The sequence below is a fragment of the Oncorhynchus keta genome, chromosome 10 (assembly GCF_023373465.1).
Source record: "Oncorhynchus keta strain PuntledgeMale-10-30-2019 chromosome 10, Oket_V2, whole genome shotgun sequence".
NCBI classification, from domain to species: domain Eukaryota; kingdom Metazoa; phylum Chordata; class Actinopteri; order Salmoniformes; family Salmonidae; genus Oncorhynchus; species Oncorhynchus keta.
In genome coordinates, this window is record NC_068430.1 from 25,487,654 (window position 1) to 25,559,742 (window position 72,089).

At 43.5% G+C, this 72,089-nt stretch overlaps 1 protein-coding gene across 1 annotated transcript; it reads left to right on the top strand.

Moving 5' to 3' along the window:
• The first annotated feature begins 6,883 nt into the window (after positions 1-6,883).
• Positions 6,884-55,910, top strand: LOC118388427 (A disintegrin and metalloproteinase with thrombospondin motifs 9-like). The gene is made up of 28 exons (XM_035777502.2): positions 6,884-7,269; positions 7,543-7,940; positions 10,198-10,360; positions 16,734-17,029; positions 17,586-17,669; positions 17,795-17,919; positions 18,663-18,703; positions 18,895-19,000; positions 19,221-19,367; positions 19,775-19,916; positions 20,314-20,418; positions 21,757-21,902; positions 22,065-22,246; positions 22,536-22,672; positions 23,296-23,413; positions 24,017-24,112; positions 34,568-34,734; positions 34,851-34,980; positions 42,101-42,227; positions 42,350-42,560; positions 42,647-42,814; positions 43,588-43,752; positions 45,204-45,323; positions 47,845-47,952; positions 48,052-48,219; positions 51,961-52,236; positions 53,332-53,493; positions 53,774-55,910. The coding sequence occupies exons 1-28, from the start codon at positions 7,170-7,172 to the stop codon at positions 53,960-53,962; spliced, it is 4,377 nt and encodes a 1,458-aa protein (XP_035633395.1). The 5' UTR covers positions 6,884-7,169; the 3' UTR covers positions 53,963-55,910.
• Positions 55,911-72,089: the final 16,179 nt, after the last annotated feature.

Here is a 72,089-nt window from a genome sequence, read left to right on the forward strand (position 1 = left end):
GAGATTTTAATTGTACCCTTAACCCAACCCTAGACAAATCATCTCAAGTCCCCACCACAAATCCTAGATCTGCAAAGATGTTGAACTCTCTTACTAAAGAGATGGGACTGATAGATATCTGGAGAGAGACTAATAGCTCATATATGGACTATACATACTACTCTAATGTCCATAACACCTACTCCCGTATAGATTACATTTTTATCCCAAAGAGTTTCATAAATTCAGCCACTTGTACAATCGGACCCATAGCACTTTCAGATCACGCCTTTGTCCACCTCCGCTTTGACCTCTGCAAAAACATCCCGAGGTCAAAGAGCTGGAAATTCAACACCTCCATGCTATCAAATGACGTGTTCCATACATTGGTAACTACATGGATAGACAACTACACACAAGACAATAAAGATTCTCCTGTTTCTCCGGCCACAATGTGGGACGCTGCTAAAGCCACACTAAGAGGTCATCTAATTGCATATGCTTCCTCTAAGAAAAAAGCAATGGAAGCACACAGGCTAGATCTTGAGAGGGAGCTGGAATGCTGTGAAAAAATACATAAACAATCCCTAGACAGCACCTCCTGGAGTCATCTTAAAGCAGCCAAAGCCAAACTGAATTTGGACTACACTCGGGAGATAACTTTAAAAAAAATCTTTACTAAACAGAAATACCATGAGTATAGCAATAGGCCCAGTAGATTGCTTGCTTACCAATTAAAAAAGGAGCAGTCAGAGCGTACAATCATGGCTATCCGAACAGCAGAGGACGAGGTCACATATGACCCAAAAAAGATCAATTGAACTTTTCATGATTTTTACTGCAAACTATATACCTCTGAGAGAAAACACACGGAGGCAGAACTCCACTCTTTCCTAGAGGGAATCTCGCTACCTAAACTATCAGAGACCGACCAAGAAGATCTCAACTCCCCCTTAACTCCTGAGGAGATCCTGGAGGCAATTACCTCCATGCCACCTAATAAGTCCCCAGGCCCAGATGGATTCCCCACAGAGTTCTACAAAGCTTTTTGGCCCCAGCTCAGCCCTATCTTCATGCCAATGCTGGAGGATTTTTGCAAAAACAGAGTTCTCCCAGACTCAATGCACACAGCTCGCATTACAGTGTTGCTAAAAAAGGACAAGGACCCCCTATCCTGCTCGTCCTTCCGGCCCATAAGCTTGTTGGATTTCGACTATAAAATAATTACCAAATTGCTCGCCAAAAGACTAAACACTCTTCTTCCCAAAATAATAAAAGTGGACCAAACTGGATTTATTAGAGACAGATACTCTTCTGATAACATTCGCCATCTTTTTGATATTATTGATCAAGTAAACGCACAGAAGACCCCTGTCCTGCTGGCTTCACTGGATGCTGAGAAGGCGTTTGACAGGATGGAGTGGAGCTTTCTGTTTTCAGTCTTAGAAAAGTTCAATATGGGCCCAAATTTGATTAAATTGATCAAATCACTATACTCTCATCCAAATGCCATGGTGATTACTAATGGACTGAACTCGGACAGATTCCCTCTGGAACGGGGCATAAGACAAGGGTGCTCACTGTCCCCACTGCTCTACTTGTTGGGGGCGGAGCCTCTGGCAGAGCTGATAAGGAACAATCCAAGTATTATGGGTGTTTCTGCAGGCGGCCTGCAGCACAAGATTTCGCTTTACGCGGATGATGTCTTGCTCTACATATCCAACCCTGAGAAATCCCTCCCTCTCATTTTAGACACAATTGCTCAGTATGGCAAGTTAATAAGATCAATTTTAACAAATCCACTGTCTGCCCTCTCAATATTACACTCACCAGCTCTATGAAGACACTTTGTCCTTTCCAATGGAAAACACAGGGGTTTCAATACCTCGGGATCTTCATAACACCAGATCTGAATAGCCTTTTTAAGGAAAATTATCTTCCACTCCTGGATCGAATCAAGAATGATCTCCAAACCTGGATCTCCCTCCCAATTAGCTTAGTAGGAATAATTAATGTAATCCGTATGAAAGTCCTCCCTAGACTGAACTACTTATTTCAGATGCTCCCATGCTATCTCCCAGTTTCCTTCTTCAAAACAACTAGCCAAAGCATCAACAAATTTATATGGGGCAATAAAAAACCTAGGATCAAGTTTTCCACTCTATCGAAACCTGAATCTAAGGGTGGTCTTGCCCTTCCCTCCCTTCAATTGTACTACTGGTCTGCCCAAATCCGCAACATGCTAACATGGATCACAAACAGACAAGAGTCAACGTGGATTCAGATAGAAGCCCAATCCTGTGGTTCATTGCCCTTAAGCTCAATTATATTCATTAATAACTTTAGTGAAGTGGGCAACATAGCCAAAACCTTTGTGATTTACAGCACCCTACTAGCGTGGAGGGAAGAAATACCTGGGCATTTCCTCCCAAATATGTTCTCACTCGCCTATAGTAGGCAACCCAGACTTGCCAAAAGCCCTGAGGGATGCCAACTTTAATCTTTGGCATACTCTAGGAATCAGGACCTTTTCAGACCTATTTCATCAGAAAACCACTACACTGAAATCCTTTCAAGAGCTCTGCAGTGAATTCGATGTACCAAGATCCCATTTTTTTTTTTAAATATCTTCAAATTAGACATGTAATTTCCTCATTTATCTCCAAGAGGAGGTTTAGAACTCAGTTGAATGAAGTTGAAACCCTTCTTGTCACAGCACAATCCATTAAAGGCAAAATATCTTACATCTATAGACTCCTTTCTGAGAAAGGAAGCTCCTCTACTCCTTTGAAAATAATCTGGGAAAAGGACCTTGGTCTGACTATCAGTGATGAGTTATGGGCGGAGGTTTGCGACAGGGTATACTGCTCCTCTACCAATGTAAAAATGAAAAAATTACAAATTAATTACAAATTTTTGTACAAATTTTACTATACTCCTTTGAGACTCCATAGAATGAAAACAGATATGTCTCCTAACTGTAAAATATGTACCTCTGAAAGTGGAACTTATATGCATGTATTTTGGAGCTGTAGAGAGATTGCCAGATTCTGGCAATACTGCGGCACAGAAAATACTAGAGGTACAGTTTGATATGACCCCATGTATCTACCTTCTTAATGCCCAGCAGGACTTTGTTCTTGATCCTGACAGAGAAAATTTGCTTATGACTATTACATACTTTGCTAAGAAATGCATTCTTCTATTGTGGGCCTCTAATACCCCTCCTACATTTAAAATGTGGATTGACCAGATTGTTGATTTTCTTCCTCTTGAAAAGCTCACTTATGACCTCCACAAGAGACAGCCCAAGTTTGATAGACTCTGGTCTCCACTATTCAACTATATTTCAAACTGGACAGAGTGAACGGGGTGACTAGGGAAATGCGCAGATACATGTTGTGTAAGGTACTGTAAAACCTAAAAACAAATTATTGGCCCGTCGTCTCAGCGAATGCTTGAAATAGCTGATAAGAACCTTGATAGTGCTGCTGCAAGTGTTATATGTTTTTTTTGTGTGTTTTTATTTTAATTTCGTTTTTGAGTACATGTACGTGTGCGTGTGTGTGTGTGTGTGTGTGTGTGTGTGTGTGTGTGTGTGTGTGTGTGTGTGTGTGTGTGTGTGTGTGTGTGTGTGTGTGTGTGTGTGTGTGTGTGTGTGTGTGTGTGTGTGTGTGTGTGTATGTGTATGTATGTATGTATGTATGTATGTATGTACGTATGTACGTATGTATATATGTATGTGTATATATATATGCACCAAGGAAAATAAATAGATTAAGAAAAATACATATTTTAATTGTATTTTTATTTTTTATTTTTTCAAATGTATTATTTTTTTTAAACTTTTTTTTTAAGCCTGTCACATCTGTGAATGTGGAATGTGTTTTGTTGGTTGATTGAAAAACAAGAAAACTTAATAAAACTTTAAATTGAAAAAAAAAAATCTGACGTTAACAACAGCAAAAAAAGAAACGTCCTCTCACTGTCAACTGCATTTATTTCCAGCAAACTTAACATATGTAAATATTTGTATGAACATAACAAGATCCAACAACTGAGACAACCTGAACCAGCTGCATTAAGTACTGCAGTGCATCTCCTCCTCATGGACAGCACCAGATTTGCCAGTTCTTGCTGTGAGATGTTACCCCACTCTTCCACCAAGGCACCTGCAAGTTCCCAGACATTTCTGGGTGGAATGACCCTAGCCCTCACCCACCGATCCAACAAGTCCCAGATGTGCTCAATGGGATTGAAATCCGCTCTTCACTGGCCATGGCAGAACATTCCTGTCTAGCAGGAAATCATGCACAGGACGAGCAGTATGGCTGGTGGTATTGTCATGCTGGAGGGTCATATCAGGATGAGCCTGCAGGAAGGGTACCACATGAGGGACGAGGATGTCTTCTCTGTAACGCACAGAGGTGAGATTGCCTGCAATAGCAACAAGCTCAGTCCGATGATGCTGTGACACACAGCCCCAGACCATGACGGACACTCCACCTCCAAATCGATCCCGCTCCATGGTACAGACTTGGTCAGACTTTGGTGTAATGCTCATTCCTTCGACGATAAACGCAAATCCGACCATCAACCCTGGTGAGACAAAACCGTGACTCGTCAGTGAAGAGCACTTTTTGCCAGTCCTGTCTGGTTCAGTGACGGTGGGTTTGTTCCCATAGGTGTTGTTGCCAGTGATGTCTGGTAAGGACCTGCCTTACAACAGGTCTACAAGCCCTCAGTCCAGCCTTTCTCAGCCTATTTTGCAGACAGTCTGAGCGCTGATGGAGGGATTGTGCGTCCCGCAGGTGTGATGTTTGGATGTATCGATCCTGTGCAGGTGTTGTTACACGTAGTCTGCCACTGCGAGGACGATCAGCTGTCCGTCCTGTCTTCCTGTAGCGCTGTCTTAAGCGTCTCACAGTACGGACATTGTAATTTATTGCCCTGGCCACATCTGCGGTCCTCATGCCTCCTTGCAGCATGCCTAAGGCATGTTCACGCAGATGAGCAGGGACACCGGGCATCTTTCTTTTGGAGTTTTTCAGAGTCAATAGAATGGTCTCCTTAGGGTCCTTAAGTTTTCATAACTGTGACCTTAATTGCCTGTTAGCTGTTAGTGTCTTAACGACCGTTCCTCAGGTGCATGTTCATTAATTGTTTATGATTCATTGAACAAGCATGGCAAACAGTGTTTAAATCCTTTCCAATGAATCTGTGAAGCTATTTGGATTTTTACGAATTATCTTTGAAAGAAAGTGTCCTGAAAAAGAGACGTTTCTTTTTTTTCTGAGTTTATGTACATGTAAAGGACTTTGGTCCCAGATTGGCTTAACAAAGCATGTATCTAATGTATCTATAGTATCTGATGATGGAAGTTGAGATCTATTGAGTCAGATTATTAAACAGATTTTGTCATCATTTAGAAGACAACAAGTAATGATTTATAAAATGAATCAATATAGGCTTGAACTTGTACAAGCTAGTTGGCTATCATAATTTTGTTTGCCTGTTTTCAATCTAAAAATCCCTTGCTATAATGTGTGTTTTTCTGAGCCTACCACATCCATTTCCTATGGGGCTATTGTTTTAGGTTGTAACGTTCGTCTGAAGAAGTAGACCAAGGTGCAGCGTGGTAAGTGTTCATGATCTTTAATACTCAGAACACCAAACAAAAACAACAAAAGGAATAATGAATGTCACGTTCTGCCGGCTTCACAGAGCTAACAAAAAAACAAGATCCCACAACATCGGTGGGAAAACAGGCTACCTAAGTATGATTCCCAATCATAGACAACGATAGACAGCTGCATCTGATTGGGAACCACACTCGGCCAAACCCAAAGAAATATAAAACATAGAATGCCCACCCCACATCACACCCTGACCTCACCAAATAGAGAAATAAAATGGCTCTCTAAGGTCAGGGTGTGACATAGATGGGCACCTGCAAACCATGTTAATGGTTCTAATGGTCATTTGTGTTGATTGTACCAAAGAAATGAGCTGTAACGTCCCACCTGCTAACATTTATCACTACGTAAGGTCTCTGAGGAGACGACCAGTGAAATGCGTACTTCTAGCCCTGGTTTGTGTTGTAACAAGGATATTTAGACTAGTTTTAATCTCAAGAATATGACTGCCTGGTGAAAACATATTTCTTCATATCCTATTTTATTGACAGAGTCTTCTAGGCTACTTATCTTTCACGTATGATAATGTTGAAGAACAAACTGTGTCTTTGCATAATATGATGATATCTATGTGTGTGTGTGTGTGTGTGTGTGTGTGTGTGTGTGTGTGTGTGTGTGTGTGTGTGTGTGTGTGTGTGTGTGTGTGTGTGTGTGTGTGTGTGTGTGTGTGTGTGTGTGTGTGTGTGTGTGTGTGTGTGTGTGAGAGAGAGAGAGTTGGGGAAGACATTTAAAGAACTCACTTTCAATTCTAAATGTAAAGATCCCCAATCCTCATTTGTGAAGACACAGTGAGTGAGGTAGAATAGCCCGAGTAGGCTTCATGTGGAGTAGCTTGAAGCCCTTTGAGCTTAACTGCGGTGTCTATACAAAGGACCCAATGTAGGCTAATGTCAGGAGGAGGATGTAGCCTAATAAAGTAAAGTAACAGTCAATTATGCCATTATAATGTATTTTTAACTCGAATGTTGACATTTCTCATTGCTTATCCAGCTACTGCCTTCATGGTTTCTTCATGGAGAACTGCAACACCACCGCCAGCAATCATAATTGAAGATGTTTCTCAAGTAATTGCAGTGATACCACAATAATAAGTCAATTATGTCTGTCAAGTCACTCTCTAAGAAACGGGAGTGGCTTGGTTGAGGGGCGTGCTCCAGTAATGTAGCCTACCTTTTCACTAAACCCGCCCCAACATCGGCAGTCTGGTGCCTGCAGTGTAGCCCACCATAGTTGTCTGTCTGTAGCCTACAACCGGCCCCTCTCTCTGCAGTATGCATGTTCGCCAGGGGATCCGCGAACCGCTCACGACCCAACGCACGTTACCGGTGAGAACCCCCCCAGCAACCAAGAGTCAATCATAGTCGATTTGGATGTGGCAGATGCACAAGCACTTGAGAGTTGGAATACGTTGGAAAGCCCGAGAGACCGGAGCAGCTGTGTGCAAGAGGAATACTTGTATTCGGGGGTGCTGCTCTCTACTTAACGTGGACAATCATGCATGTGCTGTTTTGGGGACTAGGGTTTCTGCTATTTCTCCCTGACGGTTTGAATGTAGTGTTATCAACGGAGAAATCGCTATTGAATTCAAGAAAAGGTAAAGTATTTCGACCTGCCCCAAAAACATTTTTACCCTGTGATGTGTTATTTTGTAACCGGCTGATGGAGAATGAATGACTTTTTTCAGGATCAGCAAAGCACATGACTTACAATACATGTATAATGAATGATCTTATGTTTCTTGAATGGCTTCATTTCACAGGGCAAACGTAATTAACTCATATAACAGTATTATTATTATTGTTATTATTATTATTATTTATTATCATTGCTTATGCTACAGCCGTTATACCATGGCTTTCTTCACCAGCTAAAGTGTCCGAGCAGCTTGGCGCATACGAGATTGTGACTCCGGCGCGAGTGAATGAAGCCGGTGACAATTTTCCCACGAGTGTGCACTTCAAAAGGAAACGGCGGAGTGTGCACGATATCCATGGCAACTCCTCTGATCAATGGGACTCTCGAACAATCCATTACAAAATATCTGCTTTCGGACAGAGCTATCACCTCAACCTGACACTCGAGTCCGGATTTATTGCTCCGCTATACACTGTGACAGTACTAGGAGCACTTACCGATAGTAACATCACGGATTTCACACCGGGGGTGGAGGCGGAGGAGGATACGGAGTATCAGCATTGCTTCTTTAAAGGACATGTGAATGCTGAAACGGAGCACACCGCAGTCATCAGTCTCTGCTCTGGATTGGTGAGTCCAAGCACTTTGATTTGCCCTCCCTTGATACAGTGTGCTAGAATGTTTCTCTAGTCTGCACTATGGCGCACATGTTGTATGACTAGATATGATACTGTAATGCCAATTGTTTACTATGCAGCTGTTCACATAATAATACTATGGCAACATGAGAACATTTCCCTGGCAACGGAGTGCATTTCTACTTCTGTACAAAGCGTGCCTGTCCAGTTTTGTGGATTTGTGTTCAACATGCAATCGGTGACTGTTAGTAAGAATAAGGCATTATGTTAGCTCTTGTATCCCTGACAATCTAAAACGAGCTGCATAGATAAATAACATCGAGCATAGAAGTCCTCTCTCTTGTGTTCATCCACTGCATCCATCATTCACCCTTCATGCATCCTCCTACGGTCGCTGGTGACGTCCTACGCACAATAGTGAAGAGGGAGCGCCAGGGGTGCTGACGTCATCACGATTCAGTCCGACTCCGAACATAAACTCCATGCAAACTCCCATTTGTTATACTTGAGTAAAAGTAAAGATACCTTCATAGAAAATTACTCAAGTAAAAATGAAAGTCACCCAGTAATATACAAATTGAGTAAAAGTCTAAAAGGCCATCATTATAAATACGAATTTGTTCTTAACTGATTTGCCTAGTTACATAAAGGCTGATTAAAAATTATATATATTGGTTTTAAGTATACCTAAGTATCAAAAGTAAATGTAATTCCCCAAATATACTTAAGTACAAAAGTAAAAGTACACATTATTCAAAATTCCTTATATTAAGCAAACCAGAAGGCACCATTTTATTTTTGTATTTAATTACCAACAAAGCATGCATGTTTAGTGAGTCTGCCAGATCAGAGGCAGTAGGGATGACCAGGGATGTTTTCTTGATAAGTGCGTGTATTGGACAATTTTTCTGTCCTGCTAAGCATTCAAAATGTAATGAGTACATTTGGGTGTCAGGGGAAAATACATGGAGTAAAAGGTACAGAATTTTCTTTAGGAATGTAGTGAAGTAAAAGTAAAAGTAGTCAAAAATATAAATAGTAAAGTAAAGTACAAATACCGCCCAAAACGACTTAAGTAGTACTTTAAAGTATTTTTACTTAAGTACTTTACACCACTGAGGAGAAGTCCCCTTGGGATACTTACAGATTGATAACAGTTATTAACTAACTGCCTGATGTGAACATCATTGAGGTCATCACAAATCAAAGAAATGTGGCTTGCCTGCACCGTAGGCCTAGTTGGTATGCTTGTGGATATCATTTCACATTGAAAGAAAGCTAAGTTAATGTTGGTCTGGGTGTGATTCAAGCCAATAAAATGCACTGTTAACAGGTGAAAATGATTAAGCATTTATAGTGTATTAATACATACATCCAAGTCTTGTAAGTTGCTCTGGACCTAGTCACAGGGAAACAGTCAGAAGTAGATATATGCACACTGATCAATTATGAATCATATCCACCTACCATGAATAAACCACTTTCTCATTTCAATTCCACTTTGCATTTTAATATTACATGAGTCATCATCATCCGTCATAATGAGAGTGGCTCCCACAACTACATCAATACTTAGTGTTGTCGTTATACAGTATCTTGTTTGCATGTGAGCACAATGGTGAATATTCCCGATGGTCATTACATTTAGCATAACTACAGTATATTTATGAGATTCCTTTTTCCCTAATTTGAGGTGGTTTCAATCTCATACATAAACAATGAAATGCATTTTCATGGAGAATAAGGTTCACTCTGGGCCACCCTATTGGTTGGTAGCATTACCCAGTGCAGCATTGTCCAACTCAATCTAAATTAGAAATGAGTGCTGTTTCCACATTGCTTAGCTTTGTACTTTGCTTGTCTGGTGTATCTTTGACCTCCAAGTTCGCTAGTAGTGCAGCCTGTGCTTTGTGAAATGCAACAAGGCTTCCACCAAGTCTACCAACTGTGCCAAGAAACAAACCAAAATAGTTGCATTGTTTTCTGATAGGGAAAAGGAGAAGAATGAGGCCTATGATGCCTATCTTTTTCAGGGACCATTTTACTAATATGCATGCAAATACATGAATTTCAACACATTCTCATCAAATGAATAGCTTTGTAAAAAAAAGCCTAGCCAATAGGGCCCTGGCAAGGAGCATTTCAACTAATCTTTGCTTTGGACTGTGTCCATGCAGTACGAATCCACGCTCCAATGTTACTGCAGTTATTTCAAACAATTCTGATTCCTCCTTTTTTATCCCCCTCAGCTTGGCACTTTCAGGTCACCAGAAGGGGAGTTTTTTGTGGAGCCCCTTCACAGCTACAATGGAGAACACTATGAAGAAGAACACACCAAACCTCATATTGTGTACAGGAAGAAGGCCTCCAAGAAAGAGGCAGCCAGGGAGGACACTGCTTGTGACACATCAGGTACAATGAAATGATTAGAGGAGAGATGCGATGGAGATTTTTGTTCTGATGCTTTTTTTGAGAGAGAGAGCACGAGAGAGCTGAGTCAATTTCATTACGTAAGCCATTTGATCAGCTGACAGACTCAACCTTCACCTGGTGTCTGATGGCTCTGAGTGGAGAGGAGAAGAGAGAGGATGGGACTCCCTATTTAGAGCTGCTAAATGTGTAAACAAATGTGTATGTGTGTGTCTCAGTCTGCCTGATAACACACCCCTCGTTATCCAGACTAACAAGTTCACACAGACATAAGCAAGGAAGGATAATCATTGTCTCTCAATTACAGTATTATATACCAAAACTATGATTCGCAATAGGAACGTATTATAGTCATTTTACAATTACAGTCATGACCAATGACCATACTACTGTGCTTGTTTAGACTTTGGTGTAAAGCAGTGGCATCATTTTGCTCATAGAACTGAGGAAACACAGTAAAAACTGTTTGAAGTTGTGAATGAATGTTGTAAATCAAATCTTATTGGTCACATGCAGATGTTATTGTGAGTGTAGCGAAATGCTTATGCTTCTAGATCCGACGGTGCAGCAGGTAAAATCTAACAATTCCACAACAAAACCTAATATCTAAAAAATTACACAACAAAACCTAATACACACAATCTAGTAAAGAAATGGGATAAGAATATGTAAGTATAAAATATATGGATGAGCAGTGACAGAGCGGCAATAGATAGTAAATAATAGATAGTGAAGGATACAGTATACATTATATACATATGAGATGAGTAATGCGAGATATGTAAACATTCTTAAAGTGGCATTATTAATGTGACTAGTGTTCCATTTATTAACGTGGCCAATGATATCAAGTCTGTAGGTAGGCAGCCGCCTGTCTGTGCTACTGGTGACTGTTTAACAATCTGATGGCCTTGAGATGGAAGATGTTTATCTCTCTGTCCCAGCTTTGATGCACTTGTACTGACCTCACCTTCTGGATGGAAACGGGGTGAACAGGCAGTGGCTCGGGTGATTATTGTCCTTGATGATCTTTTTTGCCTTTCTGTGACATCGGTGTTGTAGGTGTCCTGAAGGGCAGGTAGTTTGCCCCCGGTGATGCGTTGTGCAGACCGCACCACCCTCTGGAGAGCCAATGCGGTTGTGGTCGGTGCAGTTGCCGTACCAGGCGGTGATACAGCCCGACAGAATGCTCTCAATTGTGCACCTGTATAAGATAGTGAGGGTTTTCAGGTGACAAGCCACATTTTTTCAGCCTCCTGAGGTTGAAGAGGCACTGTTGCACCTTCTTCACCACACTGTGTGTGGACCATTTCAGTTTGTTGGTGATATGTACACCGAGGAACTTAAAACTTTACAACTTCTCCACTGCTGTCCCGTCGATGTGGATAGAGGGGTGCTCCCTTTGCTGTTTCCTGAAGTCCATGATCATCTCTTTTGTTTTGCTGCTATTGAGTGAGAAGTTATTTTCCTGACACCACACTCCAAGGACCCTCACCTCCTTCCTGTAGGCTGTCTTGTCATTGTTGGTCATCAAGCGTACCACTGGTGTGTCGTCTGCAAACTTGATGATTGAGTTAGAGGCGTGCATGGCCATGCAGTCATGGGTGAACAGGGAGTACAGGAGGGGGCTGAGAATGCACCCTTGTGGGGCCCCAATGTTGAGGATCAGCGGAGTGGAGATGTTGCTTCCTACCTTCACCACCTGGGGGTGGCCCGTCAGGAAGTCCAGGACCCAGTTGCACAGGGCGGGGTCAAGACCCAGGGTCTCAAGATTAATGATGAGTTTGGAGGGTACTATGGTGTTGAATGCTGAGCTGTAGTCAATGAACAGCATTCTTACATAGGTATTCCTCTTGTCCAGATGGGATAGGGCAGTGTGCAGTGTGATGGCGATTGCATCGTCTGTGGGGCGGTAAGCAAATTGAAGTGGGTCTAGGGTATCAGGTAGGGTGGAGGTGATATGATCCTTGACTAGTCTCTCAAAGCACTTCATGATGACAGAAGTGAGTGCTACGGGGCGATTGTCATTTAGTTCAGTTACCTTAGCTTTCTTGGGAACAGGAACAACGGTGGCCATCTTGAAGCATGTGGGGACAGCAGACTGGGATAGGGATTGATTGAATATGTCCGGAAACACACCAGCCAGCTGGTCTGCACATGCTCTGAGGACGCAGCTAAACATGCCGTCTGAGCTGGCAACCTTGCAAGGGTGAACATGTTTAAATGTTTTGCTCACATCGACCACGGAGAAGGAGAGCCCACAGTCTTTGGCAGCGGACCGAGTCAGTGGCACTGCACTGTCCTCAATGCACGTAAATACGTTTGACATTTTTCTGGATGCAAGACGTCGATGTCCGCGACGGTGCTGGTTTTCTTTTTGTAATCCGTGATTTTCTGTAGATCCTGCCACATACGTCTCGTGTTTGAGCCGTTGAATTGTGACTCCACTTTGTCTCTATACAATTTGCTTGTTTCATTGCCTTACGGAGGAAATAACTACACTGTTTGTATTCTGCCTTATTTCCAGTCGCCTTGCTGTGATTAAATGCGGTGGTACCTGCTTCCAGTTTTGCGCGAATGCAATCCACGGTTTTAAGTCACAGTGGGTGCAACATCTCCTATACACTTCCTTATAAACTCGCTCACCGAGGCGGCGTATACGTCAATGTTATTATCTGAGGCTACCTGGAACGTGATCGAAGCAATCTTGAAGCCTGGAATCCGATTGATCAGAACAGCGTTGGATAGACCTAAACACAGGCGCTTCCTGTTTTATTTTCTACCTATTGGAGGGGAGCAACAAGATGGAGTCATGGTCAGATTTGCCAAAATGAGGGTGGGGGAGGGCCTTGTATGCATTGTGGAAGTTAGAGTAGCAATGGTCAAGCGTGTTACTCGCTGGTGTACAGCAATCGATATGCTGATAGAATTTAGGTAGCCTTGTCTCAAATTAGCTTTGTTAAAATCCCCAGCTACAATAAATGCAGCCTCAGGATATATGGTTTCCAGTTTGCATAAAGTCCAGTGAAGTTCCTTCATGGGCAGATATAAGAAGTTATGAGTGGTTCTTTAGCGACTGACATACAGTATCTGAAAGACAATGTAACTGTAACCAGTCATTCTTATGATCTCACCATCCTTCAGTCAAACACATTGTGGCACAGCAATTTCACATGAACAACATGAACAACTGATTACACAGAGTTGTATGCAGATGCTATGCACAACACAAAGCAGTATGTCCAAAAAGTCAGAGGTTAATCAAGTTTTCAAGTGCATTACCTGTAACTGGGTACTTTTTCACCTCATGCACAGGACAACCATTTTGGAAGTTCTTCCTAGTATCGCCGAATCTCAGTTTATTCCTACAAGTTCCTGTTGACTCTTGTACTTCCTGTGATCATTTGATAAGAAAACACGATAGGCACACTACCATGAAGACACTGTGTAAATTGTATTGTAGGAAAGTGATGCCAACTTCAAACATTTAAGTTTTAATTACTATGAAAATAAATCTGAAGGATGTTGAGTAATATGCAAGACATTTCACTGCTCATAGGTGTGTTTGTGTGTGTGTGTGTGTGTGTGTGTGTGTGTGTGTGTGTGTGTGTGTGTGTGTGTGTGTGTGTGTGTGTGTGTGTGTGTGTGTGTGTGTGTGTGTGTGTGTGTGTGTGTGTGTGTGTGTGTGTGTGTGTGTGTGTGTGTGGTTACATCTCAGATTTTATGACCTGAAAATTAATTTTAGTTCATATATTTTGAAGAAGTGGGGATGAAAACAGTGGCTTGCGAAAGTATTTACCCCCAACTGGCATTTTAAACATTTTGTTGCCTTACAACCTTGAATTAAAATAGATTTTTTTGGGAGGGTTTGTATCATTTGATTTACACAACATGCCTACCATTTTGACGATGTAACATGTTTTTTTATTGTGAAATAAACAAGAAATAAGACCAAAAAAAATGAAAACTTGAGCATGCATAACTATTCACCCCCACCCAAAGTCAATACTTTGTAGAGCCACCTTTTGCAGCAATTACAGCTGCAAATCTCTTGGGGTATGTCTCTATAAGCTTGGAACATCTAGCCACTGGGATTTTTGCGCATTCTTCAAGGCAAAGCTGCTCCAGCTCCTTCAAGTTAGATGGGTTCCGCTGGTGTATAGCAATCTTTAAGTCATACCACAGATTCTCAATTGGATTGAGGTCTGGGCTATGACGAGGCCATTCCAATACATTTAAATGTTTCCCCTTAAACCACTCAAGTGTTGCTTTAGCAGTATGCTTAGGGTCATTGTCCTGCTGGAAGGTGAACCTCCGTCCCAGTCTCAAATCTCTGGAAGACTGAAACAGATTTCACTCAAGAATTTCCCTGTATTTAGCACCATCCATCATTCCTTAAATTCTGACCAGTTTCCCCTATCCCTGCTGATGGTGTTCTCGGGGTGATGAGAGGTGTTGTGTTTGCGCCAGACATAATCTTTTCCTTGATGGCCAAAAAGCTTCATTTTAGTATCATCTGACCAGAGTACCTTCTTCCATATGTTTGGAGAGTCACCCACATGCCTTTTGGCGAACACCAAATGTGTTTCTGTATTTATTTGTTTTCTGGCCACTCTCCTGTAAAGCCCAGCTCTGTGGAGTGTACTGATTAAAATGGTCCTATGGACAGATACTCCAATCTCCCCTGTGGAGCCTTGCAGCTTCTTCAGGGTTATCTTTGGTCTCCTTGTTGCCTCTCTGATCAATACCCTTCTTGCCTGGTCCATGAGTTTTGGTGGGCGGCACTCTCTTGGCAGGTTTGTTGTGGTGCCATATTCTTTAAAAATGTTTATAATGGATTTAATGGTGCTCTTGGGATGTTCAGAGTTTCTGATATTTCTTTTATAACCCAACCCTGATCTGTACTACTCCACAACTTTGTCCCTGACCTGTTTGGAGAGCTCCTTGGTCTTCATGGTGCCGCTTGCTTGGAGGTGTCCCTTGCTTAGTGATGTTGCAGACTCTGGGGCCTTTCAGAACAGGTGTATTATGTACTGAGATCATGTGACACTATTGCACACAGGTGGACTTTATTTAACTAATTATGTGACTTCTGAAGGTCATTGGTTGCACCAGATCTTATTTATGGGCTTCATTGCAAAGGGGGTAAATACATATGCACCCACCACTTTTCCGAGGGGGTTTAAAAAATTATTTTTTCTCATTTCACTTAACCAATTTGGACTATTTTGTGTATGTCCATTACATGAAATTCAAATAAAAATATATTTAAATTACAGGTTGTAATACAACAAAATAGGAAAACCTTCAAGGGGGATGAATACTTTTGCAAGGCACTGTATAAGACATTGTGCAAGCTTTTACAAAGACCCTTTGTAGCTCTGGATTTTCAAAAAGGTTATATCTTTCAGTCTGATAAGAATCATGGGTAGCAGAAACAGCTAAACTTTTGTGCTAGACTGGGTCGAAAAGGAGAGTGGAGTGGTATTTGTGCTACTCCATTACATTTGGTTGTCATGTCAAGATTAAAATCATACTCAGAAGTCACCCTGAGTCATCCTTGGTGCTCCTCCTTGAGATGTTGGGGCGTTGCTCCATCTTTGGTGCTTGGCCAAGTGCCAGACTTACCTAAAGTGAATGCAACCCACCCCCTCATCTCTCCTCCTCTCCTCTCCTCCCCACTCCTTCTCTCTCCAGGCCCATGGCCCTCAACACATTTGTTTTGTCTCATTCATTCAGCAATAATATACAAACAGCAGTAGCATATTCACTTTGTATGCATTCACAAGCATCCCCTGGCAGTAGCAGAAAAACTGTGCTTTCAAGTAGGCTTGAGCGGTATACTCTATATACTGTATAGAGTACTTTGAAATACTGACGTTATTGTTTTCAATACCGTCAAAACAATTGATTTAAAAATCAAAAATGTATTGTGGCCATAAAAAGCTCTGGGAATGCGTGCTACTCCACTGCTTATGACTATAGGTTAACTATCTAAGATTTGTCAAATAAATTATCTCCTGCTCAGGGCTCCAGCTATGCATTTGGTTTGCTAACTTGCTAGTTAAGGGGCTAGCTTGTCAGATCAAGCTTGTATCAAGATCCCTGCTGCTAACATTTTTTTGGTGCGTCAAAACAAATTATGCTTGGAAAGAAATACCGCCCCTTGTGTGCACTACCGTTAATACAATAGAGCCCAGTATGGGACAGGAACGGATACCACTAAACCCTACTTTCTAGGAAGAAAATGACAGTTTATTCTCTGATAAATGCAATAGCCTGTCATACAAGCTTGTAGAATAAGCTTGTGTTTTATATTGAGAGTATTATTTTCATCTGACCATCTCTTTTCCAGGACATAAACACAGACACAAGAGGAACAGGGACAAGGTGAGTAGACGTCCGATGGCCAACAGCAGCGACATGCTGAATGACCTGGAGAGCCTCTCTGCCAATCCCCTCTCCAGATCAGAAAGAGAGAGCAGCAGACGGCCGGCTAATGAAAGCAGCGGTGACTCAGGACCTCACAGGAGATCAAAGCGCTTCCTCTCCTATCCCCGCTTTGTAGAAGTCATGGTGGTGGCAGACAGCAAGATGGTGGAACATCACGGGAGCAACCTTCAGCACTACATTCTCACGTTAATGTCCATCGTAAGTTCTGCTCAGTTAACCACCCTCCCAATGGCCAGCCAGCCTTTTTGATTGTAGGGGAGTGTGGCTGTATTCTGTTGTGTCTCGGGCCATGGGCAGCAGGCGGAGGGCTCAGAAGGTAAGGCCCATGGCAGGAGTAAACAAACATGTTCAAACGGTCAGGAGAGGGGCAGCATGAGGTTTACCTGTCTGACAGCTTTGATGAAAGTGAAAAAATAAGCTCAGGTATGTCACATAGATGGCATATTCCTGGCCACTTCATATAAAGGCCTCCTCAGGAATCTATGGCTGAGAACCTAGGGGGTAGCTAGCCTGGCCTATCTTCTGATCTTGGCAGTCTGCATTCGCTACAGGATCTGAGTGCAGCCATAATACACCTCTCAAACAAGACAACGAGACCAGGTTTTCTTCCCCTTAAAAGTGCATGTTGATTTTGAATGTCTGAACCACTGATTGAGTACACTCCTAAAGGGTTTGATGAATGTTGGATAATGAAATGTATTGGATGTAAAAAAAAAAAACGGTAGATTTTTCTGTCTATAATCTTTTCCTTCAGGTGTCTTCCATCTACAAGGATCCTAGCATTGGAAATCTCATTAACATTGTGATTGTGAAGTTAGTCATAATCAACAATGAGCTGGTAAGATTACAACACTAACTCTAATCCTAATCCTTTTCAGAGAAATACAATGCATTGCAGTCATTCATCAGCCCCAGAAGCACAATACAGTACTGTAAACCTCTCCCTTGTTCTCTCTACTGTAGGATGGCCCTACCATTTCCTTCAATGCACAGACCACTTTAAAGAACTTCTGTATCTGGCAACAGAGGCAAAATCACCAAGATGAGAACCATCACTCCCACCACGACACAGCCATTCTCATCACCAGGTACACTGTCACTGCTACCACGACACAGCCATTCTCATCACCAGGTACACTGTCACAGCTACCACGACACAGCCATTCTCATCACCAGGTGCACTGTCACTGCTACCACGACACAGCCATTCTCATCACCAAGTGCACTGTCACTGCTACCACGACACAGCCATTCTCATCACCAGGTACACTGTCACTGCTACCACGACACAGCCATTCTCATCACCAGGTACACTGTCACAGCTACCACGACACAGCCATTCTCATCACCAGGTGCACTGTCACTGCTACCACGACACAGCCATTCTCATCACCAAGTGCACTGTCACTGCTACCACGACACAGCCATTCTCATCACTAGGTACACTGTCACAGCTACCACGACATAGCCATTCTCATATCCAGGTACACTGTCACTGCTACCACGACACAGCCATTCTCATCACCAGATACACTGTCACTACTACCACGACACAGCCATTCTCATCACCAGATACACTGTCACTGCTACCACTACACAGCCATTCTCATCACCAGGTATGCTGTCACTGCTAACACGACACAGCCATTCTCATCACCATCTCTCGGGGTAACGGCTAAAGTGTTGTGTTGACAGTCCTAGCTTCGAGCCACGGTTGGGGCTACCCCCAGAAGTCTCTGTAATATGTTGTATTTTATTTATTCTCTGGTGTGCAATGGGATTCTGGGGTGTGAAACCAGTGACATAACTTCCATCTGTGTGTTCTTCACAGGCAGGACATCTGTCGAGCGCGGGACAAGTGTGACACATTAGGTAAGAGGAGCTCTCTAGACACATGCAATATAGACTGCAACATAACGTTTGATTGGTGACAGTTTCATAATAATATTGATGTACTTATTATGATGCTGCTTTTTAGGGTGCTAATGACAATGTAATGATGATGAAGGTGATGACATTGCTCTAATAACAAATATGATGATGATTATACTCTTGGTCTGCAGGGCTTGCAGAGCTGGGTACAGTGTGTGATCCATACAGAAGTTGCAGTATTAGTGAGGACAATGGACTCAGCACTGCGTTTACTATCGCCCATGAACTGGGCCATGTGTGAGTACACTGGCCCCGGCACAGACCAGCTGCTAATGTTAACCCCAACCAGCTCAGTCAGTTAACCCTCTGTGTTATCAATCTGCTGCCTAAAGGATGAGGTTTAGTAGTTAGCTTAGCAATCAGCCAAACATTTAGGTTTATTGATGGTGGGTCAGAGGGTTAGATCTGTGTGTTGTGGTGAATACATGTTCTCAATTGTGGTTTGGCCCCCTGACAGATTCAACATGCCCCATGATGACAGCAACAAGTGCAAAGAGGAGGGGGTTAAAATACAGCAGCATGTGATGGCACCCACACTCAACCACTACACTAACCCCTGGATGTGGTCCAAGTGTAGCAGGAAATACATCACAGAGTTCCTTGAGTATGTAAAGGGCATTGTTTTCTAGTATAGACATTCATGTCATTATGGAGAAGTGTTATTATCGATAGCGTTAGTAGCACCAGGTTCTTATCGCAGTAAGGGTTAAATGACCAACTATTCAATCAAAACTGGTATCTGGACATTTCTGGGTTAAAGGGAAACAATATTACTTCTGTGTTGTGAGTGTATGTTTGGAATTTGTAATACTTCCAGATATGTTTGTTTGTAGAGCGCCAGGTATTGTTTTCATAGCAATAGCCTTGTAGTACTGTACATACATTACAGTAGTGGTTCTGTTATTGTACAGAATACTGCCTGTCCACCTGTACTGAGTGTGTTTTCTGTCTGCTTGTGTCTTTGTTTTTTTTGTTTTTTGTTTAAGTCATTTTATTTTTATTTCTTAATAGCACAGGGTATGGAGAGTGCTTACTTGATGAGCCCATTTCTAGGCCATACAGTCTGTCACAGCAGCTGCCTGGACGGATATACAATGTCAATAAACAATGTGAATTGATATTTGGGCCAGGGACACAGGTGTGCCCATATATGGTAAGAGAATGCACCATGCGTAATTAAAATGTAATGTTTTGTACGTTGGTCTGTCAAAGACGAGAAAGTACCCAGACACTCAGTTCACTGTCTAGTCCTACATTACTGTCTATGGCTCCAGACATTCTATACTAGAGTCACCTTAATCTGTTATGTAATATCCAATTGCTGTCCCAGTTGGCTCACAGCTAGGCCTTCTGCATGTTAAATATTTTGTTTACATGCTACACCTCCTGTGAAGCCCTGCAACCCACTTGGCTTGATGTTTCTCAGGGATTAGTTTCAGGTTTTGTTTAAAGGTAACACACCTTGTAAGAGATACAAGAGTATACAGCACGGTGTCTGTGTTTGTGGATGGGGCTGAGGCAGGGGAATGGTAACAGTGTGTGTTCTCCAGGTCCAGTGCCGCAGGCTGTGGTGCACCAGCCCAGAGGGGGCCCAGAGGGGCTGCAGGACCCAACACATGCCCTGGGCCGACGGAACAGAGTGCTCTCCAGGAAAGGTAAGTAGCAGAGAGATCTACCACAGTATATAGGGATCTGACAGGGAGAAGGAAGAAACTGGACAGATTGTGATAATTGGAGAGGGTGAGATAAAGAGAAAGATCAAATTAAAAGTGGGAAAATATGAGAGACTCGCACCAGATACGTATGTAGTGTGTACACAGAGAGAGAGAGAGAGAGAGAGAGAGAGAGAGAGAGAGAGAGAGAGAGAGAGAGAGAGAGAGAGAGAGAGAGAGAGAGAGAGAGAGAGAGAGAGAGAGAGAGAGAGAGAGAGAGAGAGAGAGAGAGAGAGAGAGAGAGAGAGAGAGAGAGAGAGAGAGAGAGAGAGAGATAATCAAATAGTTTAATTTGCCTGTGCATGAACATACAAACACACTCACATACACCCCAAGCCAGCTTAATCACTATGCTGGGGCATACTTGAAATGTTCAATGTTATGAACTGTCAAAAACACCCCATAAATAACCACAAAGGAAACTTTGATTTGAACTTTTTTTTGTTTCTGCTGCTATTTGAATGATTCATGACTGTAAAATCTCTTATTATTTAATCAAAAGCACACATTTCAAAATAAAACAACAAGTTCAGAGAAGCCTGCCACAAAATCAATCTACCAATGACAACTCGATATAAACTCATAATTGAACATGAGTGGGGCGCACGTGGTAGTTGCTCCAAATCCCTCATTTGTTCAAACATATTTGGAACTTGGGTTAGGATGGATTTGTTTTCTCCAGAGCTGGTATTATTATGAGGCAGTAATAAGCTTATGGTAGAGCTGTGAATAGAGGCTTGGGGAGATTTCCCTATCCATTACTGGTTTAGTGTTGCTTCTAATTAGGCCCTCTACCAAACTCTTCACTTCCTGGTTGTCTGTCTGACATAAAAGAGCTGAGGTCCCACAGCACACATGTTCAGAGCCTGCTCTGTTTACACATTGTATTCCTGCACACAAACCAACCAACCTGCTCAACCCTTCAACACTGAGGCTGCTGCCTTTTACAATGCAGTTGTTGTTGCCAACGAAAATGGATCCTCCGCTATAACCTGAAACATATCTTCCCCTTTGAGTTCACTTACCCTCAGACAGACACATTTATAATGGATGTCTTTTTGGGTTCCGTCTTTTTCCATTCGTTTTGTCATTTTTCCCAGATTAACATCAAAGGAGGTTGTGAAGTACTTTCAGATAGATGTGTTGCCAGTGTGCGGGCTAAGGTTTCATTATCTCATGCTCTTCTTCTCCCCTCTTCTCTCTCTCTCTCTCTCTCTCTCTCTCTCTCTCTCTCTCTCTCTCTCTCTCTCTCTCTCTCACTCTCTCTCTCTCTCTCCACAGCACTGTAAACATGGCCAGTGCATTACCAAAGAGCACGATCCCACGCCAGTGCAGGGGGCGTGGGGAGGCTGGTCTCCGTTTGGCTCCTGCTCGCGGACGTGTGGCGGGGGCATCAAAATCGCCGACCGCGAGTGCAACCAACCCATGTAAGCACAGCCTTTGTAGTCATGCTCATTTACTGGACTGTGTCTCCTTGGGAGCTGCCGTGGTCAATGTACCATACCATCAAGACTCCTTAAATTAATTATTTACATATCAATCCTAAAGTACAAGATTTGACTATGTATTTATTTACCACCTTCATCCAGGCCCAAGAACGGGGGGAAGTACTGTGTGGGGCGCAGGATGAAGTTCCGCTCATGTAACTCAGAGCCCTGCTCTAAGCAGAAGAGAGACTTCAGAGAGGAGCAGTGTGCAGCCTTCGACGGCCGGCACTTCAACATCAACGGTCTACCTCCTAATGTGCGCTGGGTACCCAAGTACAGCGGAAGTAAGAACATCTTCTCTCTCTTGACACCTTCTGGTTTTTACATCTTTCTAACACAGAGAAAAATCTCTATATTTACTGGACTGTTTAGACCTTTAGAAATGTGCTGTAAGTAAACTCAGGCTTCCTGTAGATGTGCTCAAAGCACTCTGAGTGCTCAGTGAATCAATGTGATCCAGCTTGAGGACGCTAAGTAAACTTGTTAGAGCATCCATATGGTTGAATTCATGAGCCCCTTTAATGTGGTCAGTGGACTGTTTTCACCATTCCCCTTTCCTCTCCTGTTCTGTAGTTCAGATGAAGGATCGCTGTAAGCTGTTTTGCAGGGTGGCTGGCAGCACCGCCTACTATCAGCTCAGGGATCGGGTCATCGATGGCACGCCATGTGGCCCCGACACCAACGACATCTGTGTACAGGGCCTGTGCAGGGTGAGACTGACACACAGCCTTTAACAGCTTCAGTCTGACAGCTAACCTAATATACCATTCATAACAGTAATAAGATAATGACATTATTTTCAAATGTGAAGAATATTGATCACAGAGGTCGCTATTAGAGGGAACTTGAACTAAACCCAACTATATCATAATAGAGTTTCACTTTGGTGCTGTTTACGATAGAGAATTCCTTTCAGATGTGTTACACTGATACGGACTTAACACACTTAACCGGGTTAGGTTCTGTGTATTAGGCAACTATTTTCTTAGGTCATATGGTTTTTATCCCTGCAGGCTAGCAGAGTGTTGCAGAGTACAGTACAGGAATTCATAAGAATGCCACTACTCTAGTTACATTATCTCACAAATACTAAAATCCTAGCTGCATCAATGTTTATCAATGAGAATCTGCCAAGCAAATTAAAGTGAGAGTGATGAGTTTTATGTTGTAGCACAAGTTGTATATTTATCCTTTCCTGTCCTATACCCCCCTTTCCCTCCCTCTCATCATCTGCCTTCTCCTTTTCTTCCTCCTCCACTTCCTTCTCCTCTTCCTCCTCCACTTCCTTTTCCTCATTAACCACCTCTCCATTCTCCTTCTCATACCTGTGCAGCAAGCGGGATGTGACCATGTGTTGAATTCCAAGGCGAGGAGAGATAAGTGTGGTGTGTGTGGTGGTGACAACTCCTCGTGTAAGACCGTGGCAGGCACCTTCAACATGGTGCGCTACGGTGAGCCTAGGGCCAGACGTGGTATTCAAACTATGTATCATCACAATGGCTGAAACGGGTCACTGAAAGCTTTTCATTAGCCCATTATACACTACTGTTCAAAAGTTTGGGGTCACTTAGAAATGTCCTTGTTTTTGAAAGAAAAGCACATTGTCCATTAAAATAACATCCAATTGATCAGAAATACAGTGTAGACATTGTTAATGTTGTAAATGACTATTGTAGCTGGAAACGGATGATTGTTAATGGAATATCTAAAGAGGCGTACAGAGTCCCATTATCAGCAACCATCACTCCCATGTTCCAATGGCACGCTGTGTTAGCTAATCCAAGTTTATCACTTGGATACAGCCCTTGGCCGTGGTATATTGGTCATATATCACAAACCCCTGAAGTGCCTTATTGCTATTATAAACTGGTTACCAACGTAGTTAGAGCAGTAAAAATAAATGTTTTGTCATACCCGTGGTATACGATCTGATATACCATGGCTGTCAGCCAATCTGCATTCAGGGCTCGAACCACCCAGTTTATATTCTCACCCACTAACTTAGTCATGTCCACTCAGAGATGTTGAGTTGTCTTCTGCTTGTTGTGCTGCAGGATACAACGAAGTGGTGAGAATACCCAGTGGTGCTACAAATATTGATGTTCGTCAACACAGCTACTCAGGGAAACCAGAAGACGATAACTACCTCGGTAAGACTCAGACTCACTATCAAGACACTTTTTTAGGGTCTTGTTGGCTGTTGAATTTAAACATGTCTACCTTTCAGAGGTGTCAAAAGGTTTAGTATTCTCTTCTTGAGCAAATATGAGATGGTTCAATGGCACCAGAAGGGATGGCTGCCGTTTTACAGGATCCTAAACAATTGTGCTATTTTGTATGTTTTTTCACGTTGTTTGGAACTTATTTTGTACATAACGTTTCTGCCACTGTCTCTTATGACCAAATAGAGATTCTGGTTATCAGAACAGAGATTACTCACCTCGAACTGGACAAATATTTTTTCTTTAATGAGTCAGATGGGAAGGATCCAGGTGCCTGGTGAGAATTTGCCAGCGAGTGTGTAACCCGCCTCTACCCTCCATTATATTGGCGTGCAATCATTGGAGCATAAACTGGATGAGGTCCGTTCGAGGCTATCCTACCAATGGGACATTAAAAACTGTAATATCAGGCCTCCCGGGTGGTGCAGTGGTTAAGGGCGCTGTACTGCAGCGTCAGCTGCGCCACCAGAGACTCTGGGTTCGCGCCCAGGCCGGTAGGGAAATCCTTGTCTCATCGCGCACCAGCGACTCCTGTGGCACTAAGACCACACTCAATGAGTTGTATAAGGCCATTAGCAAATAAGAAAATGCTCATCCATAGGCGGCGCTCCTAGCGGCCGGTGACTTTAATGCAGGGAAATTTAAATCCATTTACCTAAGTTCTACCAGCATGTATCATGTGCATCCAAAGAAAAAAAATCTACACTGTCTTTACTGCTCACACAGAGACGCGTTCAAGCAAAAACTAATGCAGGAATTACCAGTGACTCGCTCAATACGGAAGTGGTCAGATGATACAGATGCTAATCTAGAGGACAGCTTTCCTAGCACAGACAGGAATATGTTCTGGGATTCATCCGATGGCATTGAAGAGTATACCACATGAGTCACCAGCTTCATCAATATGTGTATCAATGACTTCGTCCCCACCATACCCCAACCAGAAGCCATGGATTACAGGCAACATCCGCACTGAGCTAAAGGGTAGAGCTGCCGCTTTCAAGGAGCGGGACTCTAACTCGGACACTTATAAGTAATCCCTGTAATCAATACAGGACTAAGTTTGAATCCTACTACACCGGCAGGGCTTGTGAACTATTACGGACTACAAAGGGAAGCCCAGCCGCGAGTTGCCCAGTGACATGAGCCTACCATACGAGCTAAATTACTTCTATGCACGCTTCGAGACAAGCAACACTGAAGCATGCATGAGAGGACTAGTTTTTGCGGACGACTGTGTGATCACGCTCTCTGTAGCCCATGTGCGTAATAACTTTAAACACGTCAACATTCACAAGGCCGCAAGGCCAGACGGATTACCAGGATATATGTATGCAGAGCATTCACTGATCAACTGGCAAGTGTCTTCACTGACATTTTCAACCTGTTCCTGGCTGAGTCTACATCAGAATGCTGTTCATTGACTACAGCTCAGCGTTCAACACAATAGTGCCATAGTAGAGACAAGATAGTAGCTACTAAAAAACAATTGGATACCACGAAATCGGGGTAAAAAAAAGGGGGTACATTTTTTTTTGTTAAACGGTAATATCTTATGTTTCAATAAATCGTGGCTGAACGACGACATGGATAATATACAGTTGGCTGGGTTTTCCATGCATCGGCAAGATGCTGATCCTCAACACGTGGGCTGCTCAGGGGCTCAGTCCCCTCCTTTACTTCCTGTTCACCCACAACTTTTATTTTTTATTTTTTATTTCACCTTTATTTAACCAGGTAGGCTAGTTGAGAACAAGTTCTCATTTCCAACTGCGACCTGGCCAAGATAAAGCATAGCAGTGTGAACAGACAACACAGAGTTACACATGGAGTAAACAATTAACAAGTCAATAACACAGTAGAAAAAAAGGGGAGTCTATATACAATGTGTGCAAAAGGCATGAGGAGGTAGGCGAATAATTACAATATTGCAAAAGAGCAGAAAATTCAATAAATAAAAACTGTGGGGATGAGGTAGGTGAAAATGGGTGGGCTATTTACCAATAGATTATGTACAGCTGCAGCGATCGGTTAGCTGCTCAGATAGCTGATGTTTGAAGTTGGTGAGGGAGATAAAAGTCTCCAACTTCAGCGATTTTTGCAATTCGTTCCAGTCACAGGCAGCAGAGTACTGGAACGAAAGGCGGCGGAATGAGGTGTTGGCTTTAGGGATGATCAGTGAGATACACCTGCTGGAGCGCGTGCTACGGATGGGTGTTGCCATCGTGACCAGTGAACTGAGATAAGGCAGAGCTTTACCTAGCATGGCCTTGTAGATGACCTGGAGCCAGTGGGTCTGGCGACGAATATGTAGCGAGGGCCAGCCGACTAGAGCATACAAGTCGCAGTGGTGGGGGTAGTATAAGGTGCTTTAGTGACAAAACGGATGGCACTGTGATAAACTGCATCCAGTTTGCTGAGTAGAGTGTTGGAAGCGATTTTGTAGATGACATCGCCGAAGTCGAGGATCGGTAGGATAGTCAGTTTTACTAGGGTAAGCTTGGCAGTGTGAGTGAAGGAGGCTTTGTTGCGGAATAGAAAGCCAACTCTTGATTTGATTTTCGATTGGAGATGTTTGATATGGGTCTGGAAGGAGAGTTTGCAGTCTAGCCAGACACCTAGGTACTTATAGGTGTCCACATATTCAAGGTCGGAACCATCCAGTGTGGTGATGCTAGTCGGGCATGCGGGTGCAGGCAGCGATCGGTTGAAAAGCATTTGGTTTTACTAGCGTTTAAGAGCAGTTGGAGGCCACGGAAGGAGTGTTGTATGGCATTGAAGCTCGTTTGGAGGTTAGATAGCACAGTGTCCAATGACGGGACGAAAGTATATAGAATGGTGTCGTCTGCGTAGAGGTGGATCAGGGAATCGCCCGCAGCAAGACCAACATCATTGATATATACAGAGAAAAGAGTCGGCCCGAGAATTGAACCCTGTGGCACCCCCATAGAGACTGCCAGAGGACCGGACAGCATGCCCTCCGATTTGACACACTGAACTCTGTCTGCAAAGTAATTGGTGAACCAGGCAAGGCAGTCATCCGAAATACCGAGGCTACTGAGTCTGCCAATAAGAATATGGTGATTGACAGAGTCGAAAGCCTTGGTCGAAGATGGCTGCACAGTACTGTCTTTTATCGATGGCGGTTATGATGTCGTTTAGTACCTTGAGTGTGGCTGAGGTGCACCCGTGACCGGCTCGGAAACCAGATTGCATAGCGGAGAAGGTACGGTGGGATTCGAGATGGTCAGTGACCTGTTTGTTGACTTGGCTTTCGAAGACCTTAGATAGGCAGGGCAGAATGGATATAGGTCTGTAACAGTTTGGGTCCAGGGTGTCTCCCCCTTTGAAGAGGGGGATGACTGCGGCAGCTTTCCAATCCTTGGGGATCTCAGACGATATGAAAGAGAGGTTGAACAGGCTGGTAATAGGGGTTGCGACAATGGCGGTGGATAGTTTCAGAAATAGAGGGTCCAGATTGTCAAGCCCAGCTGATTTATACGGGTCCAGGTTTTGCAGCTCTTTCAGAACATCTGCTATCTGGATTTGGGTAAAGGAGAACCTGGAGAGGCTTGGGCGAGGAGCTGCGGGGGGCCGGAGCTGTTGGCCGAGGTAGGAGTAGCCAGGCGGAAGGCATGGCCAGCCGTTGAGAAATGCTTGTTGAAGTTTTCGATAATCATGGATTTGTCGGTGGTGACCGTGTTCCCTAGCCTCAGTGCAGTGGGCAGCTGGGAGGAGGTGCTCTTGTTCTCCATGGACTTCACAGTGTCCCAGAACTTTTGGAGTTAGAGCTACAGGATCCAAACTTCTGCCTGAAGAAGCTGGCCTTAGCTTTCCTGACTGACTGCGTGTATTGGTTCCTGACTTCCCTGAACAGTTGCATATCGCGGGGACTGTTCGATGCTATTGCAGTCCGCCACAGGATGTTTTTGTGCTGGTCGAGGGCAGTCAGGTCTGGAGTGAACCAAGGGTTGTATCTGTTCTTAGTTCTGCATTTTTGAACGGAGCATGCTTATCTAAAATGGTGAGGAAGTTACTCTTAAAGAATGACCAGGCATCCTCAACTGACGGGATGAGGTCAATGTCCTTCCAGGATACCCGGGCCAGGTCGATTAGAAAGGCCTGCTCACAGAAGTGTTTTAGGGAGCGTTTGACAGTGATGAGGGGTGGTCGTTTGACTGCGGCACCGTAGCGGATACAGGCAATGAGGCAGTGGTCGCTGAGATCCTGGTTGAAGACAGCGGAGGTGTATTTGGAGGGCCAGTTGGTCAGGATGACGTCTATGAGGGTGCCCTTGCTTACAGAGTTAGGGTTGTACCTGGTGGGTTCCTTGATGATTTGTGTGAGATTGAGGGCATCTACTTAGATTGTAGGACTGCCGGGGTGTTCAGCATATCCCAGTTTAGGTCACCTAACAGAACAAACTCTGAAGCTAGATGGGGGGCAATCAATTCACAAATGGTGTCCAGGGCACAGCTGGGAGCTGAGGGGGGTCGGTAGCAGGCGGCAACAGTGAGAGACTTATTTCTGGAGAGAGTAATTTTCAGAATTAGTAGTTCGAACTGTTTGGGTATGGACCTGGAAAGTATGACATTACTTTGCAGGCTATCTCTGCAGTAGACTGCAACTCCTCCCCCTTTGGCAGTTCTATCTTGACGGAAGATGTTATAGTTGGGTATGGAAATCTCGGAGGTAAGCCCAGGCACTGGGTGATGATGAGAGAGGTTTTATCTCTGGACATGCTGGTTGTAATGGGTGAGGTCACCGCATATGTGGGAGGTGGGACAAAGGAGGTATCAGGGGTATGAGGAGTGGGACTAGGGGCTCCATTGTGAACTAAAACAATGATAACTAACCTGAGCAACAGTATACAAGGCATATTGACATTTGAGAGAGACTGCGTAGCCAAGCACTACTCCAACACTACCATTAAGTTTGCAGACGACACAACGGTGGTAGGCCTGATCACCGACAATGATGAGACAGCCTATAGGGAGGAGAAGGTCAGAGACCTGGCAGTGTGGTGCCAGGACAACAACCTCTCCCTCAACATGAGAAAGATAAATTAGATGATTGTGGACTACAGGAAAAGGAGGGCTGAGCACTCTCCATTTACATTGACGGGGCTGTAGTGGAGCAGGTTGAGAGCTTCAAGATTCTTGGTGTCCACATCACCAACAAACTATCATGGTTCAAACACACCAAGAGAGTATTGAAGCATGCACGACAATGCCTATTCCCCCTCAGCAGACTGAAAAGATTTGGTATGGGTCCTCAGATCCTCGAAAGGTTCTAAAGCTGCACAATCGAGAGCATCCTGACCGGTTGCATCACCGCCTGGTATGGCAACTGCTTGGCCTCCTTCCGCAAGGCGCTATAGAGGGTAGTGCATATGGACCAGTACATTAATGGGGACAAACTTCCTGCGATCCAGGACCTCTATACCAGGCGGTGTCAGAGGAAGGCCAAAAATGGTCAAATAGTCCTGCCACCCTAGTCATAGACTGTTTTCTCTGCTACTACACGGCAAGCTGTACCGGAGCACCAAGTCTAGATCCAAAAGACTCCTTAACTGCTTCTACCCCCAAGCCATAGGACTGCTGAACAGTTAATCAAATGGCTGCCCGGACTATTTGCATTGACCTCCTGTTTTTTTACACTGCTGCTACTCACTATGTATTATCTATGCATAGTCACTTTACCCTTACCTACATGTACATATTACCTCAATTACCACGACTAACCTGTACCCCCTCACATTGACTCGGTACCGGTAACCCCTGTATATGGTTGTTATTTTATTGTGTTAGTTTCTTTATACTTCAGTTTATTTAGTTAATATTTCTTAATTATGCATTGTTGTTTAAGGCTTGTAACTAAGCATTTCATGGTAAGGTTGTAATTAGCGCATGTGACAAGTACAATTTATTTAATTTTATTCGATTTGTGATTGGTGGTGCTACTGTACAGTAGTGTTCTGCTTGTCTTCAGCTGAGAGCTTTGGAGGGCCCATTGAACCTGGCATGTGTGAGAGTTTAGGGCACACGTGCTAACGCGTTAATGATCCAGAACTCATATAGCCCTCTGTGGGCCATTTCATTTCTCTCTGTGCTGCTCGTAAAGGTCACTATGCCTGTGTTTCTTTGTGTGCGTGTATGTGTGTGTGTGTGTGTGTGTGTGTGTGTGTGTGTGTGTGTGTGTGTGTGTGTGTGTGTGTGTGTGTGTGTGTGTGTGTGTGTGTGTGTGTGTGTGTGTGTGTGTGTGTGTGTGTGTGTGTGTGTGTGTGTGTGTGTGTGTGTGTGTGTGTGTGTGTGTTACTGTCTCTGGGGCTTTCTCTCTGTGCTGCTTGTAAAGGTCACTATGCTTGTGTTTCTTTGTGTGTGTTTGTGTGCCTGTGTGTGACTGTCTCTGCGGTTGAGCTGGGGCCTGAGGGGGAACAGGGGGTAAGAGGGCTTGCGGGAAGTGGGCCGTTCTCTGTGAAATGGCGAGGAAAGTAACTCAGGAAATTAGCTCCATAATCGCATTAGTGTGAATGTGTGCAGCAGACAAACTGATGAACAGAACAGGAGGAATGAGATTCCTCCAGGAGGAATGCAGGATTATTTTACCCCAATTAGGTTTATCTGTTCTCTGTTGCAGGCCTTGCTGTAAATGAAAACATCAGCTGTTTTGCTGCTCTTTTTTTATCACTGAGTTAAGTGAGAGTTTGTTTACAGTTCAAATCAAATCAAATCAAATTTTATTTGTCACATACACATGGTTAGCAGATGTTAAATGCGAGTGTAGCGAAATGCTTGTGCTTCTAGTTCCGACAATGCAGTGATAACCAACAAGTAATCTAACTAACAATTCCAAAACTACTGTCTTATACACAGTGTAAGGGGATAAGGAATATGTACATAAGGATATATGAATGAGTGATGGTACAGAGCAGCATACAGTAGATGGTATCGAGTACAGTATATACATATGAGATGAGTGTGTAGACAAAGTAAACAAAGTGGCATAGTTAAAGTGGCTAGTGATACATGTGTTACATAAGGATGCAGTCGATGATGTAGAGTACAGTATATACATATGCATATGAGATGAATAATGTAGGGTAAGTAACATTATATAAGGTAGCATTGTTTAAAGTGGCTAGTGATATATTTACATAATTCCCATCAATTCCCATTATTAAAATGGCTGGAGTTGGGTCAGTGTCAATGACAGTGTGTTGGCAGCAGCCACTCACACTGTTAGTGGTGGCTGTTTAACAGTCTGATGGCCTTGAGATAGAAGCTGTTTTTCAGTCTCTCGGTCCCAGCTTTGATGCACCTGTACTGACCTCGCCTTCTGGATGATAGCGGGGTGAACAGGCAGTGGTTCGGGTGGTTGATGTCCTTGATGATCTTTATGGCCTTCCTGTAACAACGGGTGGTGTAGGTGTCCTGGAGGGCAGGTAGTTTGCCCCCGGTGATGCGTTGTGCAGTCCTCACTACCCTCTGGAGAGCCTTACGGTTGAGGGCGGAGCAGTTGCCGTACCAGGCGGTGATACAGCCCGCCAGGATGCTCTCGATTGTGCATCTGTAGAAGTTTGTGAGTGCTTTTGGTGACAAGCCGAATTTCTTCAGCCTCCTGAGGTTGAATAGGCGCTGCTGCGCCTTCTTCACGACGCTGTCAGTGTGAGTGGACCAATTCAGTTTGTCTGTGATGTGTATGCCGAGGAACTTAAAACTAGCTACCCTCTCCACTACTGTTCCATCGATGTGGATAGGGGGTGTTCCCTCTGCTGTTTCCTGAAGTCCACAATCATCTCCTTAGTTTTGTTGACGTTGAGTGTGAGGTTATTTTCCTGACACCACACTCCGAGGGCCCTCACCTCCTCCCTGTAGGCCGTCTCGTCGTTGTTGGTAATCAAGCCTACCACTGTTGTGTCGTCCGCAAACTTGATGATTGAGTTGGAGGCGTGCGTGGCCACGCAGTCGTGGGTGAACAGGGAGTACAGGAGAGGGCTCAGAACGCACCCTTGTGGGGCCCCGTGTTGAGGATCAGCGGGGAGGAGATGTTGTTGCCTACCCTCACCACCTGGGGGCGGCCCGTCAGGAAGTCCAGTACCCAGTTGCACAGGGCGGGGTCGAGACCCAGGGTCTCGAGCTTGATGACGAGCTTGGAGGGTACTATGGTGTTGAATGCCGAGCTGTAGTCGATGAACAGCATTCTCACATAGGTATTCCTCTTGTCCAGGTGGGTTAGGGCAGTGTGCAGTGTGGTTGAGATTGCATCGTCTGTGGACCTATTTGGGCGGTAAGCAAATTGGAGTGGGTCTAGGGTGTCAGGTAGGGTGGAGGTGATATGGTCCTTGACTAGTCTCTCAAAGCACTTCATGATGACGGAAGTGAGTGCTACGGGCGGTAGTCGTTTAGCTCAGTTACCTTAGCTTTCTTGGGAACAGGAACAATGGTGGCCCTCTTGAAGCATGTGGGAACAGCAGACTGGTATAGGGATTGATTGAATATGTCCGTAAACACACCGGCCAGCTGGTCTGCGCATGCTCTGAGGCGCGGCTGGGGATGCCGTCTGGGCCTGCAGCCTTGCGAGGGTTAACACGTTTAAATGTCTTACTCACCTCGGCTGCAGTGAAGGAGAGACCGCATGTTTCCGTTGCAGGCCGTGTCAGTGGCACTGTATTGTCCTCAAAGCGGGCAAAAAGTTATTTAGTCTGCCTGGGAGCAAGACATCCTGGTCCGTGACTGGGCTGGATTTCATCTTGTAGTCCGTGATTGACTGTAGACCCTGCCACATGCCTCTTGTGTCTGAGCCGTTGAATTGAGATTCCACTTTGTCTCTGTACTGACGCTTAGCTTGTTTAATAGCCTTGCGGAGGGAATAGCTGCACTGTTTGTATTCAGTCATGTTGCCAGACACCTTGCCCTGATTAAAAGCAGTGGTACGCGCTTTCAGTTTCACGCGAATGCTGCCATCAATCCACGGTTTCTGGTTAGGGAATGTTTTTATCGTTGCTATGGGAACGACATCTTCGACGCACGTTCTAATGAACTCGCACACCGAATCAGCGTATTCGTCAATATTCCCATCTGACGCAATACGAAACATGTCCCAGTCCACGTGATGGAAGCAGTCTTGGAGTGTAGAGTCAGCTTGGTCTGACCAGCGTTGGACAGACCTCAGCGTGGGAGCCTCTTGTTTTAATTTCTGCCTGTAGGCAGGGATCAGCAAAATGGTTGACCGACTCTCAGTGTAGCCAACTCTACATTATGTCCATGTAAACACTCAGCCAACTCTACAGTATGTCCATGTAAACACTTAACCAACTCTACAGTATGTCCATGTAAATACTCAGCCAACTCTACATTATGTCCATGTAAACACTCAGCCAACTCTACAGTATGTCCATGTAAATACTCAGCAAACTCTACAGTATGTCCATGTAAACACTCAGCCAACTCTACAGTATGTCCATGTAAACACTCAGCCAACTCTACAGTATGTCCATGTAAACACTCAGCCAACTCTACAGTATGTCCATGTAAACACTCAGCAAACTCTACAGTATGTCCATGTAAACACTCAGCCAACTCTACATTATGTCCATGTAAACACTCAGCCAACTCTACAGTATGTCCATGTAAATACTCAGCAAACTCTACAGTATGTCCATGTAAACACTTAGCCAACTCTACAGTATGTCCATGTAAACACTTAGCCAACTCTACAGTATGTCCATGTAAACACTTAGCTAACTCTACAGTATGTCCATGTAAACGCTTAGCCAACTCTACAGTATGTCAGTGTAAATGCTTAGCCAACTCTACAGTATGTCAGTGTAAACGCTTAGCCAACTCTACAGTATGTCCATGTAAACACTCAGCTAACTTTATAGTATGTCCATGCAGAGTATAACTCTACAGTATGTCCACTTAGCCAACTCTACAGTATGTCCATGTAAACACTTAGCCAACTCTACAGTATCTCCATGTAAACACTCAGCTAACTTTATAGTATGTCCATGCAGAGTATAACTCTACAGTATGTCCATGCAGAGTATAACTCTACAGTATGTCCATGCAGAGTATAACTCTACAGTATGTCCATGCAGAGTATAACTCTACAGTATGTCCACTTAGCCAACTCTACAGTATGTGCATGTAAACACTCAGCCAACTCTACAGTATCTCCATGTAAACACTCAGCCGACTCTATAGTATGTCCATGTAAACACTCTGTTTGATTTCCTCAACAAAAGGAAAAATGACTTTACAGTAGCTGAGCTCATCAAAGACACTTGTGGTTTCTCACCCTGTCCCATACTGTACTTTCAGACTCCTATTCCATCCTTTTTATTCATGTCAGTGTCACCTATTCTCTCTTTATGTGCAGCTGTTTCAAACATCAGAGGGGAGTATCTGCTCAATGGAGAGTTTGTGGTTAGCATGTTTAAAAGGGAAATCAAACTGGGCAACACCATCATCGAGTACAGCGGATCTGACCACATCATTGAGAGAATCAATTGCACTGACCGCATCGAAGAGGAGATCATTGTCCAGGTAACAATTCCTTACCTGACTGTTGAGAAGGTGACACAGTAAAATGGTTATGATGCAAATGGAACAGTGGAACTGTACATAATTGTTCTGTTCCTCTGCCCCCTCTCACTCCGCAGGTGCTTTCTGTAGGTAACTTGTTCAACCCAGACGTCAGGTACTCCTATAACATCCCCATCGAGGATAAACCCCAGCAGTTCATCTGGGACGCCTACGGGCCCTGGCAGGAGTGCAGCAGGCCCTGCCAAGGTGAGGGCTGGGGGAGGGATGTGAAGAGAACGGAGAAGAGGGGGTGTAGGGGTTAGGGGGGTAAAGAGAAGATAGTAGAGGAGTGTGGAAAATGAGGTGTGGGGGGAGGTGTAAGGTCGGGGGAGAGAGGAGTTGTTGTATCTGACCACCATGAATTCCTCTTGTCTATAGTCGCCAACATGAAAAAAGCTCCTGCAACCAAGGGTTTTATAGAAAGTTTAAAAGTAGACATTTCTTTTTAAATTGTGTATAATAGTGGACCCTACAGTCTTGTCAGGGTGTGTGAAGCATCAGGAGGCAGATGGAATTCAGGTGCAAAATTGTGGTATTTATTAACAGGTGCAGAAGGTGAGCTGGATCTATGACAAGATGTTGACGGACTCTGACTTATACAGATAAACCAAATGGCCAATATACTGAAGCTTCAATTAGCTTCTAAGACAGAGCACCTTTAAACTAGGCAGAGCTCCTATAACTTTGACAAAGCATCAATGATTGCACACAGCTGAGTTTAGTAGGCCTAGACTAGAGCATTGGATAACATGTCACTCCAGCCTATGCTCTTCTGAAAATGGATACATGAAGCCCAACCCGTAACACTGAGGTAATACAAAATGCACCTAAACAGGTATTTCATCAATTATTATTAGCCTAATAATTCCCTTTACAATCAATACGTCTCAATAGTTGTCTTATCAATGACCAATCCATTATATATTTAAACATTTCAGGACAAATACTTTATTACTGTCATAGGCGTGTGTATAGGTGGCAAGGAAGTCAGGCGCAGGAGTATTTATCTTGGTAAAATGGAGTGGTTTAATGACGTAAAAAACATAACTCCAAAACCATGAAAAAATACACAAAACAAAGTGGGTACGAGGACCCGACACGCACCAATACAAACAACATGAAAATAATAACAAACCATCTCTGACAAAGACATGAGGGGAAACAGAGGGTTAAATACATAACAGGTAATGAATGGGATTGGAACCAAGTGTGTAGGAAGACAAGACAAAACCAATGGAAAATGAAAAATGGATCAATGATGTCTAGAAGACCGGTGACGTCGACCACCAAGCACCGCCCGAACAAGGAGAGGCATCGACTTCGGCAGAAGTCGTAACAATTACATTAACATTAAACTAATATACTGTAGATAAGCTATTATTAGGAAAATACCCCTCGACATAAAAGACTTGGAGAATCATAATTGTGTTTCCTTAATTCCTCGGGTGCTCTCTCCCCGCTGCCTCCTGAAAAAACACATTGGATGAGGAGTTCAGAGGAATCAAGGAAATGCTATTGAGAGTCTCCCATTGTAATAACTTGGCACATGTGAGCGGCCGACGCACTCTCTCCAAATCAGTAAGCAACCTGCAGTGGTGAGTACAGCTCAGGGATACAAATGGAGCTTAACTTCTTAATGAATAAACAATGTTAAACATTTCTACTCGCATGTACGGTTGCAAAGCTAGCGGTAATTTACCAAGGTTACCGGAATCTTCAGTAAGATTCTTTGGTCATTTATGCTTGTATAACTTAAAAATATATATTATATTTTTATATATATATTATATATACAGTGCCTTGCGAAAGTATTCGGCCCCCTTGAACTTTGCGACCTTTTGCCACATTTCAGGCTTCAAACATAAAGATATAAAACTGTATTTTTTTGTGAAGAATCAACAACAAGTGGGACACAATCATGAAGTGGAACGACATATATTGGATATTTCAAACTTTTTTAACAAATCAAAAACTGAAAAATTGGGCATGCAAAATTATTCAGCCCCCTTAAGTTAATACTTTGTAGCACCACCTTTTGCTGCGATTACAGCTGTAAGTCGCTTGGGGTATGTCTCTATCAGTTTTGCACATCGAGAGACTGACATTTTTTCCCATTCCTCCTTGCAAAACAGCTCGAGCTCAGTGAGGTTGGATGGAGAGCATTTGTGAACAGCAGTTTTCAGTTCTTTCCACAGATTCTCGATTGGATTCAGGTCTGGACTTTGACTTGGCCATTCTAACACCTGGATATGTTTATTTTTGAACCATTCCATTGTAGATTTTGCTTTATGTTTTGGATCATTGTCTTGTTGGAAGACAAATCTCCGTCCCAGTCTCAGGTCTTTTGCAGACTCCATCAGGTTTTCTTCCAGAATGGTCCTGTATTTGGCTCCATCCATCTTCCCATCAATTTTAACCATCTTCCCTGTCCCTGCTGAAGAAAAGCAGGCCCAAACCATGATGCTGCCACCACCATGTTTGACAGTGGGGATGGTGTGTTCAGGGTGATGAGCTGTGTTGCTTTTACGCCAAACATAACGTTTTGCATTTTTGCCAAAAAGTTCAATTTTGGTTTCATCTGACCAGAGCACCTTCTTCCACATGTTTGGTGTGTCTCCCAGGTGGCTTGTGGCAAACTTTAAACAACACTTTTTATGGATATCTTTAAGAAATGGCTTTCTTCTTGCCACTCTTCCATAAAGGCCAGATTTGTGCAATATACGACTGATTGTCCATAGGACAACAGAGTCTCCCACCTCAGGTGCATCTCTGCAGTTCATCCAGAGTGATCATGGGCCTCTTGGCTGCATCTCTGATCAGTTTTCTCCTTGTATGAGCTGAAAGTTTAGAGGGACGGCCAGGTCTTGGTAGATTTGCAGTGGTCTGATACTCCTTCAATTTCAATATTATCGCTTGCACAATGCTCCTTGGGATGTTTAAAGCTTGGGAAATCTTTTTGTATCCAAATCCGGCTTTAAACTTCTTCACAACTGTATCTCGGACCTGCCTGGTGTGTTCCTTGTTCTTCATGATGCTCTCTGCGCTTTTAACGGACCTCTGAGACTATCACAGTGCAGGAGCATTTATACGGAGACTTGATTACACACAGGTGGATTGTATTTATCATCATTAGTCATTTAGGTCAACATTGGATCATTCAGAGATCCTCACTGAACTTCTGGAGAGAGTTTGCTGCTCTGAAAGTAAAGGGGCTGAATAATTTTGCATCCCCAATTTTTCAGTTTTTGATTTGTTAAAAAAGTTTGAAATATCCAATAAATGTCGTTCCACTTCATGATTGTGTCCCATTTGTTGTTGATTCTTCACAAAAAATACAGTTTTATATCTTTCTGTTTGAAGCCTGAAATGTGGCAAAAGGTCGCAAAGTTCAAGGGGGCCGAATACTTTCGCAAGGCACTGTATATATATATATATAATTATATATATATATATCTGTTTCCATATTGTCCATGAGTTTCTAGTAGATAGAACATATGGTTTAAGAGAAAATAGCGTAATTAATGAAAATAGCATCTGATCAATAATGTGATTATTTTCAATTAACAGCAAATCTTCAACTATTGAACTACCAACAGTTTTTTTTATATAAAGAACCTTTCATGCTGAACTAAGTTGATGGTTTATATTTAGAATAATGATTACAGCTTTGTCCTATTAAATCATCCTATTAAATGAGGTCATATATTTTACATAAAGCATCTCCAATTCAAAGTTAAATCTAGAACCGGCTATTTCGCAACAAAGCCTCCTTCACTCATGCTGCCAAACATACCCTCGTAAAACAGACTATCCTACCGATCTTTGACTTCGGCGATGTCATTTACAAAATAGCCTCCAACACTCTACTCAGAAAATTGGATGCAGTCTATCACAGTGCCATCCGTTTTGTCACCAAAGCCCCATATACTACCCACCACTGCGACCTGTATGCTTTTGCTGGCTGGTCCTTGCTACATATTCGTTGCCAAACCCACTGGCTCCAGGTCATCTATAAGTCTTTGCTAGGTATAGCTCTGCCTTATCTCAGATCGCTGGTCACCATAGCAACACCCACCTGTAGCACACACTCCAGCAGGTATATTTCACTGGTCATCCCCAAAGCCAATTACTCCTTTGGCCGCCTTTCCTTCCAGTTCTCTGCTGCCAATGACTGGAATGAATTGTAAAAATCACTGAAGTTGGAGACTTATATCAGCTGTCAGAGCAGCTTACCGATCACTGCAGCTGTACACAGCCCATCTGTAAATAGCCCAACCAACCAACTACCTACCTCATCCCCATATTTGTTTTTGCTTTTCTGCTCTTTTGCACACCAGTATTTCTACTTGCACATCCTCATCTACACGTATATCACTCCAGTGTAAATTGCTAAATTGTAATTAATTCGCCACTATTGGCCTATTTATTGCCTTACCTCCTTACTTCATTTGCACACACTGTTTACAGATTTTTCTATTGTGTTATTGACTGCACGTTTGTTAATCCAATGTGTAACTCTGTGTTGTTGTTTTAGTCGCACTGCTTTGCTTTATCTTGTCCAGGTCGCAGTTGTAAATGAGAACTTGTTCTCAACTGGCCTACAGGGTTAAATAATTGTGAAATATAATATATAGTTTTTTAAAAATGTGATAAGGCCACACAGAGGGCCAGAGATTTTTACAGACACTTCTGATAATGTGAAGTACCCAAAAGGGCCACTGGATGTATTGTGATCGATTACATAAAATCCGTGAAAGATACCAAAATTCTAGTACTTTACTGGTAAACTTATATAGTTTCAGTAATATACCCTCCCTTTGCAACCCTATTAGCTTTTCTATAACAATGGTGTGACATCTTTAGCGATAGAAATTTGCTTGAAAATGTTAGCAACACTAACAACCATTAGCAAACATTTACAGTTTGGCGCTAAAAGTTTGTCGCTAAAATAGCCAAGTACCTTAACTCCTCCACAGAGTTGAGCGCAGACTTGCCCAGTCATAGACGCTAACTAATCTAATTATCACAGGTAGTCGCCTCTGTCTTCCGTCTGTTTTCTGTAAACAAGCGCTGTAACATGGAAATATGGCCTTGTGGGAACACTAAGCTTATAAACGGATTTGATTTTGATTTGATTTGATAAACGCGTGTAGTAGTTTAACCTTTTTTTGTATTATTATTTCTTGCTGATATGAATTATACGTTCCTTATGTTTTCAAAACCGTACCACAAGCAATGTGTTTTAACTCTCCCTTCCAAAAACGTCCTACAGGAATCCTGTACAAATAATTATGCAGGAATCCTGCAGGATATCTATCCATTTTCCTGTAGGACAACCTGCTGGATCCCTTCCTCATCCTTCAGAGAATTTAACTAGTAGACAACTGGAACTAATGGAGTTGCAAATGAGACAAAGAATCAGAAAAATATTAATTAGTAAATGTATTGTTTTCTCATGCACTGTGACCAACTCTGTGGTGTGGTGACCTTCTGCTAAACTGTTAGATATACAGGGCAAATAATTATAGTGTGTGTGTTTTCTGTGCTCCCTGTAGTCTAAGCTGTAAGGGAAAAGAAGAGAACTCACATGGTGGAGGTGGGGAAACTATCCAAGCAAGCTACAAGTAAAACAGAGAGAAAGTGATGTTAAAATTATTCATTTCTATTTAAATCAAACTGTTTGTTTATTCAATTGTGACCTTATTATTTCAGTGAAAATAATGTGATATTTCATAGATAAAATGTTTTAAACCCCTCTTTACTATTTAAATGCAATCACGTCCTTATTTATGACAGGTCATGTGACTGGGTAACCTTCTTCAAATGCTTGCCAAGGAGCCAGTAGCCTAGTCATTCAAAAATCTAATCTATCACCATCCTTTTCAAAACACTTAAAAGTTATAGCCTATCTTGTGACAACAGTACTAAAGAGACATAGCAAGAGGGATATCAAACCTCATTTGTCACTTTCCATGGAAACAAAAGTTTCAAATTTATTTTTGTCAAAGCTAGGTAGCTAGCAGCCAGTGGTAGAGAACATGTTAGCTAAGCTAGCTAACTTATTTATACAAAATGTTATACAAACACAACACATTAAAAACGAACTATGCCACCCCCTAACATGCTCATATAAACATTTGTTGTAGTTTTAGTATGTTTCTCTGACCCCTTACCTGTCAACATTTGTTTTAATATTAGCAGCTAAACTGCCTGGCAGCCATTTCCTCAACTTCCAACTGTCAACTGTTGCTATGGTGACCAATGTCACATAACTGTTCATCTTCTTGTTGTAAATTGTAAAGGAGAGTTAAAAACATATTTTTGGAATAGAAAACTAGCTGGCTAGTCATCTGCACCACTTCCACATACATTTAATCTCCTCCTTCAGCAGAATAAGGCAGAATCTCCTGCCTTATCCTGCAGGAATATCAAAATCTGGCAGGTTTTGATCCTGCAGGATACCTGCAGGAATGTACTACATGATTCCTGTAGGACACCTGCACAATTACTTCACAAAGGGTCAAATTCCGGCAGGATTCCTGTATAACTTGTTTTGTAAGGGTTAAGAGCAAGCGTCGGGGCTCTTAACAAACCCCCCCAGCAAGACGATACAATCGTCAATAGGTGCTAAATGTAGTTAGCGTCTATGAATTGGCTAGGAGTTGCCAGTGCTAAAAATGACAATACTTTTACATGTAAATATGCAATGGAGTAAAAGGTTGACGTCACAGGCGCTCTTCAGTGGCAAAGTCACAAATAGCTAATAATATATAATAAATGCCATTTAGCTGACGCTTTTATCCAAAGCGACTTACAGTCATGTGTGCATACATTCTACGTATGGGTGGTCCCGGGAATCGAACCCACTACCCTGGCGTTACAAGCGCCATGCTCTACCAACTGAGCCACAGAAGGACCAGCTAAAGAGAATAAGGGCTGAAGATGTAGTGTCTTTCTTCACTAACACATTTCTATTTATCCATGTAGATTTATTGGCAGTTTTACTGATTTACTGCTCTTAATGTTTGGTTATAAAAATTGAGAACAGAAGGTATAGGTGGAGGATCCAGCTTTAAGAGCAAGGTTTCTTGGAACGCTTTTTGAAATAAGAACTACTTTACAATGATTTAAACCATGGACGTCACACCTGTCTCTTCGAGGAACACACTCCTGCTGGTTTTCATTCTTGCCTTTTGACGTGTCTGATTTAGACTCCAAAGAATCCAAGCGTGCATGGACATTCTAGCCAATCGATTCAATCCCAGGGAGAAACCAAAAGCAACAGGACCATGACCAAGGAACTAAACCTTCTCTCACACCCCATCAGGAGAGCGTAAGAGGAAGATCCTGTGTAGTAGAGAGTCGGACCGTGTGGTGGTCTCAGACCAGAGGTGCCATGGGGCTGCCAGACCAGCCATGGTAACAGAACCCTGCAACGCAGACTGTGAAATCAGGTACTGCCTAAACCACTCTCCTTCTGTCCATATCACATATTCTTCATCACTATCAGTCTTTATATATGCGATCTGTATGTTTCCTGTCAGCGTCTCACCTCTGACCTTTCCTGTCTGTGCAGGTGGCATGTAGCGCGGAAGAGTGAGTGTACAGTCCCATGTGGAGTGGGATATCGTACACTGGAGATCTACTGCGCCAAACTCAGCCGTACCGATGGAAAGGCCCAGAAGGTGGACGAGCGTTACTGCAGCAGTCAACGTAAACCTGATGACAAGGAGAGTTGCCATGGAGACTGTAACCCGGCCGGTTGGGAGTACTCCTCTTGGTCAGAGGTGAGACCACCTGTTTTTGGGTGGGCTAAGAAAAAGAGAAGGCAAAACAGAAGGATAAAGGTTTAATACGTGTGCGTGTGTTTCAGTGCTCCAAAAGCTGTGGCGGAGGGTCCCGGCGTCGTGCAGCCGTGTGTGGGAAGTCCTCTGAGGCAGAAAGTGATGAGAGTAAGTGCAGCCAGAGAGACAAGCTGACCACCGCCCAGAACTGCAATGAGTTCCTGTGTCCCGTGTGGAAGACCGGAGACTGGTCTGAGGTCAGTTCCATGTAGAATGTTTGGACTACGCTTTGGAAATCTTGATTATCATTTAAAATTAATTGAGGAATTTAGAAATTTAGAACCCAGATGGTCTTTTTATGCTACATCTAGTTTGTTGTTAAAGATGTAAAAATTGCAGAGCTCCTGTGAAGTGGGTCAAATATCAAATCCAAATGTTGATAGTTAGTGTCCTTGTTTTATCTTGTCATGTACAGTGCAGTATGTGGTGCAATAACTAGTTTTATTGCAATAAAGCCTATTTTTCACATTCTGTCCAAGCAGCTCAAAAGGCTATGTGTCACATTCCGCAAATGTTTTATATTATAAACCGGGTAGTTTGAGTCCTGGATGCTGATTGGCTGAAAGCTGTGGTACAGTATATCAGACAATATACCATGGGTATGACGTAAAATGACTTGTTTACTGTTCTAATTACATTGGTAACCAGTTTATAATAGCAGTAAGGTACCTCTTGCAGTATAAGGCCAATATCCCACAGCTAAAGGCTGTACCCAGGCACTCAGCGTTGCGTCGTACTTACTAACAGCCTTTAGCCGTGGTATATTGGCCATATACTACACACCTTGGGCCTTATTGCTTAAATATCCCAAACAAACACATACTGTACACACATAGCTAACCTACTGTACATGTTAAAGCTACTGTTAACTGCACACACACTGTTGTCCTCATTTTCTGAGCGTACCTTCCAGAGGATTTATGCTATGTGTGCCCATGTTTCTCATTGTGCCTGTTGACTGTTGTTGCAGTGCCCGGTGACGTGTGGGAAAGGGTACAAGCACCGGCAGACATGGTGCCAGTTTGCGGAGGACCGACGGGACGACCGCTTCTGTGACTCTGCGTCCAAGCCTGAGTCGGTCCAGACGTGTCAGCAGCAGGACTGTGCCTCGTGGCAGGTTGGACCTTGGGGCCAGGTGAGGCACACCTGTTGACAAACCGTACAGTGACATGTGTATGAGAGTGGTGACATAGCTTTGTGCCAGGTAATATTATGATGTTTGACAGGTGGAACACACTGTGTTCCAGGCAACATCTGTGGCTTACCCTCTGTTCCTCAAACACTGTAGTGTTGTGTCTTGCAACAGCTAATGATTATGTATTTGTGTTTATTATGGATCCCCCTTGGCAGCAGCTACTCTTCCTGGGGTCCAAAACATTAAGGCACTTACATCACACATACAACAAAATATAAAACAGTACATAATTTAACATTATTGCACCATTACATATCTACAATACAAATGGTATAATACCCCCATACAACAATATTACAATGTGCGTGTGTGTAGCGTGCGTGTGCTCGTGTGTGTGTGTCTCTTCGCAGTCCCTGCTGTTCCATAAGGTGTATTTTTATCTGTTTTTAAATCAGATTATACTGCTTGCATCAGTTACTTGATGTGGAATAGAGTTCCATATAGTCATGGCTCTATGTAGTACTGTGCACCTCCCATAGTCTGTTCTGGACTTGGGGATTGTGAAGAGATCTCTGGTGGCATGTCTTGTGAACTTATTGTGTAATTCCAAATGTGTCCAACTGTTTAAAATATTAGAATATGACCAAATGGAACAGCTATTTATACTACTGCATCTATCATAATAAGCCCATTTTGCTTCAGAGTTTTAGTTATGTGGAATGCTATAATATTCTTTCTCCAGATGTAGAGCATTGACAGAAGAAAAATAATCTAATCCACTCATTTAGTCTATCCCCCATTCACATACCAAAATAAGCACACAAAATCTGCACACAATTGTTATGCTTGCTAAAGCATAATCAGTGTAGATCTCAGAGGATGAAAAACAGCTGCTTTGTAGCAAGCTCTAGTCTAGAAAGGTATTCCAACATTTTGCAAATCTAAAATATGCTCTTATAAATCAGCTTGTGTGTGCAAACTGCCTGTAAGCCTAAATGTGTGATGGAGATTAGGTGTTCCTATACCATGGAATTGGCCAAAACAGAAAAAAATTGTATAAAACTTCAGTTCCTCACAATAAAATTACAGCACTTAATAAAGATTGTTTAAAGTTACTGCCACACAAGTTTGACCTTGTTTCCTTGGAGTCAGTGAGGTAGAAAAGAGTGTGGTGTGTCTACCCACTGACTTGGATACAGTGGGAAAAAGCAATGGAAAGTAGATGAATTACTCATGCATTATGGTCATGAAGGCTGTCATCTGCTGACACTAGTCTGACCAGGCTCAAAGGGAGTGCACTTTTTCCCCTTCAGTTAGTCATTTTTGGGAAGATTTGCTATGTTGGCTTTTTTTTGTCCCTCTCTGACTTTTTCTCTGTCCCTTTAAAAAAAATGTTTCTCTCTCTTCCTTTATATGGCTCTTTTCTCTTGTTCTCTCTTTGGTGAACACAGTGCACTACCTCGTGTGGACCAGGCTACCAGATGCGAGCAGTGAAGTGCGTTGTGGGGTCATATGGGTCTGTCATGGACGACACTGAATGTAACGCGGCCACACGGCCTACTGACACTCAGGTAAGGACACAGTCCACTAAGATCCATCTCAACATCTCTATACGTTCCCAATCTCCTCTGCACAGATCTGGATAATTAACATGGGATAAGTGAAAGCAGTTTTGTGGATGCTTTGGATATAGCCCTTGTATACTTCTCAGTTTTCAAGTGACATTTGTGAGAATATAACTGGTAGTGCAATTTTCTCAGTATTAGACCACCCAGGGCTTGATTTGTCAGACTCAGTAGAACACACAAACACCCTTATCCATTCCTGACACAGTACTTAAATGCTTAGTTGTGAGCTGACCATGTGACTTTCCCCTACCCCTGCATTTGTAGAATGGTGTTACATTTTATAGTGAGGAAAGGGGGTTTTCCTGTGCAGGCTGCGACACAGGTACAGTCAATGACACACTGTGACCCAGTCCATTATCACCTGGACTCAATAAAGCCTTGTTGTCTAAAGGGGGGTACGTGGGGGGCTGTGCCAGGCCGCTTTTACCCCCAGACGGAGACACAGAGCTGGGATTGTCTCCCTCCAGCCGTCCGCCTCCTTACCAAGCATGAAGGACCAGGAGAAAAGGGCCTTTCCACGGCAGGGGGCGCACGAAAGCTCCTGTCAGGGAGCAGGGGGGTTCTGTGGGCGGGTGATGGAGGGGGAGGGGGAACTGGCTCTAACCCCAGAAACCCAGCCATGGGGCAGGGCTGGTGATGGCGCAAAACATTCCTGGATTATTCTTAGAAACTGTCCTCACCTTGGTTATTATGTAAGTCACACCTACAGTCTGCCAGGGGTATTGTTTGTCTGTCAAGAGTCTTGTACTGTAGTGTAATAGTGTAGTTTCCCACCTTAATGTCGATATGTTAACGGTCTTGTACTCTAGTTTATACCATGGCATTGTTGAATACTCGTTTCCGATTGACTTGAAGGGCATTCTAGAGCGTGCATTATTTCCATATAACACACGGTATATTTGCACGGTAGAATTCAATGACTATAGTTAATTCTTACTGTGTTTGAGATGCTTTTAAAAGTAAAAGACAAATTAATTTTTTTTAGCATTGTTCAATTCGATGTTCATAATAACAAGCTAGGATGAATAGTTTGGTTAGCTGAACTAGCAAGTCTGTTTGTTTGGGTACCAAGGCAACTACTGTCTCTATCTAGTAAACTTGCTAGCTACTTCAGTGGATGTTGAACTCATAAAAGGGATACTCGACTCGTGGCTCTATGCGTTCTATGGAAAATAATGAACAACATGGAATGTGTGTAGGCTGGTCCTCTCCTCCTTATGTGAACCTATCTGAAAATCCTCTTCAGTAAAACAATTCCTGCTGTGTCGAAAATAACCAACACATAAACAGTGAACACAAACTCACATTCATACAATTGCTGACTAATCATGACTAGTCACACATTTCATGAACCTCTACTTTTATGGACCTCTCCCCATGCATCAGTTTAGTTTATTAGGGCTTGTTTCTTTCTCTCTCCACACTAATAGTTTGAAGGCAGAATGGTCTGTTTTCCTGAGGCATGGGGTGGGCAGGTCAGGGTGGGGTGTGGAGTGGTGGGCTGGGCTGGGCCATAAACGCAGACTGAGACTCCGGTCCCAGGGAGGCCCCAGCCTTAATTCCCGACTCAGCCGTCAGGCCCAGTGACCCTGAATCAGTCACTTCACCTCCCTGTGATTCCAGTCAGTCATCCGTGAAGTCGGCTCCAAGACCGCCCACCCTAAACTACTGCATGGCTGGAAAAGGGGGACAGAGAAAAGAATGGAGCTTATCTTTACCTGAGTTGACCAACGAGATGGAGACCAAAAAATACACAACGACGACTTAACACATGCTTCCTACACACCTACCCACAGACTTGTACACAACGTACATCAACACACACCCACAGTGTCATAGACAAGCCTTGGCTGCCTTTAGAACCAGAGTACCTTCTCATAATTCATCTCCTTCGTTCTTTATCTTCTACTTCTCCCACCACCTTCACAACCATTTACTGCATGTTTTACGGTATATTTTACAGTGTGAGGCTGTGGAGGTTGTGTTCCCCCTGACTTTCTGCCTGCCTGCCTGACTGGCTGGCTGCCAGGGTCCTGTTTGTTTCCACTCTGAGGACTCAGAGTGTGGAATGTGGAGCCCTCTATGGCCCTGCTAAACCTGAGTTAGGCCCCTCTTTGCTCACCCCAGAATTCTGGGCTCAAATGTCATGAGAGGTCACTGGGGAATAGAGCAGGGCAGAAGGTGAGAAAGGAGCCCAGTGTTGGCATTGGAGACTGGGATACCACTCCACTGTGACACGTTATGACAGGCGTCAGGTTATTCAGAAGGTTGGCCTCATGTGGAGAGGCTTAACGTTGTGTGTTTCTGGGATCTGTCAGAGTAACACTGTTACTTTTAGTCTGGTGAGTACCCTTCTGTCAGAGCTGTCTAGGTTGTGTCCAGCAAGTACATGAAAGTATAGTACTGTGTGGTGTGTTTCTGTCAGTGTGATTGGTTTGATGGATGTGTCTGTTTGTCCCTGCAGGATTGTGAACTGGTCCAGTGTCCTGTCAGCCACCCAGTTCCCCCTGGGACCAAAGTCCCCTCACACCTTTCACACAAAACCCAGTGGAGGTTCGGCTCTTGGACACAGGTTGGTTTTATTGGTTGCACTACTACTCGATGTAGCAATTAAATACTGTGTGTGTGTGTTTATACTGTACTGTACTGATTTCTTCCTTCTTCACCACAGTGTAGCGCCACCTGCGGCAAAGGGACCCGGATGCGCTACGTTAGTTGCCGTGACATCCAGGGTGGGGTTGCAGAGGATTCAGCCTGCTCCCACCTGGTCAAGCCCCCGGCCAGCGACGGGTGCATTGTAGTGCACTGCGGACAGTGGAAGGTCCTAGAATGGACATCAGTAAGTAACTACTGTCTTTCAATCAACCACCATGTTAAATGCATATACTGTGTACACTTAAAATATATTGAATGTATACAATATCCACTTAATATTTGACAATCCTAGAGGGTCTTGTGGCTACGGTGTTTTCCTCCATTGCTATAGTCTTTAACCTTTGTGAACAGTTCTTCTAGAGGGAGATCTGGGAAATCTGTCAACCATTATACGCTCTCTCTGCACTGTTCATTAACTTGTATTTCTAGCCAGCTCAGTGGCCTATAATATCTGAAGTTTATTTAGCTGTGTTTTGTGCTTTTCAGACCACAATTCATAATGACTTTGTGTGATTGGGTGTTTCTCTGGTCCAAGGAGAGGAGGTGATAAAACAGGCTCAGGTGTGTTTGGTTGGCAGGGGGATGGAAGAAGGCGTGAGTGGTGGAGGGAGGCGTGAGGGGTGGATGGGAGGCGTGAGGGGTGGAGGGAGGCGTGAGGGGTGGATGGGAGGCGTGAGGGGTGGTTGGGAGGCGTGAGGGATGGAGGGAGGTGTGAGGGGTGGAGGGAGGCGTGAGGGGTGTATGGGAGGCGTGAGGGGTGGAGGGAGGCGTGAGGGATGGAGGGAGGCATGAGGGGTGGAGGGAGGCGTGAGGGGTGGAGGGAGGCGTGAGGGGTGGATGGGAGGCATGAGGGATGGAGGGAGGCGTGAGGAGTGGAGGGAGGCGTAAGGGGTGGGTGGGAGACGTGATGGGGTGGAGGGAGGGGTGAGGGATGGAGATGTGAGGGGTGGAGGGAGGCATTAGGGATGGAGGGAGGCATGAAGGATGGACTGAGGCGAGAGGGAGGCGTGAAGGAGGCATGAAGGATGGAATGAGGCGTGAGGGAGGCATGAAAGATGGAATGAGGTGTGAGGGATGGAGGTAGGTAAGCATGGGGCTGGAGGTAGGCGTGAGGCATGGAAGGAGGCGTGAGGGATGGAAGGAGGCGTGATGGATGGACGGAGGTGTTAGGGATAGAGGGAGGCGTAAGGGATGGAGGTGTGAGGGGTGGAGGGAGGCATTAGGGATGGAGGTGTGAGGGATGAAGGGAGGTGTTAGGGATGGAAGGAGGCGTTAGGGATGGAGGGAGGCGTGAGGGAGGCGTGAAGGATGGAATGAGGCGAGAGGGAGGCGTGAAGGATGGAATGAGGCGTGAAGGAGGCGTGAGGAAGGCATGAGGTGTGAGGGATAGAGGTAAGCATGGGGCTGGAGGGAGGCGTGAGGGATGGAGGGAAGTGTGAGGGATAGAGGGAGGATTGAGTGACGGGCTGTGGAGAGGGGCTAGGATCCTTGTGGTTTACAGATTTTTCTCACCAGACAGAGATCACTAGTCATACTCCCACCATGCTGCAGCTATGGCCACCATGCACACACACACACACAGATAGATACAGTGGGGAGAACAAGTATTTGATACGCCGATTTTGCAGGTTTTCCTACATACAAAGCATATAGAGGTCTGTAATTTTTTATCATAGGTATACTTCAACTGTGAGAGATGGAAATTCAAACTCTTTTTTTGCATGACATGACAAATATTTGATCACCTATCAACCAGTAAGAATTCCGGCTCTCACAGACCTGTTAGTTTTTCTTTAAGAAGCCCCCCTGTTCTCCACTCATTACCTGTATTAACTGCACCTGTTTGAACTTGTTACCTGTATAAAAGACACCTGTCCACACACTCAATCAAACAGACTCCAACCTCTCCACAATGGCCAAGACCAGAGAGGGTGTAAGGACATCAGGGATAAAATTGTAGACCTGCACAAGGCTGAGATGGGCTACAGGACAATAGGCAAGCAGCTTGGTGAGAAGGCAGCAACTGTTGGCCCAATTATTAGAAAATGGAAGTTCCAGATGACGGTCAATCACCCTCGGTTTGGGGCTCAATGCAAGATCTCACCTCGTGGGGCATCAATGATCATGAGGAAGGTGAGGGATCAGCCCAGAACTACACGGCAGGACCTGGTCAATGACACACACTACGCCGTCATGGATTAAAATTCTGCAGCGCACGCAAGGTCCCCCTGCTCAAGCCAGCGCATGTCCAGGCCTGTCTGAAGTTTGCCAATGACCATCTGGATGATCCAGAGGAGGAATGGGAGAAGGTCATGTGGTCTGATGAGACAAAAATAGAGCTTTTTGGTCTAAACTCCACTCGCCGTGTTTGGAGGAAGAAGAAGGATGAGTACAACTCCAAGAACACCATCCCAACCGTGAAGCATTGAGGTGGAAACATCATTCTTTGGGGATGCTTTTCTGCAAAGGGGACAGGACGACTGCATCATATTGAGGGGAGGATGGATGGGGCCTTGTATCGCGAGATCTTGGCCAACAACCTCCTTCCCTCAGTAAGAGCATTGAAGATGGATCGTGGCTGGGTCTTCCAGCATGACAATGACCCGAAACACACAGCCAGGGCAACTAAGGAGTGGCTCCGTAAGAAGCATCTCAAGGTCCTGGAGTGGCCTAGCCAGTCTCCAGACCTGAACCCAATAGAACATCTTTGGAGGGGGCTGAAAGTCCGTATTGCCCAGCAACAGCCCCGAAACCAGAAGGATCTGGAGAAGGAATGTATGGAAGATTGGGCCAAAATCCCTGCTGCAGTGTGTGCAAATCTGGTCAAGAACTACAGGAAATGTATGACATCTTTAATTGCAAACAAAAGTTTCTGTACCAAATATTAAGTTCTGCTTTTCTGATCTATCAAATACTTATGTCATGCAATAAAATGCAAATTAATTACTTAAAAATCATACAATGTGATTTTCTGGATTTTTGTTTTAGATTCCGTCTCTCACAGTTGAAGTGTACCTATGATAAAAATTACAGACCTCTACATGCTTTGTACTGTAAGTAGGAAAACCTGCAAAATCGGCAGTGTATCAAATACTTGTTCTCACTGTATATACAGCCTGTGACTGGGAGAGTCTTCCTGACTGCTTATTTATGCCAGAGCGACTCAGTGACCTCCAGGCAGACAGGAAGCAGCTCAGCCCAAGGCCACAGCAAACAGAAGCACAGAGAAAGAGACGGATCTGACTCTGAAAGTTCCCTTTAGACACTCCTGATATGGAATGGAACCGGAAATTATACCTGATGGAGGGGGTGATAACTACAGAATGGCATGGCGGATGGATGGGCCAGTTAGTTCATGAAGTTTAATGACTGTGTTCTACCGTTATGAGACCCAACTTTCAAAGCAGCCTCAGTGTTGTAGTTTTAGCTTGTACATAGGCATATTAAAAGTTCCACTGATCAGTGCCTGTTAAAAGTTCCACTAATATGACAAATTGGGTCCCTTAAAGTACTGTAACTACACTTTCTGTTTGTGTCAGCCATGTTTAAAGCGACAAGACACTGACCTAAGCTGCCACGGAATTGTTTGTTTGTGTATGTATGTTGTTTGTCTTACTGTGTGTGCCTGTGCGTGTGTGTGTGTGCCTGTGCGTGGGCGTGTGTGTGTGTGTGTGTGTGTGTGTGTGTGTGTGTGTGTGTGTGTGTGTGCGTGCGTGCGTGCGTGCGTGCGTGCGTGCGTGCGTGCGTGCGTGCGTGCGTGCGTGCGTGCGTGCGTGCGTGCGTGCGTGCGTGCGTGCGTGCGTGCGTGCGTGCGTGCGTGCGTGCGTGCGTGCGTGCGTGCGTGCGCGTGCGTGCGTGCGTGCGTGCGTGCGTGCGTGCGTGCGTGCGTGCGTGCATGCGTGCGTGCGTGCGTGTGTGTACACAGTGCTCTGTATCCTGCGGGCAGGGGAAGACCACTCGCCAGGTGGTGTGTTTGAATCTCAGTGACCAGATAGTGGATGTGGTGGAGTGTGACCCTGACGACCGTCCAGCCTCAGAGCAGGAGTGTGCCATGTCCCAGTGCCCTGCTCTCCGCTCCAGTGATTCTCGACCCTTCCCCTCGCCCAGCGGGGGCGTCCGCAAGAACCTGCCCACAGCTGCCGATGGGCGCAGCGGAGGACGAACCCAGGCCCACCAATGGAGGACAGGACCCTGGGGAGCGGTGAATTTCTTATTAACCATTTACAATCATCTTGCAGTCCTAGTGTCCTTAACATTGAATTAATGCATACAACCTATATCAGGGGTCGGCAACAGGTGGCCTGATGGATTTTACAAAGTCTCTTACTGATTTTTTGGGAGTGGATAGATTTTAGTTTTTGGTCAAAAAAAGACTAAAATCACCAGGAATCTTCTTAAAAATGTGTTTAATTTAGGAAATCTGTTCTAATATTCTAAGATTTTTTTTTAAAATGACATGATCGTGTCTCAATGTTATCAAGGTATGAAATTATTGTTATTTTCAAATATAATCCCTTTTTGGGCTGAGTTGTGGTCAATTTGCAGTGTATAAATTATTATAATTATGTTCCGGGCCCCTGACCATCTGCTCCAACAAAAATTGTCCCGCGACTGAATCTAGTTGCCTACCCCTGACTAAGGTCAATGAGTTGTGCTGATGGCTTTGGCGGTTAATAGCCTATTGTACAGCTGTTATTAAAAACTGGGTTATTATAGTTGCACAACAATCTGTGTCCCCAAATAGCTGGTGTTATTTAATGGATCATGGGAAATAGCAAGAGTTATTTTCTTCTTGAGGATATGTGTCTTAATATAGCAGTACATTATCCATCCAGTTTCCCAAAGCACATCTCTGCACGTCTCTGCCGTCAATCGGACCCTTGCCAGAAAGATGTATGTGTGGTTTTGTATACTGTCTGTCAATGGGGACCTTTTTTCACATACTGTAGGTTGGTGTGTTTGTATTTATTAATGGAGTGAGTGTTTATATGTGCACTCGTTTCATTATATCTGATGTCTGTATGTGCAAAGGTCTACAATATGTGACTCTGGGTAAATGTATTATTCCAGGATCCCCTTGTCTCAGTGAGTTATGAGTGCATAGATGAGCACCATACATTTGCATGGATGTGTTTGAACATGTTTTTGTTATTGTGTCCATACATGCTCATGAATGTATGTGTATTAGTGTTTGAATGTCTATTTGCCTGTCTCTGAGTTAGTGCATACATACCTGTACTTGTGAGAGTGTGTGAACCATTTGTCTCAGTCTGTGTTCTCCTCTCTGTGACATCAGTGCTCGAGCACGTGTGCGGGCGGCTTCCAGAGGCGTGTGGTGGTGTGCCAAGATGAGAATGGTTATGCTGCCAACAACTGTGAAGATCGCTCCAAACCCATCGAGCAGCGCTCCTGTGAGTCCGGACCCTGTCCACAGTGGGTCTATGGGAACTGGGGAGAGGTGAGAGAACCCAAGCCGTCCTACAGCACTGATACACTGAGGGGGTTTAGTCACACTTTGAATGCATCATCTCTTTGTTATGAACCTTGGCGTTATCATAGCGGTTATTATTCTACAATTCCATTCTTCTGAAATTGCTTTGCTAGGCTGTATGTCATCATGTACCTGGAGGTGAGGGGTCAAAGGTCAGAGGTCATAGATAACTGTATTGTGACAATGGAGTGAATCAACTGTCCTGACTCTGTTTACACACTATTCTTTCACCTGCTCTGTCCTGCAGTGTACTAAGCCGTGTGGTGGAGGAATAAAGACACGGCTGGTGGCTTGTCAGAGGCCCAACGGAGAACGCTTTAACGATCTGAGCTGTGAGATTCTAGAAAAACCGCCTGACCGTGAGCAGTGCAATACTCATGCGTGCCCGTCTAACCCCCATTGGAGCACAGACCCATGGAGCTCGGTACGCTCGTAAATATACACATTTTCTTCCGCCATTTAAAAAAAAGTCCCCTCAGTTCACTACACACAGTTTGACAAACAAACAATCAAACTTGAGAGAGCAGGTTGTTTCTGTAGCGCTTACATGCTGGAAACTCCACTTTCCATTTCACTGTTACCCTTCCCTTGGCCCCAGAGACTTGTCATCCTTCTAGAGACAGTTGGGAATTGATTTCTGTTCCACATAAGAGACAGGACACACACACAATACACACAACACACCAAAAAGTTCAACATATGAAAAGGTTAATTGACAGTTGTGACCATAAGAACACTTTCTCTGTTATCAGTCTTCGTGTTAAAAATGCAGGATCAGTTTGTATCAGAATCAAAGCTAGTTTGTAAAATATTGATTTAAAAGATAATTTATTACTTAAGAGATTTTCTTCTTTGTTTCCTATGTATATAGAATTGACATCCAACGTTTCTGTTATTGCTCTTTGTATTCGCACACTTAGTCATTCGTTGTTCATATGCAAATATTGATCAATGTTTCTGTATATCAGGAGTTTAAGATGCATTGTTTTTTTTTGTTAACACCCAAAGAATGGACATATACTCGAGTGTTGTTGCTATTCATACTCTTTTTTTTACGTGTGGCAAAGAAAATGAGTTTTTATGTACTCTAGAGATGTATACATCATTCTGATGCTAAAGCTTTATTGACCATCATAACTGTAAAAATGTAATTTGTCTTAAAGTGTGTAATATGCAGTTCAAACAATAACAAAGCGCCACCCCCCCCCAACTCTGTTTCAGTAAACATCTAAGGGGTGGGGCTGGATAAATGTAACCACTCTTAATTGCATAGACAGAGCTATGGATGCAAGGACTGACCATCCATGACATGAAAATTATAGTTTTAACCATGTTTTGAGGTTATACAGTGTTTTGTTTACAATTACATTGTTTACGAACAAAGAAGTAAATAAAGGTTATATTTTGGGTTCTGATGGGATTAGACAGTTAAACTAAGTTCCTTAGTTAATATAAATTATGTTCTTCAAGAATCAATGGCTATATAGAATGACAAAAGTTTTTTTTTTAAATGGATGTAGAAATCGCAGATTGCCCCTTTAAGGCACATGCAGTTTTTATAGAGAATTTACTAATCATCGTCTGTTTACACCTTATTTTACAGTCCACTATTTACCTGCTATTTATTCAGAAATATCATTGTAAATGGTAATTACATGATAATGACCTAATGATTACTGTTTAGTAATGTAAGTGCCGGGTAGGTAGTTACCAATTATGCTAAATTCTTAAAAAGAAACAATAGTGTTTCTCAGTGCCTCTCAGACTAAGTCAACACCAGCTGAAATAGGACTGTAGAATAAAGTGATAACTGTATTATTTGATCAATTATGTGATTCTTCTGGATAATAGTCATTTTACCACAGCTTGAAGTCTTGACCCAGATTCCTTCCTTTTTACTAGCACAGACATAAGAACCCGGCCCAACCAGTAGGTCCAAGGCCCACTGCTCAAAATGTGCTTGATATGAGTGTATTTATGTCATGTTAGATATGTCTATATATTCACTTTTGTAAATAGTTTATTTTGGTGTGATCACCAGTGCTCAATACACATGTGAAAATATGCTATGCTCAACCATACCTCACTTGGAACAAACACAACTCAACTAGCCATTAACTTGTACTTACAATGGTGCTTTTGCAAAACAAGGGAGAAATGAGATATAAACATCAAAGAATCACAATATATTTTATTTCAAACTTAAGGTCATAAACTGTTTATTGTGACATAGAGAAATGTATGTAAACTGGTGTTTTGAGAAGTTGTTTATATTCTTTTTTTTGTCATGTTTTTTTACGAAGAGTTGATTATTGATTATGTCCCTCGAAAATATTGTAATGTTAGGTGAAAATGTGTTGAAGTTTTTAAAAAGGTAAAGATAATTTTTTAAGTGTGTTCGATTTATTCACCACCAAACCTCTGTCTGTTGGAGCTCAAAGAGAATGCCCCATGTCCTAGCTTTGTGAACACACAGTTAGTGCCTGCGACCACAGGGAGAGTTTATAGTGTTCTATATACCTGGAGCTCATCTTCTGAGCCAGTCGTATGTTTCTACCTCATTCTCTTCTAACATCACTCCCCACCCACCTATTATCTTCTGCCGGAGAGGGCTGCATCCTCATTCACATTCATCATGATCTAGGGTCTGTGTTTTGTTATACCTCAATGGCTACGAGTGAAATTGGGGTAGTGAAAGCTGATCTTGGATCTGTGGTAAAGGTGCAACCTCTGCCTGGAGCCCACCCAGTAATTTCTAAGGCTAATTGTAACCTCCTGGTCATTAATGTCTGTGCATATATTGCAGACATCACACCTTATTTTAAGGGTCTGTTAACACAGCTCTCAAGCAGGCAGTGAGTGTATTTCTCACTACACCTTGTTCACTAAAGAAAACGATCATTTCTAACTATCTCTAATATGAGTAATGAAAAGGAACCATAAGGTTTGGGTTGATTATGATGAATCCAAAAAGAGTGTGAGTAACTTTTTACACTACTTGATACAACTCCACATGCACATAAGTCTCATGTCACTGTGAAATTGTCGATAATTTGATTTGTAGAATAAATTGCAAAACACAGTTATACAGTATTATGCATGATGATACATTTACAACTTGTTTGATACCAACAGACTCTAGAAATAAAGCACTCTATGCCTCTCATTCCATATGGCAGTATCAGTTCGGGTTTCAAATACATTTGTGTATGTTTATATAATGATCTGTATTTATTTCTACTTCATTATAATGTCATGTCAATATTTAATTTTATATGAACTTGCTGAATTTATGTTAGCTCATAGAGAGGTAACGATTAAAATTAACTAGAGGTGCTCTTAAAAAGTGTATTTCATTTATTTCATTAACTGTAAAAGACCATGTTCATGAACTATCACGAACGACTGCTTATGCTCAAATGAAGTTCCAAAACATCAATTTATATGGATTTTCTTTCAAGTCTATCCTCTAGTTTATGTAGCATACAGCTAGGTAGTTTTATTCCATGACTGTCTAAAGTGAAAAATGAAGCTCATATGTGAGAAGATAATAGGTGGAAGCACTCATTGCCATTGAGGGCTTCCGCCATTTTAATGTAGCCAACTGGGTGGGGATTCCTATGGGTTGGGACTAATCAGCCAATGATCAGAACATTATCTTCTTCAAATTGGTTAGCCTAGTGTCACGCCTTGGTCATAGGTTTTTGTGTTTTCGTTATATATTTGGTCAGGCCAGGGTGTGACATGGGTTTAATGTTGTGTTTCGTATTGGGGGTTTTGTAGGTATTGGGATTGCGGCTGAGTAGGGGTGCAGCATAGGTTGGCTGCCTGAGGCGGTTCTCAATCAGAGTCAGGTGATTCTCGTTGTCTCTGATTAGGAACCGTATTTAGGTAGCCTGGGTTTCACTTTGTATTTCGTGGGTGATTGTTCCTGTCTCTGTGTAGTTTCACCAGATAGGCTGTAATTAGTTTTCACGTTCCGTTTGTTGTTTTGTATTTGTATCAGTTATTTCATGTATCGCGATTCATTCATTAAAGACATGAGTAACCACCACGCTGCATTTCGGTCCGACTCTCTTTCGACAAACGCAGAACGCCGTTACAGAATCACCCACCACACACGGACCGAGTGGCGTGGTAACAGGCAACGACAGCAGGAGCAGCGAGAGGAGGATGAATTATTCGGAGAATGGACATGGGAAGACGTGTTGGATGGCAAAGGTTGTTACACTTGGGAGGAGATACTGGCCAGAAGAGATCGCCTCCCATGGGAACAGGTGGAGGCACTTAGGAGAGCAGAGGCAGCAGGAGATAGGAGCCGACGATACGAGGGAACACGGTTGGCAAGGAAGCCCGAAAAGCAGCCCCAAAAATCTATTGGGGGGGGCTCAGGGGGCTTACAGGGAGTATGGCTATGCCAGGTAGGAGACCTGCGCAAACTCCCTGTGCTTACCGGGGGGCTAGAGAGACCGGGCAGACACCGTGTTATGCTATGGAGCGCACAGTGTTTCCAGTGCGGGTGCATAGCCCGGTGCGGTTCATACCAGCCCTTCGTATTGGCCGGGCTAGAGTGGGCATCGAGCCAGGTAAGGTTGGGCAGGCTCGGTGCTCAAGAGCTCCAGTGCGCCTGCACGGTCCGGTCTATCCAGAGCCACCTCCACACACCAGTCCTCCGGTAGCAGCTCCCCGCACCAGGCTTCCTGTGCGTGTCCTCGGCCCAGTACCACCAGTGCCAGCACCACGCATCAGGCCTACAGTGCGCCTCGCCTCTCCTGCGCTGTCGGAGTCTCCCGCCTCTCCAGCGCTGTCGGAGCCTTTCTCCTCTCCTGCGCTACCGGAGTCTCCTGTCTGTTCAGCGCAGTCAGAGCTGCCAGCCTGCATGGAGCAGCCAGAGCTGTCAGTCTGCATGAAGCAGCCAGAGCTGTCAGTCTGCATGAAGCAGCCAGAGCTGTCAGTCTGCATGGAGCAGTCAGAGCTGTCAGTCTGCATGAAGCAGCCAGAGCTGTCAGTCTGCAAGAAGCAGCCAGAGCTGTCAGTCTGCAAGGAGCTGTCAGTCTGCATGGAGCTGTCAGTCTGCAAGGAGCTGCCAGTCTGCAAGGAGCTGCCAGTCTGCATGGAGCAGTCAGAGCTGCCAGCCTGCATGGAGCAGTCAGAGCTGTCAGTCTGCATGGAGCAGTCAGAGCTGTCAGTCTGCATGAAGCAGCCAGAGCTGTCAGTCTGCAAGGAGCTGTCAGTCTGCAAGGAGCTGTCAGCCTGCATGGAGCAGCCAGAGCTGTCAGTCTGCAAGGAGCTGCCAGTCTGCAAGGAGCTGCCAGTCTGCAAGGTGCTGCCAGTCTGCATGGAGCAGCCAGAGCTGTCAGTCTGCATAGAGCAGCTAGATCCGCCAGTCAGACATGATCTTCTAGATCTGCCAGTCAACCAGATTTTTCCAGATCTGCCAGTCAACCAGTCTCTTCCAGATCTGCCAGTCTACCAGAATCTTCCAGATCCGCCAGCCAGCCAGGATCTACCGGAGCCTACTACCTGCCTGAGCTACATCTCAGTACTGGGCTTCCTCTCAGTCCCGAGCTTCCCCTCAGTCCCGAGCTTCCCCTCAGTCCCGAGCTTCCCCCCAGTCCCGAGCTGCCTCAGTCACGAGCTGCACCTCAGTCCCGAGCTGCCCCTCAGTTCAGTGGGGTTCTGGGTGAGGACTATTAGGCCATGGTCGGCGGCGAGGGTGGATTATCCCAGGATGCGAAGGGGAGGAACTATGACATTAATGGAGTGGGGTCCATGTCCCGAGCCGGAACCGCCACCATGGACAGACGCCCACCCGGACCCTCCCTATGGTTTTGAGGTGCGTCCGGGAGTCCGCACCTTAGGGGGGGGGGAGTTCTGTCACGCCTAGGTCATAGGTTTTTGTGTTTTCGTTATATATTTGGTCAGGCCAGGGTGTGACATGGGTTTAATGTTGTGTTTCGTATTGGGGTTTTTGTAGGTATTGGGATTGCGGCTGAGTAGGGGTGTAGCATAGGTTGGCTGCCTGAGGCGGTTCTCAATCAGAGTCAGATGATTCTCGTTGTCTCTGATGGGGAACCGTATTTAGGTAGCCTGGGTTTCACTTTGTATTTCGTGGGTGATTGTTCCTGTCTCTGTGTAGTTTCACCAGATAGGCTGTAATTAGTTTTCACGTTCCGTTTGTTGTTTTGTATTTGTATCAGTTATTTCATGTATCGCGGTTCATTCATTAAAGACATGAGTAACCACCACGCTGCATTTCGGTCCGACTCTCTTTCAACAAACGAAGAACGCCGTTACACCTAGTTTGTAAATGGCGTTAAGCTATATGACTGCCATCTCGTAGCCACAATAAATTCACGACACACAAGCTTTGGTTCAAGAATCCAGCACTGCAGGTGGTGGTAAATTATCAACATTAGCTTAAACACGTTTTTCAAACATCAAAAGCAGAAGAAGATGGACTACTTTAAATGGAGATGCAGATGCCATAATGGCACAGATAAAATGTTGCGAACTCTATACATCTGTATGGAGAAGAGAGGCAAAACATCTGCGCTCTTAAGCTCATTTTAGTTACAGGAGGACTAGTGTCTAGGGAAAAAACTGATAAACGTACACTCCGGGACACTGGTTTCTAAAAATAGTTTCATTAAATGAGATAATTGCCATGAGGAAACACTAATAGTGAAGCAAACACATTCACTTACACTACCACAGGCAAGCTTATAGTCCTGTTAAAAATCTAATCTACAAGTCTGTGCTTTAATTAAGACGATTTCCTTCAGACTTTACACTAATTACACTAGGAACGTGGAAGTGATCATTATAATTAACCAAATTACCTACAATGGATTAAATAGGAAATTATCTCTACAGAGAGCATTACTCGAGCTCACTAACTGGTGTTTGGAAAGGGGTGTTTTCAGTGAATGAAAATGTACAAATCACTGAGCAATATCTTGTCTTATGAGGTCAGGGCCCCAGTGACCTATTTGAGCAATCATGATTTTTCTGTCGGCCAAAGTTCAAAGCCTTTTGTACCAAGGGAAATCTTTATTCTCTGTGACACTGACAAGATGGATCCCCCACTTACTGAGCTTATTCACTCCTCATGCCTGACATGTTTTTTTTGTGTGACTGGCAACACGTGCTCTACAACTACGTTGCCCCCTCATCCGCCCCTCGCCAGTCCCCCCTCGCCCAATGTGGGTTGATGACATTGTTCTGATGGTGGGGGGCTGGTGACAGTGACTCAAATGAAAGCCCGTCAGAAAGACAAGGGTCACATTTGATCTGGGATGGGCCCCTTCGCTGTACAGCTAATCAGCATGGATGGACTTCTGGGAAAGGGCTGTGATCCAAGGAAAAAAAGCCGGGAAAGCCCTGTTGTCTGTGGGGGCCCGGAAGGCCCAGTCGCCTTTGATTCCGGGACGGAATGCAGACTTTGGAATGTGGTTTATTTTAGGCACAACTTGCTGTCTGTCCGGGGCATTGTTACATTTGACACTGTAAATAAAAGCATCTGATTTGAATGGTACAATCAAATTGCGTCTGACTGCATGATAGTTGAAAATAGTGTGATAGTTGAAAATTGTGTTGTAGATTAAAGGTAGTTTTGTGATGATTACACTTTACATTGATATCAATATATACATTTCACTCAGAGCATGCTAAAATATAAGCCCATTTATACATGGTTGCCATAATACAACCTTTGTCCTGATCTTGTCCAGATTCTGATTGTGCCCACATTTTTAAACAGGTGTAGATGATTGAAAGATGCATTGTGATCTGATTGTGATCCGCTCTTCCTGACCATCTCTAAAGGTTGTCAGGCACATTGTGTCTGGAAATCTTATAAGTGTAGACGCATCTGGACAGTGAAACCATTTAAATCATTATCCTGTTCTCTAAAATCATTGACATGTGGCACTACTGACTTAAGGCTTCAATATGTGTCTTAAAATAAATTAATCTGTCAAATAAGTTGCATAGGGAGAGACCAGAAACTCTGGTCACAATGCAGAAACAGTGGACAGATAAGACACATTTTAATACCATGCATACATGCATTTCTGAAGATGTGGGCACAATAAGAAAGTGGACAAGATCAAGACATACTTGGTAGTGACAGGTATTAACAAGGCTATAATGTCTAGTTTAAGTAATGGTTGTTGGGTACATTTCTGCATGAATCACATTAACTAACTGCATGTAATAAAGGTGTCCAGTTGACACCCATATCGTTTGTGGATATAGAGAATTGGTGGGTGATTTACTTGTGTTCACTAACTGGTGCTTATTAACAGTGCTGTAATGATTGAAATCCAAGGTAATAGCAAGTTATTGGAGCAGAGTAAAATATCTGGAAAGCTCAGTTAAAGAGTATATAAAACCTTGAGGAATGATCTGATATTTGAAAAGCAGCACAGTGACTGCCTGCCCTTTGTTGTAAATGCCTTTTATTAAATGATTTAAGCCTTTGTATAATACTATTTCTCCTAAACGGCCCTCCAGTACCATGATCCTAGCCTGTGTGTCTGCTCTCTGTGTCTACCTAAATCCTAATTCCAAACACCACTGTAATGCCTGCTCGTGGGTAAAACAATAGTATCTAAGTTGGAATGTTACCTAAAACACCATATATGGGCAATAAGAGCACCTTAAAAGTAGAAGTGGCCTGCATGCTCTTAGAGTCCTCATGCAGACTGATGGCTGGCCTCAAGTGGTACTTATAAAGGAGGGCTAACTGTAACTGGTAACAGAATCACGCAATGCTGGGCCCAATAACAGCCTCTTACAGATTTATGCATGTGAGGAACATCTGGAGACTAAGGCCTAGATTAAATCAGATCGAGCGTTAACCAACGTTGGCCGACATCCGCATAGCAGATGTTTTGGCGGTGTTGGAGGTGTAACTGTGGTATGAGCTGACATATCGGTGAGCGGCTTTTCTTGTGTGCAAAAAAACACCCTTCCTTATTATCCCTTCCGTGTTAGAAGCTCAAAACGGAGCTAGAAAGTGTAGGCTCTATCGATGTTAGAAATAATTACTTTCAAATGTCAAACCATTGATGATAGGCTAATGCATGTTTTCATGTTAATTTGGATGTGGGGGATTTATGCCTATCAGTCAAATTCAAGTCTTTGAACTTGTAACACGGCTGCATGAACTTTAACCCAACTGCATAGGATTTGTCGGATTATAGTCAGGTGTGGTTTTGTTGCATCCGATGGCATTATACACGATAAGGTCACACAACGAGCTGCTTGTGAATTGAACAGCTTTAACGCAGTTCCACTTCCAACACCGCTAAAACAATTTGATTGAAATTAGCCTTAAGCCAAAACACCAAAATGTAATGGGTGGCTCCTCACAGAAAGACATGTATACATTACATTACAGTACATACATTAAAATGGTCTCCCTTATGTTTATTGAAATTCATTAGAACAAACATTTTTCAAATAGTGCAGTACAGAGAGTAACCACGCATTGTTGGTGTTTTGGCATAATTTTTTATTTGATTATGTCATTCTCCATCTCTTAAAGATGCAACATGCTACAATTCTGATAGTTCGCCTCATTTCAGTTCATGTGATAAAACAATCAAAGTGTAGAGAATCGTTGTACCATCTAAACCGCTGTGAAATATCTTTTCAATAACCAAAAATATTGTATTTTCAGCTGTTTGATCCTGATGTACCAAACTGAACAAAACAGATTAAATCTACAACTTTTTAGACTTGCTTCCAAAGAGAATGGCAGATCTATACCTCAAATTTCTATGTGAATTTGGTGGTCCCAAAATGTTACATATTGCAGCTTTAAATTAAATGATTTTAGTAACTTTAGATTTGTCATTCCTTTTCATTTTGTGCTTTTGTTTTCATTTGTTAATATAAAATGAAATGCCAATAATAGTGTATAATGCATATACAGTAAGTATACAGTAATTTCCGGTGGGAAGTAACTTCCAGTTGTTGTCCTCTGGACCCTGGGGACATTTAGCCCCGCCCTCCCTCTCCTAAATGAGGTGAAAGGTTTTCGTGGGTTCCTGTCCGGCGCGGTCCCTCACTGAGCAGTGCAGTGCGCCATGCTGGGATACTTACTTGTTCAACCGAGAGCCTGTCGCATCCTATCTGTACTTGCAACTCTACACTGCTCATGGGGCATTTAAGCCCTGAACAGCGCCTGACAAGCAGGCCTGTCTCCCAGGCTGTGTGCCACCCCCAAGACCAAAGCCAGTCGCATGCAAGGAACAACGAGCAATGAAGCCACATTCAAACAGAGCCAGAAAGCTGAAGCCTAGAGGATAAAAGGTAATATAGCTTGTATCTTTCAAAATTAAGACAACTGGTGCCGGAAGTGGCAGCAGTTTACGGGCGCCGAACCAATTGTGCTATTATGTGGGGGGGTTTTCTCATTATTTGTAACTTATTATGTACATAATGTTTCTGCTACCATATCGTACGGCAAAAAAGAGCTTCTGGATCTCAGGAAAGCGATCACTCACCTTGAATTAGACAGAGTTTTTCTTCAACAAGCAGGATGCACAGGATGTACTTCGAACACCCGACAAGGCCAACATCCCCGTCATTGGCAAGAGAAAGAGACGCAGGTACAGAGGACACAGAGCGGGGTGCCTCGTAAGGATCCACAGACGGCGAGTGGGAAAGGAGCCGTTACCGTCAATATTACTCGCCAACGTGAAATCATTGGAAAATAAATTAGACAAGGTACGATCATGAATATCCTACCAACGGGACATCCTGAACTGCAACATCTTGTGTTTCACGAAATCGTGGCTGAATGATGACATAGATATTCAACTAGCGGGATATACGCTGCACCGGCAAGATAGAACAGCACACTCCGGTAAGACGAGGGAGGGGGGGTTCTGTGCATATTTGTAAACAACAGCTGGTACATTAATTCTAAGGAAGTCTTATTTTGCTCGCCTGAATTGGAGTATCTTATGATAAACTGTAGACCACACTACTTGCCAAGAGAGTTTTCATCCATACATTTCGTGGCTGTTTATTTACCATCACAGACGGATGCTGGCAATAAGACCGCATTCAGTCAGCTGTATAAGGAAATAAGCAAACAGGAAACCGCTCACCCAGAGGCGGCGCTCCTAGGGGCCGGAACATTAATGCAGGGAAACTTAAATCAGTTTTACCTCATTTCTATCAACATGTTAAATGCGCAACCAGAGGGAAAACAATTCTAGATCACCTGTACTCCACAAACAGAGAAGCATACAAAGCTCTCCCTCACCTTCCATTTGTTAAATCTGACCACAATTCTATGCTCCAGATTCCTGCTTACAAGCAAAAATTAAAGCAGGAAGGACCAGTGGCTCGGTCTATAAAAAAAGTGATCAGATGAAGCAGATGCTAAACTACAGGACTGTTTTGCTAGCACAGACTGGAACATGTTCCGGGATTCTTCCGATGGCATTGAGGAGTACACCACATCAGTCACTGGCTTTATCAATAAATACCCCAACAGAAGCCATGGATTACAGGCAACATTCGCACTGAGCTAAAGTGTAGAGCTGCCACATTCAAGGTGTGAGACTCTAACCAGATTGCTTATAAGAAATCCTGCTATGTCCTCCAACGAACCATCAAACAGGCAAATCCCCAATACAGGGCTAAGATTGAATCATACTACACCGGCTCCAACGCTCGTCCTTTGTGGCAGGGCTTGCAAACTATTACAGACTTCAAAGGGAAGCACAGCCGCAAACTGCCCAGTGACACAAGCCTACCAGACGAGCTAAATTACTTCTATGCTTGCTTCGAGGCAAGCAACACTGAGGCATGCATGAGAGCATCAGCTGTTCCGGACAACTGTGTGATCACGCTCTCCATAGCCGATGTGAGCAAGACCTTTAAACAGGTCAACATTCACAAGGCCATGGGGCCAGACAGATTACCAGGACGTGTGCTCCGGGCATGTGCTGACCAACTGGCTGGTGCCTTCACTGACATTTTCATGTCCCTGATTGAGTCTGTAATACTAACATGTTTCAACCAATTATTGGCAAATGATCTGATCTGATTGGTCAAAAGACCAATATTAGGCTGCCTGTTTAAACACAGCCCTATTGTAGGTACTCCGTCATTGTAAATAAGTTAAATAAAGGTTAAATACAAAATATTGTGTGCTGTGGTGAGTGATCTGAATGTTCAGAGTCTGCAGCTGTACATCTGTGATGTCACCACTGAGGTACATAATGTAGAATATGCATTAACTATAACTCAAGTATGTAAAAGACAAAACAGACCAACACGAACGTCAGCCGTAGATCACCTGCTGGGTGTCGACGAACAGTGGCCATTCAACATGTAGAATCATTGGGAAATAATCAGAAAATGGCTGCAAATATTCTGAGGCTGTGCAAGACCGACGTTAGCGTTGATCGGTCGTGTCCTTTATAGGGAACAAAGTTGGATGAGACAAGCCATTATCTTCAACAGTGAATTTATTGTCACAGGTCGAATTCAACGTTGCTTCTTATCCGAACACAAGCCGGAAGGAAAAAGAACACCAAAATGTACACAAGCACTAGTCGGAATAGCAAAAAAACAAACAAGAATGCTTAAATAAGAGTTAAGGTGCAACCCATTTCAACAGGAGGCTAATGTAAACTGGGGGAGTGCTTTGTAGTCTTGGTAAGAGAACTCATCTCCCCACAGCTAAGGCAGGGAAGTACTTAGGGTGGTCTGGGTTTGGGGCTACAACATAAGTCTGGAGAGCAGCACAACAGTACATATGAATATACAATAAGTGGTGTTAGGAGATAGGATAGGATTCTAATACATATTTTCTTCATGCTTCTAGAAGGAGAAGTTGCAGCACCTCACAAAATTGACAGAATTTTATGGTCGTCTTGTCATTGGTTTCCAGCATCTTGTCTAAAGGAGAGGATACCTACCCTCTGAGTCTTCTCTGCTCTCTCTGGGCGACTAGTCGTTCCCCCTTCTCTTCCCCCTGCCTCGTCCCGTCGACTAGGGTGCTGCAGTCTTCTTGGGCAGGATGCTAAAAGCTTGGCACATCTGCATTTGGGGAGTTTCTCCCACTCTTCTCTGCAGATCCTCTCAAGCTCTGTCAGGTTGGAGGGGGAGTGTTGCTGCACAGCTATTTTCAGGTCCCTTCAGAGATGTTTGATCGGGTTCAAGTCCGGGCATTGGCTGGGCCACTCAAGGACATTCAGAGAATTCTGCAAGTTCTCCCATCTCCACAGAGGAACTCTGGAGCTCTGTCAGAGTGACCATTAGGTTCTTTGTCACCTCCCCGACCAAGGCCCTTCTCCCCCGATTGCTCAGTTTGGCCTGGCGGCCAGTCTTGGTGGTTCCAAACCTCTTCCATTTAAGAATGATGGAGTCCACTGTGTTCTTGGGGACTTTCAATGTTGCAGAAATGTTTTGGTACCCTTCCCCAGATCTGTGCCTCGACACAATCCTGTCTCAGAGCTCTACCGTGAATTCCTTTAACCTCATGGCTTGGTTTTTGATCTGACATGCACTATCAACTGTGCTGCCTTATATAGACAGGTGTGTGCCTTTCCAAGTAATGTCCAAATAATTGAATTTACCACAGTTTGACTCCAGTCAAGTTGTAGGAACATCTCAAGGATGATCAATGGAAACAGGATGCACTCGAGCTCAATTTCGATTCACATAGCAAAGGGTCTGAACACTTGTGTAAATAAGGTATTTATATTTTATATTTGTAATAAATTTGCAAACATTTCTAAAAACCTGTTTTCACTTTGTCATAATGGGGTAGTGTGTGTAGATTGAGGAGGGAAAAAAGTAATTGAATCAATTTTAGAATTAAGGCTGTAACTTAACAAAATGTGGAAAAAGTCAAGGGGACTGAATACTTTCCGAATGTATGAACAAGAATATAAATTCATAATTTTTAACACAAATACATGCCACATTGCTTTGACCCAATTCATATGGATAAAATTGTTTATTTCATGAAACAGCCAACAAGGTAGAATTCTGTCTTATGAGCCTCTGAGGCTGCTGTTGAATCTGATCAGCCCTTCCAGGAATACAGTTCACCCACTGGATCATGTACATCAGCAATGTAGGCCAATCTTTGCTAAAAAAAAAAGTATTTTATTTATTCAACAGAAAATAAAAGTTGCATACCCCCAATACCCCTGACTGCCCTGTTTGTTATGGATGCGATGTGAGCAGATTGGGTCGTCAGGGCAGGTCCCTTGCAGTTCAGATCCAACGTGGCAGTGGGAAAGTGGTTCATTCATGATGAGAAAACTAACTGGAACAAGCTAGCTAGCTAATCAAGTTCCTAATTAGCTAGCTAGCTTAAATGAACATGTAATAAAAACAAGTCTAAATTGTTTTAAAACGTTAACTGTCACCTTAAGGTTTGATTGGTGGTAAAAATGTTTTTCCCTGAAGGGAAGACAATTTCATTATCTAGCCCTACTAGCTGCTGGCAAACTTAGCAAAAATTCTAAATTAAAAAATTAAAAATTAAAAAATTAATTAAATATCTCAAACACACATTGATTAATGAACTGCATCACTTCTTATTTTTATAAGAAACATTCATGTGGTGAAAATCCCAAATTGTTTGCATAGTCAACTTACTCACAGCTCTGACACACACAATTATCCCACCAGACATGCCACCAGGGGTCTTTTCACAGTCCCCACATCCAGAACAAATTCAAGAAAGCATACAGTATTATATAGAGCCCTTATTGCATGGGACTTCCTTCCATCTCATATTGCTCAAATAAACAGCAAATCTGGTTAAAAAAAAAACAGATAAATAGGGGAGCGGCACAACGCCTCTCCCCTTTTATACCTAAATACTTTGTGTGTATGCATTGATATGTAGGCTACGTGTGCCTTTTTTTTAAATGTATGTAGTTCTGTCCTTGAGCTGTTCTTGTCTACTGATGTTCTGTATTATGTTTCATGTCTTGTGTGGACTCCAGGAAGAGTAGCTGCTGCTTTTGCAACAGCTAACAGGGATCCTAATAAAATACCAAATAGCAAATCTCAAATTAGCTACTCAATGTAATTTCTTAACAGCTTCTCACTTCTTTGTTTCTCCAGTATACACACTCATTTGTGGCGCACAAATGCAAAATTGACAGTTGGCACTGCGTGGCAGAAAACAAGTTATTCTTGTTGCTAGGCTACCAGTAACAGTGATTTTAGATTGCAGTTTGCCCATGCCTTTATGCAGAGGGAATACGAAAACGATGGGTACTGTCTGAAAGAATGACATGGAATTAATATTTGTGAAATTTTTGAGCATGTCCTTAAAAACGAAAATAAATATCAGAAATGGTCCTTATTTGTGCATAACAAAATCCTGAAATGGACCTCAGTCAAGAGCATACAGTATGAATTGCATGTGCTGAGAACATACAGTACCAGTCAAAGGTGTGTCCACATTTTTGACTGGTACTGTATGTCTACTATCAGCATTTGTCATCATATAGAGAAAATAAGATGTCTCAGGATATCTAATGACTCTAATCTGCAAAATGGTAATTATTCGCCTACCTCCTCATGCCCTTTGCACACATTGTATATAGACTCCCCTTTTTTTCTACTGTGTTATTGACTTGTTAATTGTTTACTCCATGTGTAACTCTGTGTTGTCTGTTCACACTGCTATGCTTTATCTTGGCTAGGTCGCAGTTGCAAATGAGAACTTGTTCTCAACTAGCCTACCTGGTTAAATAAAGGTGAAATAAAAAATACAAAAATAAAAATATCTGGCCATACCATGCACGATATCAGGAGGGAATTCCAAAATCATTTGTGTATGAAAGAAAAATATGGATTCCATATTTTGTCCAATTATTGAGCATGTGCTGAAAACTCAGAAATGCATCTGAAATCATCCTTAGTTTCAGCATATCAAAAACCATATCAAGGTCCTGATATGGACCTCAGCCAGGAGAAGGATATCTGGAATCGATATAGCATAATATCTTGAATGTGCTGAGAAAAAACAGATATGCAATGTACAGTATACAGTCAGTATTTGTCAACATGAAGAGAGAAATAGAATGTCACATATCTCAGGATATTGAATGAGTCCATATCCGACTATAGGAAATGTCCAAGTGTGATATTCGGAGTAATCTCAAAATATCATATGTGAATTAAAGGCACATCTGGATTCAGAATTTTTCAGGATGTAGTACATATCCAAAGACTGATAATATGCATTGGAAATGCACTATATTCTCTAGAATATCAAAAACGTGTAATGCAAAGATATCCCCTGATATAGACCCTTTTCGCCCAGTGATTCAGGAGTCATAGCCATGGGAAGTACCGGTACTGAAACAACCCCTGAATTTTTTTTTTTTTTAAACAAAATTGATGCACTGGGCCTTTAATAGTTCTATATTAGCAGATATATCCATCTTCAGCACCAGCCCGGGACGTCCCCATGACTAACCAAGAACTAGACAAGACCTCCAGGTGACCATGACACAACGTTCAAGGAACATTCTAAAAACGTCCCAAGGGCAAACTGGGAACAAGACAAAATCTCCAGGGGACCAACATCCCAAGAACATATAGGGGAACTTCAGGGGAACATGACACAATGTCCCAAGTACATCCTAAAAACGTCCTCGGGACAAACCGGGAACTATAAATAGATGCCTCAGAGAATATTCCCTTGGGACCATCATGCATTGTCCCAAGGACTGGTAAATGAGTCCTGAGAACATCCGAAAAAGGTCCTGACATGGTCCTCAGCGACACCCTGGTAACTTAGAGGGAACTACACAAAAGTCCCCCAGAGAACGTTCCCATGGGACCATCACCCAATGTTCTTGGAGTGTTCTCCAAACTTCAGTGGGATAACATAAGGAACCTAATGGGAACATCTTTGAATGTCCCTAATGACGTCCCCAATTTGTTGGGTAGCTAGCTTGCTTGCTAACAAGACTACCTAGTTGACTATTTAGATAAGCAGCCCGGCAACCAATCAGTCTTATATAATATTAGTGATATATCAGTATAACGTTGCCTTATTTTTGAAAGGTGCTAGCTATATTACCTTTTTTCCTCCAGGCTTCAGCTTTCTGGCTGTTTAAATGTGGCTTGATGGCTCATTGTTCCTTGCATGCGATTGGCTCTGGTCTTCCGGGTAGCACACAGCCTGGGAGGCAGGATTGCTTGTCAGGTGCTGTTCAGGGCTTAAATGCCCCAGGGGCTCACACTCTGACATGCTTTGATTACCCAACCCGAACCCAACAGCCCCACTGAGCTCACAGGCCTGGGAGTACTGGACTGTGCTGGGGGGTGCTGGTGTGGGGTGCCTGCCTGTCAGACAGAGTTAGACCTGGGCCTGCTCAATGACCCTGGATGTGAACGTGGCTGCTGACTGTGTACTGTATGCTTGGCTCACAGAGCAGCAACTAACTCTAAATGACTCTACCTTCTAATATGGACTTCATCCGTTTAACTAAGGGGCCTCAGCTTCCGTCGCACATTTCTGTACACTCCGCTTGCTTTCACAAAAAGCAAAAAAACGATGCACTGTAGCAAATGTTTTTTGTGTGAATGTCAGTAAATGAAAATCTCAAGTTATCAAATATCAAAGTGCTAAATGTGGGAAATTTCTATGTCCAATCTATGTTTATTTGGATTCAAACCAATTCTCATGACTTATGCACGATCCCATGTTATGTACAGTATTTGCTCATGAAAATGTCCCTAACCTGTTGTGCGCTCTGAAGCCCTGTACATGTGTGATATTGTTCTCAAGAAGAAGTAGACTGAAAAACTATTTAAACTATTCCCATTGAAGTCATAAACTACTTGACATTGTTCTGGTATTTGTTCTCTGTACAACCCGTCCTCTTACAGTGCTCTGCCACCTGTGGTAAAAGATGGAAGAACTGTAAGGTGAGCTGTATGACCAGGTCAGGTCGACTTGTTTCAGAGGACAACTGTAAGCACCTGACCCAGCCCAGCAAAGAGAGGAGCTGCTGGGGGCACCGCTGCCCCAAGCGGACGACAGTGAACTGGGGAGAGGTACTCTTTAAACGTGCAATAAAACACTGCTGAGTACCACCACGAATCATGCTCCCACTTCAGCACTCTTTATTTTACTTGCTTATTCACTGGTGGTGTGTGAGCATATGCGTGTGTGCACGTGCACTGTGAGCTGGGTATCTGAGCAATGTGGTGTCAGCGGAATTTGTATTATTCTGTACATACATCTGTGATAGTCCATTGAGTATGCCATATAATGTTACGTTACTTTATGAATGGAATAGCGGTCGTAAAATATAACATGAATTATAGCACGTATACTATCATATGTCTTACCCGGTCGTATAATAGCATGCGAATTGGGCGCAGTACGTAGACTTCCACATATTTATTAGACAGTGAAACTTAGAAAAAACAAAACAATAAAGAATAAACTAAATGTGGCAACAATGCAGTAACTAAACATAAACAATATCCCATAACCCACAGGTGGAAAAAAATTAGACTTAAGTATAATCCCCAATTAAATC

What these genes read in the sequence shown, in the direction of transcription:
- LOC118388427 (XM_035777502.2), top strand. Translation starts at nt 7,170, where the DNA reads ATGCATGTGCTGTTTTGGGGACTAGGGTTTCTGCTATTTCTCCCTGAC. An exon ending in CTTCAACATGGTGCGCTACG is followed by an intron (nt 23,414 to 24,016) that starts GTGAGCCTAGGG and finishes GTTGTGCTGCAG; the next exon opens with GATACAACGAAGTGGTGAGA. An exon ending in GGTTCGGCTCTTGGACACAG is followed by an intron (nt 47,953 to 48,051) that starts GTTGGTTTTATT and finishes TCTTCACCACAG; the next exon opens with TGTAGCGCCACCTGCGGCAA.